Source organism: Chionomys nivalis, chromosome 19 (assembly GCF_950005125.1).
Source record: "Chionomys nivalis chromosome 19, mChiNiv1.1, whole genome shotgun sequence".
Classification (NCBI taxonomy): Eukaryota; Metazoa; Chordata; class Mammalia; order Rodentia; family Cricetidae; genus Chionomys; species Chionomys nivalis.
In genome coordinates, this window is record NC_080104.1 from 55,778,503 (window position 1) to 55,847,873 (window position 69,371).

At 51.1% G+C, this 69,371-nt stretch overlaps 3 protein-coding genes across 11 annotated transcripts; 2 read left to right on the forward strand and 1 right to left on the reverse strand.

The window, feature by feature from the left end:
- Window positions 1-618: 618 nt before the first annotated feature.
- Aire (autoimmune regulator) lies at window positions 619-12,252 on the reverse strand. 8 transcript variants are annotated; one of them, XM_057751184.1, is made up of 14 exons: window positions 12,118-12,252; window positions 11,643-11,817; window positions 11,269-11,424; window positions 10,837-10,911; window positions 10,218-10,331; window positions 8,901-9,037; window positions 8,624-8,704; window positions 7,227-7,339; window positions 6,241-6,340; window positions 5,256-5,438; window positions 3,759-3,880; window positions 3,569-3,668; window positions 1,898-1,966; window positions 619-699 (listed from the first exon to the last, which is right to left on the reverse strand). In XM_057751184.1, exons 1-14 carry the CDS (start codon window positions 12,250-12,252, stop codon window positions 619-621), a joined length of 1,641 nt encoding a protein of 546 aa, XP_057607167.1. The 8 variants fall into 8 exon arrangements, with proteins under 8 accessions (XP_057607167.1, XP_057607166.1, XP_057607165.1 ...); XM_057751183.1 differs by having other exon boundaries at window positions 7,227-7,342; XM_057751182.1 differs by having other exon boundaries at window positions 8,889-9,037.
- A 7,181-nt stretch (window positions 12,253-19,433) lies between these two features.
- On the forward strand, window positions 19,434-31,777 carry Dnmt3l (DNA methyltransferase 3 like). 2 transcript variants are annotated; one of them, XM_057751191.1, is made up of 12 exons: window positions 19,434-19,555; window positions 19,992-20,071; window positions 20,303-20,347; window positions 21,388-21,467; window positions 21,542-21,654; window positions 22,274-22,445; window positions 23,531-23,618; window positions 24,850-24,944; window positions 27,114-27,189; window positions 27,549-27,688; window positions 29,304-29,389; window positions 31,343-31,777. In XM_057751191.1, exons 1-12 carry the CDS (start codon window positions 19,434-19,436, stop codon window positions 31,509-31,511), a joined length of 1,266 nt encoding a protein of 421 aa, XP_057607174.1. In that variant the 3' UTR covers window positions 31,512-31,777. The 2 variants fall into 2 exon arrangements, with proteins under 2 accessions (XP_057607174.1, XP_057607173.1); XM_057751190.1 differs by having other exon boundaries at window positions 19,434-19,551; window positions 19,979-20,071.
- Window positions 31,778-39,050: 7,273 nt separating this feature from the next.
- Window positions 39,051-48,322, forward strand: Icoslg (inducible T cell costimulator ligand). Its single transcript, XM_057752063.1, has 7 exons — window positions 39,051-39,230; window positions 40,655-40,776; window positions 41,243-41,587; window positions 42,896-43,192; window positions 44,805-44,960; window positions 45,770-45,799; window positions 46,567-48,322. Exons 1-7 carry the CDS (start codon window positions 39,220-39,222, stop codon window positions 46,575-46,577), a joined length of 972 nt encoding a protein of 323 aa, XP_057608046.1. The 5' UTR covers window positions 39,051-39,219; the 3' UTR covers window positions 46,578-48,322.
- Window positions 48,323-69,371: the final 21,049 nt, after the last annotated feature.

The following is a 69,371-nucleotide window of genomic DNA, read 5'->3' on the forward strand; positions in this document are numbered from 1 at the left end:
GTGCCCAGGACTAAGCGTCTTGGTCATTACCTCTAGCTACTGTTCCCTAGGGACTATTTCAGGACACACATAGGAACACAGGGCCATGGGTCTTAGCTAAAGACACTGGCCTAGGTCTGAATTCCATGTCTGGTGAGGTCTGCAGCCACCATCTGGCATTCAGGACATTTCAGTATGCCATAGTGTTCCCATGGGGGCATCTGAGGGCTCTGTCTGGAGATGAGGGCAGGAGAAGCTGAAGACTGGGCTTAGTCGCACACTTGGTAAGGGGCTGATAGTCTAGACTGCTAACTCCTTCCACCCTGGCAGGGTGCCAAACCCCAGGAGTATGGATATCCCAAAACAAACACCCAACACAGAGCACCTCAAAGCCCATAGAAGTGACTTTAATTTCAGGACAGGGCAGTCTTGTCTCCCCACAAGAACCAGGACCATCTGCAAGCTGAGTAGTGACAGCTGGAACCCGCCAGCCCTTGGTCCTAACCAATCCAGCCGCCGGGCTGACAGAGCATGTCCTCTCAGAACAGAGTGGCTGCAGGCATAAGGCCACTCTGCCTCATCTGGTGATGTGGGATGGGGGCCGGTGCTATGCTGTCCACCCTCCTGGGCCACCTGGAGTCAGGAGGAGAAGGGTGGTGTCTCGGCCAGCGGGCGTGACATGCTTTGGATGGCCCACTGCAGGATGCCATCGAAGGAGTGCTGGAAGAAAGTGGCATAGAAGTTCAGACGGCTGGACCTCCTCGGAGCTGGTGCCCACTCTGCCATACCAATGGAATTGTGACCATCCTGACATGAGGGTGTCACCCACTCTGACCCTCTAATTCAAGGTGGGGGACTGAGGCCTCAGGTCCCACAGGACATGCCAGTAAAGGGAGGACTTCATCTAGTGTTTTCTAGAGCAATATGTAATCCCTGGGCTTGGCCTTCTGGCTGTCCCTTGTGACTTTCTTTGCTAGGTCCTTCCTCTCTGCTCAGGAGTCGGGCATCCTATCAGGACTAGGAAGTCATGGCGGGGAGGTCCTTATTTTTTCAAATGCCCAACCATGCCGGCTCACCCATCTCTCTCTTGCGCTTCCAAAGATCTGCCTGTGCATGGCCCATTGCATAGGACATACCCCTGCCTCACGGCCAGCTGAGCCTCCCAAAGTGCCAGTGGACACTGAGGAGGGCAAGTGGACCCTCCTGGGATGTGGGAATGACAAGGGAGCTTGTGCCCTTACAGCAGAGGGAGTCCTCAAAAGTTCTGGCTTCTCGGTTATCCAAGTAACTTTCCCCTCTTCTTTCAGTTTTTTTAGAAGAAATTAATTCTTGCTGTTTCTAAATGTGTGCATGTGTGCATGCACAGGTGCCTAAGGAGGCCAGAGGCATCAGATCCCCTGGATTATAAACAGCTATAAGCTGTCTGCCATGGCTGCTGGGAACTAGACTTGGTCCTCTGCAAGAGCAACACACACTCTTAACCAAGGAGCCATTTCTCTAGCCCCTCAGGTCTTTGAGACAGGATTTCATCATGTAGCCCAGATAAGCATCTGCCTCACAATCTTCCCACGTCTGCCTCCCAAGTGCTGGGAATCAAAGACCTGGGCCACCATACCTGGCCTGACCTGTCCATCTTATGGCGCAGAAACCTGAGTTGGGAGAGGTCCCTGAAAGATCACAGCAGCTCTCCCTCAGGAGTCAAGGGCTTAAGCCCTCCTGGTTCTGAGGGCCTGAGGACAATAGGAGGACTCTCAGGTGCAGGCCTCTTGAAAGGAGGAGGGAGGCTACAGGTAGGAGGAAGACAGCTTATCTCCCACAGGGCTCTGCACCCTGGGGCTCCTGCACGGAAGCGGTGATGCCCTGTTCTGGGAAGAGCAGCTGTGGGGTGGGGCTCAGCCCAGGCCAGGTGACACATTACCTCATTCAGGAGGGACTCCAGATCATCCCTTTGCAGAACAGGCTCATGACCAGCAGAGTCGTCCCCCACCTAGAAGCAAAGAGTTAACAGTCAGCCTAGCAGCAGCTGGAGGTCTGGAAACAACTCCAGCTTGCAGAAGCAGCATCCTGTACCCCACCACAGAACAAACTGACCCTGAGATCCTGCAGACAGGATGGGGGCAATCGACCTGTCCTATATACTGCCTGTGGCCTTCAGGGAAAAAGAGGGGGACTGTTTCTTTTCAGCCAAGGTCCCCCAAGAGAGACTCAGTGACCAAGACCCAGCCAGTGTCTCCCTTTGCCTGTGCCCAACTCTCACAGGTCACATGAGCTGTACTTAGACCTGTGCCCCTGGCCTTGGTGACACAGCTCCTATCAGGCCCTCACAGCAAAGCCAGGGGAATGGCCCAACTCCCCAATCCTCTTCCTGATTCTAGAAGTGACTTTCACTCGTCCATCTTCTCTGCCCGTGTCTAGATTCTAGAGCAGTGGTTCTCAACCTTCCTAATGCTGTGACCCTTTAACACAGTTCCTCATGGTGTGGTGAACCCCAGAAATAAAATTACTTTTATTGCTACTTCATAACTGTAACTTTGCTACTGCTATGAATCATAAGAGTTTGGTATTTCCAATGCTCTTGGACCTCCACTTGCTTGTTTTTTTTATTTACTTATTTAGCTTTGTTCGTTTCGTTTAGAAAGGGTTTCACAGCTGCGTGGTGGTAGCACAAGCATTTAATCCCAGCACTGGATTAAATTAAAAAACTCTGGAGGCAGGCGGACCTCTGAGTTCAAGGCCAAACTGGTTTACAAGAGCTAGTTAGTTTCAGGACAGGCACCAAAGATTCACAGAGAAACTCTGTCTTGAACAAACAAACAAACGCACAAACAAACAAAAAAATAAGGTTTCACTGTGTAGTCCTGGCTGACCTGGAACTCACTATGTATGCCAGGGGCTGGACTCGAACTTTCTACTTCTGGGGGCTTGGGGTTAAAGTTCTGCCCCACCACACCCAGTCTTTCCCTTTTAAATAGATTCAACTTATCAAAATATTTTCTGTAGAAACACCTTTTATCAAAGTAATGGGGTTTGGCAGGGTGATGGTGGTGCACGCCTTTAATTCCAGCACTCGGGAGGCAGAGACAGGTGGATCTCTGTAAATTCACAATCAACCTGGGCTACAGAGTGAGTTCTAGGACAGCCAGAGCTGCTACACGGAGAAACCCTGTCTGGAAGTAATGGAGAGCTGGGTGTGGTGATTCACACCTTTGATCCCAGCACTAGTCTGGGGGGTGGGGGGGGGCAGGCCAGCCTGGTCTGTATAGTGAGTTCCAAGACAGCCAGAGATCTGTAGTGATACCTGCTTCAAAAAGACAAAAAACAAATAACAAAAAAGCAATGGAGCCGGGCGGTGGTGGCGCATGCCTTTAATCCCAGCACTCGGGAGGCAGAGGCAGGCGGATCTCTGTGAGTCCGTGGCCAGCCTGGTCTACAAGAGCTAGCTCCAGGACAGGCTACAGAGAAATCCTGTCTCGAAAAACTAAAAAAAAAAAAAAAAAAAAAAAAAAGCAATGGGACACAAGGTTAGTAGGTTTGGCTTTGAATTCTCCCCCATGCCATAGGATCCCACGGCAACTGGCCACACACTGACCTTGGCAAGTCCAGGGGCTGGGCGTGCAGAAGTGGGCGCTGCCTCTCCTGGCATGGGAGTCACTGAGTCTGAAGAGCAGGATTTGCAGCGGGGGTTCGTCCTAGAGGAGTGGGGAAAGTTTGTTTGGGCCCAAGAATCTTTGGGGTGAGTGGGATGTTGGCTATTCTCCAGCCCACGCCACCTCACTCACCCTGGTCGGGCTGCAGCCATCGGGAAGTGGCAGCGCCAGTGGAAGGCGGCTGCACAGTGCGCGCACCGCAGAGTGTCTGCACCGTCCCCGCACACACCGCACCGTGCACCTGGTGCGGGACCCTGCAGAGAGCGTGGTAGAGCAACGTGGACCACAACTCAAGGTCTGTGTCATGCTCACCAAATGCCCCACCAACCTGGGTCAATCCGGAAACCTCGTGTGAGCCGGACTGTAAGTTCTTATGCCTTGGCGTTCTGAGAAGGCAGCGGTGACCCTAGCAGAAAGTGACTTCCACGCCAGGGTCATCCATCTAGCCCAACTCCAGATGGATGACTGCTGGAAGTAGGCAGGGCTTGGGGAATTCTGGGACTGACAAAGGGGTTTCAGCCTTTGACATACTGCCTCACCAAGTGTACTGGAGACTGCGGACCACCAGACCCTGCATTTCCTGTAAACAACTTGTTTTCCTCTGCTCTGAGCACGAGACCCTGATGGTAGGGGAGTGGTTTCTGGTGGCTTGCAGCTGAAAGATCCCGAGAGCTGGGGCGTGGCCAGAGCTGCCCCTGAACACAATAAAGGATGTTTCAAGGATGACCCATGTTTCTGTCTCTGCATGTGTGTGTGTTTAAATCTCCAGGCCTTTGCCAGAGACTCGTAGTACAGGCGCCATACTACAGGCATAGTACCGTAGTACACGCCATGGGACAGACACTACACAAGTGTATGTGTTGGGGTGGGGGTGGAGATGTATTGTCCAGATAACCAAGCTAGGCATTTCTTTTCTCCCTCCCTCCCTCCCTCCCTCCCTCCCTCCCTCCCTCCCTCCCTCCCTCCCTCCCTCCCTCTCCCTCTCTCTCTCTCTCTCTCTCTCTCTCTCTCTCTCTCTCTCTCTCTCTCTCTCTCTCTCTCTCCCTGCCTTCCTCCCTCTCCCTACCTCCCTCCCTCTCTCTCCCTGCCTCCCTCACTGCCTCCCTCCCTCTCTCTCCCTGCCTCCCTCCCTCCCTCCCTCCCTCCCTCCCTCCCTCTCTCCCTGCCTCCCTCCCTCCCTCTCTCCTTCTCCCTGCCTGCCTCCCTCCCTCCCTCCCTTCCTCCCTTCCTTCTCTACTAGTGAATTCACTATTTGTGGGTGTGCACGTGGAGATCAGAGCATGTCTCTCCTTCCACCATGTGCGTCCTGGGGTTCCAACTCAGATCCTCAGGCTTGGCAGCAAGCCATTTAACCTACTGCGCCATCTAGAAGACCCAGCTGGATTTCTGGAACATGAGAGTTGAGTGGCAGGGCTGAGAGCTACGCAGGAGTCCCTCTAGGAGATCTCCTCACAGCCCTGTGGCTCCTGGTGTTACCCCCTTCCCTTTGTCAAACACATTTCTCCTGGCAGAGTCCTCCCCTGACCCCTGGAATGCCCTTCTAATTCCTAACCCCTAGGGATCCACCAGCCCTGTAGGTCCAGAGCTCCCAGAAGACAGCACCCAAGCCCCAGAGCTCCCCTCATTCACCTGCTGCCCCTCAGTCCCAGCACTGAGCAGAGGGCGTAGTGCTGAAGGCTCCAGCAGAGGCAGGGGGGCTGCAGAAGGTGGCGCCAGCAGGTTCACGTATGTGACGGCAGCATCTGAGCTGGCCGGGTGCTCCCTGGACAGGCCCCTGGTCCCCTCTGAAGCTGGCCTCAGTCCCAGGAGGATCTGCAATTCAAGGGTCAGCACTCAGGGGCCACAGGGCACCGCTCAGCCCACCTGGGAGTCAGGACTGGGCTGTTGTGGTGGGTTTGAGGTTGGAAAGGCTTGGGGTGGGCTGGAGATCTGGCTCAGGGTTAAGAGAGGGACCTAGGTTCAATTCCAAGCATCTACATTGCAGCTCACATTGTCTGTATACCCTCACACAGACATACATGCATGCATAACCCCAATGCAAATAAAATAAATTTAAAAAAGAAAAAGCGCCGGGCGGTGGTGGCGCACGCCTTTAATCCCAGCACTCAGGAGGCAGAGGCAGGCGGATCTCTGTGAGTTCAAGGCCAGTGTGGTCTACAAGAACTAGTTCCAGGACAGGAACAAAAAAGCTATGGAGAAACCCTGTCTCGAAAAATCAAAAAAAAAAAAAAAAGAAAAAAAAAAAAAGAAAAGAAGGGCTGGGTGCATAGCTCCATGGCTCTCAGCAAACGCTTCCATCATGTTAGACCTGGGCGACAGTGACTTCAGCCTGGCAGAGCAAACTGGGTTTCTATCAGGATGTGGGGTGTAACACGACAGAAAGCTACCAAGAATTTTAGGAGTGGTGAGGGTGGTACCCTGCGTCAGGCCCACAGAGCAGGGGGAATGGGGCCGCTGTGAGGACAAGCTCCCAAGGGCCCTCAACCCAGCAGGGGATTCACCAGAAAGGTTGCTCAGGCTGGAATAGAGCAGTGCACAGCAGCCAGGGCAAGCAGAACTCACAGGAAAAGCCAGGAGGTAGAACTGTAGAGGGGGTGACCCATTGTAGGCATACCGGGGTCTCTGCAGGTGGCTCCAGGGGCCTGGATTCCTCAGGCTGGGACAGACTCTTCTGGACTCTGCCCTGGAGGCAGCAGGAGCACCTCCAGAGGCCACTGTGCATGAGGCCACCAGTCACAGGCATGCAGGACAAGGCAGAGAACATAGACTCCTTCCCCCCAGAACTGCATGGTGGGGACGGCTCGAGAACCCCCATGTCACCATGCTCATTCACAGATGGGAAACCAAACCCAGGATATAGTAAGTCAGTTACCACAGGGGAAGTTCAGTAGGATGTGGGTTATTGTCCCCTGGAGGGTGGTCCTGGCCAGAGTCAGTGTCCCTAGACTGTTTCTCTTAATCCTTAAGAATTCCCCATGCTCAGCAACCCTCAGGGCTGTGCCTGTAGGCCTACAGTTGTAGGCTGTCCCTCAGCTACACTGTTTTCATCCCCAGAGCATCCATGGTCCCTCAGGGATGGGGGAGGGGCTCTGGTGGAAGGGGACCAGAGAGTTAAGGAGAAACAAGGACAGAGCCAAGGCTAGACCCCCACAGACTACTGCAACCCCCAGAACAAAGGCCTGTGCAGTCAGTGATGGGGTGGAGTGTGGTTTTGTGGCTTCTGTGTTTCCCCAATTTTACTTGGGAGATTTAGGGGGGGCCTTGGGAAAAGGCCTGTGCCCAAGGGAATTTGGGCTAAGAACCTAGGGTGAAAAGTGTAATATGGGCACATTTGCCTTGGGGGTATTGTGCTATGGTTGCATTTAGGCCTCTTAGCCTGAGTGAGCCATGAGGCAGGAAGGGGAGGAAGGTGGCATGGGAGAAAAATCCTACAATGCCCCATAAGCCGGTGCCCTACAGCACAGCTCTTACTGCAGGACCCTGCTATCCATCTGTGGGACTGGGGGCTGCTAGGCTTCTTCAAGGTCAGCAGGTAAGGCCAGCGATGGATCAGGGTGGCCAGCGCACAAGCAGCAAGCCTTGATGGGGCGCTCTGCTCACCTGGGGATCTCCTGCAGAGGTGGGCACAGGCAAGCCAGGTGGAAGGCCCGGGGACAGCCATCACAGCAGATGAGCTCACCTCCATCGTGGCACACGGCACACTCGTCCTCGTTCTTCTAGCCAGGCAAGAGGGGCCACACAGACCCAGAAGGGAGCACGGTGCCCACTTCAGAGACCTCCTCCCAGATTCCCTCCCCACTCGCTTGCTGGCCCCGCTTGACCTCTATGCTGCCCATCGTCTTTACAATACTAGTTCTTGAACAGACCTAGGGCGCATTCCTCTCAGCAAGGAATGCTGGGTACCAGGCAGCCCCTAGGTGGATCTCAGGACAGCAGGTGGATGGGCCTGTGGGTTTCCCGTCAGCCCTGGGTACCTCCTGTCACTTCCCCATCCCCCCACCTTATGCTTTTTGTCAGGAAAGAGGAAATTGTGAGTCTGGATACCACCTCCTCAAGAAGCTCCCAGATGCCAGGCTATGCTGGCCATGCCCAGTGACCATCACAGTCATGGAAATACTTCCACAGGCCTCCAACAACTAAGGTACTTTTGTGGAGCAGGGTCAAACTGGACTCTTCAACCTCTGATGTCCAGGACCAGCAGAGTGCCTGGCTCTGAGGTGATGAGACCTATACTTGATGATGGCAGGCACAGTCAGGCAGCGATGCTGGGGAGGAGAGAGTAAGGCCGATGCCCCCAGGGAGCCCTCCTGTTCTGGCTTTAGCAGCATTCTCTACCCCAACCCCAGCTAAGATGCTCTGTGTTGTCTAGAGTGAATGTATGGCCGGGTGGTGGCGCACGCCTTTAATCCCAGCACTCGGGAGGCAGAGGCAGGCAGATCTCTGTGAGTTTGAGGCCAGCCTGATCTACAAGAGCTTGTTCCAGGACAGGCTCCAAAGCTACAGAGAAATCCTGTCTCAATAACCAAATAAATAAATAGAAATGTAGAGTAAATGATATACTTTTTAAATATGTCTAGTTTTTGGTTTTTTTGTTTGGTTGCTTTGTATACGAGACAGGGTTTCTCTGTATAGTTAGTCCTGGCTGTCCTGGAACTCATTTTGTAGTCCAGGCTTGGCCTCGGACTCAGAGATCCACCTGCCTCTGCCTCCTGAGCGCTGGGATTACAGGTGTGCCCCACTACCGCCCGGCTGAATGTGTGATCTGAGCTCACTTGCTCTGACTAACTTGCAGTTTCCCAGTGTGTATCCTCAGAAAGAACACTTCTAAGAAAGAGCAGAGGGGGAGGGAAGGGGAGGAGAGAGGAGGGAAGGAGGAACCCCTGGTGGGTAGGAACTCAAGCCTCTGTGTTCCAAGCAGCCAAATGCCCAGGACAAGAGACGGAAGATCTAGTTGAACATTGGTGGGGAAGTCAAGCTCCCCTGTTCTTGGGGCTTACCTGGTGAACCTGGGGCTCACTGGGAAGGGCTGGAAGGGCAGGAACCCCACACTGCTGGCCTATTCTCTGTTCATCTCTACCCTATGGGAGACACAGGGTCATAGTGAGGTAGCCAGGGCAAGGGAAGATGCATGTGGTCACCAGGACTAGATGCCTCTGGGAAGCAACTCCCAACCCGCAGGAGGAGCTCCTGGCTATTTTATGGAGGAGGGGAGGCTATCCAAGGTCTAGCTCCCCAAAGATGGACATGTTGGGTAATGCTTACAGGGACAGAGGCCTGGGTTCCCTTGGCTCGGACCACCGGCTTTAGGCTGCCACCACCACGGGTCTTGTTCTTTGTGTTACCACTGGGGTCTTCAAACTTGCTTGGAGTGTAAAACTCGCCCCCAACTTGGATGCACTTCTTGGAGCCTCCTGGGAGGAGTGGCAAATGGCCTAAGCTCACACTAGGTGTCTGGCAGAACCTGAAGCCAGCCATTCCTCCCCACCTCCTAACCACAGCCAAGTCTGAGGCCTGGGTTCTGGGTCCAGCGAGGGATTTGCTGCTGGAATTTACTAAGATAAATAGTGTGCACTCACAAGCTCAGAATAGGGCCCTATTTGAAACAGCAACTTTGGAGATAACGTTGGTTAAGATGATGTCATACTAGACCCTAAATCCAATGTTCTAACAAGGCAAGATGAAAACAGAGAGACACACAGTCAGACTGGAGAGGCATAGCCACAGTTCAGAACGAGTGTCATAACAGCATAGGAGCTAAAGACAGGGAAGGGACCCTCCAAAGCCCCCAGTGGGATGGGTCCCTGGCCATCCACACCTTGACTTTGGAATCTGTTGTTATAAGCCTGAGAATTTTTGTTATAATAGCCCCAGGATAGTCAGACAAGATTCCTGGGGCTGTTCTGATGGGAACAGACCAAGGCCGACATCAGCTCCCAGGCCATCCTGGCTGTCCATAGCATCCAAGTCCGGTGTCTGGGACAGAGGAGATGCTGTGGAGCAGTAACTGCAATGGTGAGTGACTCTGTCCCTAGCTCTGTCCTGTCCAGATGACATGCGTGGCTGTATAAGGTGACCTGCTAGCCTACCCATAGGTAGGCAACTCTGGGAAGAGTCTGGATAGATACTAAGGGGACTGGAATATGTGTCTGAGGCAAGGATGCGACGGGCTGTCCTCAGTGGGCGATGCGAGCACGTGGAGGAACTGTCTGAGGATAGCCATGACTCAGCAGCACCCACCGATGAGGAGGTGGGCGTTCTGTGCCTGAATGTGCCTGACAGAAGGCCTCCCCGTGTAGGGGACTCCAGCAGCGTGGCCTGCACTCCAAAGCCAGCATGGGGGCACACTGGCTGCCTTGTCCTCACCCTCGGCCAGCTGCTGTTGATCTGCAGCCACCTCCTGAGCACCTGGGTCTCCCTGGCAGCCTGCTCCCTGTTGTGGGAGTTCATTCCACCAATAACTTTGGGGTACCAGCTTTAGCCTGTGACGGCTGTCTCTCTCCTTTTAAGAGATCATAACTACAGACAAGAAGCCACGCCCTAAGGCTGGTACCCCAAAGTTATTGACGGAATGACAGCTCCCCATGCATTTACCTGCCTCAAACACCTGCTGGATCAGGATTCCTTCCACGGCCCCTCGGGTTCCTGGGACATCCCCAGAGGACACAGTCACAGCTCTCTGGACGGAAGCCGACATAGCCTGAATTCCTGGGGAAGGTACGACACACATGGATGCACACATGCGTGCATAAGCAGGGCCTGCGGGACCGCAGTGTTTGCAGAGTTGAGCGCAATGGTAGATTAGTTAGTATCTCACGATGTGGGACCTGCATTGTGCCAGGGCACAGAGTTCCTAGGCCAACTTGGGGGGTGAGGACCAGGAAGCACGGGGCTATGGGATCCCTGGGATCTGTGTGGGGTTGATCCCTGGGATCTGTGTGGGGTTGACGGTACAGCAAGGTTGGGCCCAGCTGTGGAGCAGGAATAGTTTTGTCATGGCTGTTTCTGGACTGGCCGGAAGGTTGGGAACAATAGAATGGGCAGAGATTTGGGGGGAGACACTGAGGACAATGTGTATGGGTTGACCCAAGGAGTGGTGTGCACCCAAGGGGTTCCCATCTTTTTCTGGCTTGGCCAGCCAGCTGAGGCCAATATGGGATCAGATCTTGGTCAACCTCCACACTCAGCTCCTCACTCTCTTGGCCTTACTCACCGTTCCCCAGCGGGAGGCGCTGTGACTCCAAGTTGCCCTCTGGCTTCTTAGGGGGCTTGGTCTTTGGGTGGGAGCCTGTGAAGGGGAGGTGGAGACAGCCTGGAGGTATCCTCTTTTTCTGGGCTGGGGTGGTGCTGGTGGGTCTAGGGTCTCACGTGAGATGGGGGAGAGCACCTGGGAGGGTCAGATCAAGGGTTCCCTAACTCCCTTAAGCCGTAGAGGCTGTTTCCTTTTTCAGCGGAAACGAAATCAAAACCACCTGCCTGCCTCACTACCCAGGAACTCAGTCTGCAGAACAGGAAGAAGCTGCAAGACTGTGAGCCTCCTCCAGTGCTCAGAGGTGACTGCGGCTCCAGCAGGCTGGCCCTGGGCAGCATCAGTGGGACAGAAGAGAGGGCCCTGCAACCCTGGCTAGCTCCTCTCCCTGAGTACCTGGGCTGGAGGAGCTCTTTGGGGTCAGGGTTGCTGGTGGGGTTGCCCGAGGTTCCTCTAGCACCTTTCTCTTGGTGGGGGGTCTGGGTGGCAGTACGGAGACCTTGGGACCAGCAAGGGGCTTCCTCCCCTTCCGGGGCTGATTCAGGTCCACATCTGCACCAGGAACAAGGGTCCCTGTCTTAGAACCTTTTCCTCAGGGCAGGCTCTAGGACAGAACACTCTTGAGGAAGGTGAGTCAGGCCTTTGCCCTTTGCCTCTTAGGATCTGTACCAGTTCTAGCGACTCCCTGAAAGCACGTAAAACGTACACCCATAGTCTCCATGCTACCCCATAGGCTTAGATGGCAGGCACCATCATCAGCACAGACCCACCTTTTGGGAAGCTGTCCAGGATGGTGTGCAGGCGGCTGTACCGTTCCAGATTGTAGTCCTTAAAGAGAACCCTCCAGAAGTCCAGGATGGCCCCACTATCCTGGGTCAGGAGCCAGGATAGCAGGGAATAGAAGGCTTGTGGACAGCCTTCCTTCTCCTTCAGCCGGAGTGTCTCCTGAAGTGACAGCATCAGGCTACCCATGCACACCCTACCTCCAATCCCTGCCGCCTCTTTTAGAAAGGAGGCCTGCCTATTCCTGCCAATCCCTGGATTCTGGGGAGTCGGGGTGCACAGGATGTGAGGTTAGGGGTCTCACCTGAAGCTTGTCCTGGACAGGTCTCGTGATGGGGGCTGAGGTTGGTGTGTGTGTGGGAGGGGGTATAGCATGGATGTTGGCAGAGGTTGAGAAGGATCTAGGGAAGGGGAGTGGGGAGACAGAGAGGCGCGGCGGGGGGCGGGGGTGCAGGAGCCCACCTGGAACTTGTCCTCTGGAACCACGTCATGGTCAGCCAGAGCGTGCAGCAGCGGAAACGCGTTGTCTACCGCCACCGCGATCTCGGTGCGGTGCATTCTCAGCAGGCGGCGCAGTATTCCATCTCCGCCCGCCATCGGTTCGACGCAGACTGCGTGTCAGCACCCCCTTCTGGCATGTGCGCTCTTGCGTACTTTGGGTGTCCTGGTACTATACCAGGAGGCACCTGTGAGTATATATACCTACTCCCCACCTGGGGAAAGGCGACGCTTGGCTTGCTTCACCGCTCTGTAATACTTTCAACCAGAAAAGAGCAGAGGCTGCTGTTCACCCCTGGAGCCAATCAGGGCCCGGTTTCTGCAGGCTGGGGACAGAGACTGTCCTACCGCTGGGTTCAGGAGTCCTACAGAACTGGCATTCATTTCCTATGGAATCCAGGTAGCTGTCTGGGCTAGGGGAAGAGCTGAAGACTCAGGTAGAGGAAACAAGGTTTCCCCTACATTCTCCCTACAAAGGGTCCTGTTTATGAGTAAAAAACAGGACGGGCTGGGAAGATGGCTCAGTGGACAATTTGTCTACCTGGCAAACTTGAGGACCTGAATTATTCCATTGCTGGGGAGACAGAAACAGGAGCCTCGGTAGCTAGTGCTCACTGCACAGTAACTTAGCTGAGTGGATAAGCTCCAGGTTCCACAAGAGAACTTGCCTCAAAATCTTAGATGGAGAGTAATTGAGGAAAACAGCCTATGCTTACCTCTAGCTCCATGCATATGAACATGTGCAAGCACACACACACGCACACATGCACACAAATGAAATGAATTAAAAAAGAAGGGGCCTGGAGAGATGGCTCAGCACTTAAGAGCACTTGTACTTACAGAGGATCTGAGTTTGGTTCTCAGTACGCACATGATGGCTCACACCCTGTTTGTCACTCCAGTTCCAGAAGTCCCAACACCCCCTTTTGGCTACTACTGGCATTGCAAACAAGGCACTCATACACAACGGATAACTGGGGAAGGGAGGTGACACTGGACACAAGGCCAAACCGTGCTTCTAGCCACACCCTGGCTGCCAGGATGTGCTGGCACGGCTGAGAGTAGCCACAATAAGAACCTCGGCAAAGGGCTGGACAGTGGACCTGGCTGGGAAGCCCTAGCTGTTCCAGACCCAGGGCTGGAGGAAGGGAATGAAAGATTCCAGCAGGACAGAGGAGATACCCATCCCGTGTGCCAGTGGGTAGAAACAACACACGGCATGACTCTGAGCTCAGAGGTGGCCGGCACATTGAACCAGGCAGAGCAAGGGACAAGAAGGCAGAGAACCCTCGACAGATGCCCCTGGACCATGCAAGTTCCTGTCTTGTTCCCCCTCAGAGTCCAATCCAAGTAACATTCTCAGGACTCATGACAGAGACTACATGGTAGTGTAACCTGAAGGGCAGGAGCTCCCAGAAAATCAGGGAGGTGTCCAGGAGACAGATAGGAAGGGATGTGGAGGTGGATATGGGTGGGAATGGTAGCCCTGGCAGGGTGAGAACCTACAGCTGGAAGAGGCCTGGGATCTGGCAAGCTTTTGGAGCAAATTGATATGGTTAGATTTGTGCTGGGGTCCAGGCCACTGTGAGCGTTGATAGCTGAATGGAAGCAAATGCTACGACCAGTTAGCACAGCCCTGGGATGCGGCACAGGCCTGGGCTGGGGCTATGTGGTACAGTGGGAGGAGAACGGAGGCTGCAGAGGTGACTGATTCGGTGAGCAGTGTCACCCAGCATCCTCACATGGGGACCACCAGGGATGTCTGGACAGAAAACCATGTGCGGCTAGTTCTGGCCCTGGTCTCTGTTGGGTCCTCTTACCTCCTACCTCAGGCCCCTCTGGGAGTACTGCATGTGCTGAGATTGCCCTCTAACAAGTGTGTGTGTGTGTATGTGTGTGGTATCAGTGCTGACAGTGGGTGAGACAGTCAGCATGAAACCCAAGTGCTGGGGGAACAGAGATTTGTTGTGAAGGACCAGTCACCTCAAAGCCACGGTATGTTTGTATACCAAGATAGGGAGAGGTGGAGAATGTTGCTAGATGGTGGTGGCGCACGCCTTTAATCCCAGCACTCGGGAGGCAGAGGCAGGCGGATCTCTGTGAGTTCGAGACCAGCCTGGTCTACAGAGCTAGTGTCCAGGACAGGCTCCAAAGCCACAGAGAAACCCTGTCTCGAAAAACCAAAAAAAAAAAAAAAAAAAAAAAAACAAACTTATAGAGAAACCTTGCCTCGAAAAAACAAAGCAAAAAAACAAAACAAAACAAAAGTAAGAAAAAAATAGGCAGAGGTGGGGAATGTCCTAAGGCTGTGCACAGAATGTCCTAAAGCAGGGCCCTCTCACTGTCCATCACCAGGCTCCAAGCCATAGTCTTAGCGCTTTTGGAAGTGGCTCTGGAGCCAATGACACCAGCACTGTGCCTCCCACAGGTACTGCGAAGGAAGCCTTGGGTGATGCCAATATAGGCTTGCGTCCCTGAGAGGCACCACCTGTCCCTCAGCCCTGAAGGAGGCTGCTGCTAGCTGGCCTCTCCTGCTGTCTCCTGTAGGTATGTATTTACTCCAGAAACATCAACCCCCACTGCCTGTCAGCACAGCACCGAATGTGACTTCTGCTGTCCAGAACAGAGAGCCTCCTCACTGACCTCACTGACATGGTGGAGTGGACACAGGCCCCAGTACCTTGCACTTTGCTCACACCTTGCCAGGATCTCAAGAGCACAAAGGTGGAGTAGACACAGACCCCAGTCCTGTGCACCCCGCTCACACCTTGCCAGGATCTCAAGAGGACCAAGGGCACCGATGGAGCTTCTGGGTCTGCAAGCTCCAGAATATGCCCGTTAAGCACCGGCGATGCCAGAAGCAGTGCGTGTACAGAATCAGGTGTTGACCCTCACGTGGCTCCGCCAGTCCCTTGCTTTGCATGATTAACCATCCTCCTAATGTCCTGCTTGCAGCCTGGGGGTTTCTCCCTAGCTAGGGGTGTCTCCCTCTGTGGGGGCTTCTCAGATGGGGATTCCTCTGCCCAACGCAATGGACAAAGAAGAACTAAAAACCACCTCATAGACCGAAGTCTGCACTTTACATTTTTATAAAAAGCCTGAAGCTGTCCCAGAACCCCCCACCCCTGGCTGAGCACTGACTGCTGCAGCCAGGCGTCCCTCAGCCTCTTGTGGGACATCAACAGAAAGACTCCTGTAGAATTTTGGACTTTCCGTCACATGTGGGGGTTTTCGTGACAGTCCACACCTGCAGGTGGTCTGGAACTGCTAAACTGAGAAGAGGTGACCAGGGTGAGCCGCATCCACACAGGGGCCTAGTGCTTGGGTAGGACGATGCCTTAGGTCTCCAGAGGCCCCAGCACGTGGCCTGCATCCATGACCCTCAATGTGCTTACCCCAAAGGGGTTGCCTAGAGCTTGGGGGCCTGCCCAGGACAGCTACCCCCCCACCCCCACACACACAGAGGTGCAAAGAGCAAAGGAGGTGGCCTGGGTCAGGGCTAGAAGGGACTCTGACAGTTACAATCAAACGGATGGAAAGTACCAAACGGTCCTCAGTAGAGGTGGGTTGGAGCCAGGTGCTGGGGTCGCAGCTTGGGGTGGAGACCTGCTGGGGGCGGGGGGAGGCGGGGGGGGGGCTGTGACAGTAGGCTGGCCAGGTTTGTACGCCCACCGTGCTTTGAATCCCACCGACGGCCCTGTGTTAATTTTAGGTTAAAATTGGTGATGTCATAAAAAACATTCCCAATACCAACAAAAATATCAAATAGCCAGAAAAAGATAAAAAGAACTTTGTACTTTTCACAACTGGGGGATTTCTTGTTTGTTTTTTGTTGCTGTTATTTGATTGTTGTTTTTTTTGGGGGGGGGTCCTCATATAGCCTAGGTTGGCCTGGAAATCACTATGTAGCCAAGGACGACAGGCATGAACCTGGTTTGTGCAGTGCTGGCTGCCTGCTGGACCAGGATGTCCCCGTGTCCCCAGCTGAGCTCTTGCAGCATTTTTTTTTTTTTTTTGCGTGCAGGGGGAGGGGGAGTGGGGGGGTGGGGGGTTGATACAAGGTTTCTCTGTGTAGTTTTGGAGCCTGTTCTGGAACTCATTCTTTAGACCAGGCTGGCCTGTAGACCAGGCTGGCCTCAAACTCACAGAGATCCTCCTGCCTCTGCCTCCTGAGTGCTGGGATTAAGGGCATGTGCTACCGCAGCTGTCTGATTGGCTAACATGACTGGCCTTGACTCCTGGGCCCCAGCTCCTATTTTCACAAAAGAAGAAAGGAAAGCAAAGCAAAGTTAAGACACTGTCTGGATTTAGCATCTAAATTTAGGATTTTTGTTTTCTATTTTTTTTCTGTGTAATAGTCCTGGCTGTCCTGGCCTCAAATTCACAGAGATCTGCCTGCCACTGCCTCCTGAGTGCTGGGATTAAAGGCGTGCGCCACCAGCGCCTGGCTAGACTCAGATATTTTTAACCTAAAATTATAAAAGAGTTGCAGTCCAATTAACACAGAACTCTGGCCCTCTGCAGGAGCAGTAAGTGCTTTTAACCACTGAGCCATGTCTCCAGCCTAAACACAGAATTTAAAAAAAAAAAATTGAGCGCGTGCACATGCGCGCGCGCACACACACATACACACACACACACGTCTGAGGACATGACTTGTACAAACACCATGCCAGGTATATGAATGGATACACACAAATAAATACAATTTTAAAAAGAGCAATAGGTCTGTCTTAATACAAGCTGTTTCTACATAAACTATCACAAAACGCTAAAATGCGCTAATGATATTGGGAGGGATGGTTTCTGCCTATAATTGCCATCACTACCCAGCAGGCAGAGGCAGGAAGATTGCTTTGAGCTTGAGGTCAGCCTAGCCTACACAGTAAATTACAGGACATCCTGGGCTACAAAATGAGACCCAGTCTTAAAAACAAACAAGGCTGGGCGTGGTGGCGCATACCTTTAATTCCAGCAAGTTCCAATTTGGGACACAGAGGCAAGCAGATCTCTGTGAAGTCCAGGCCAGCCTGGTCTACAAAATGAGACCAGATTCAAAAAAATTTTTAAAAAGGTATTAATAAGATGAATAAAATATTTCTAACATTTACATGAGAATATCTTAGTATCTTTAACAAAAAGAACCTTCAACTCAGTAAGAAAAAGCAATGGAGGGAGCTGGCCAACCTCTTTGCAGGGTCTTTAAAAAAATACCCAAATTCCCATCGGTGGTGGCACACACGTTTAATCCCAGCACTTGGGAGGCAGAGGCAGGCAGATCTCAAGGAGTTTGAGGCCAGCCTGGTTTACAGAGCAATTTCCAGGAAAGCTAGGACTGTTACACAGAGAAACCCTGTCTCAAAAAAATAAAAACAGAAACAAAAATCCAAATCCCAGAGTTCAGATCTCAGAGTTAGAGGCTCAAAATAAAACAAACAAACAAAAAAAAACAAACAAAAAACCCAAATGTTAAAAACAATGAAACAGAAGTCTGGCTATGCAGCTCAGTTGATGGGGGCTCGCTGCTTACACACACAGCACAAAGGCCTGGTTCAATCTGCAGCGCCACACCCCTGGGTGCCGATGCTAAACCGGTAATCTCAGCACTGAGGAGGTGAAGGAAGGAAGGGGAGAAATCTAGCTCGACCTGATTAGTAGTGAATTCCTGACCAGCCTGAGGTGCTTGAGACCCTAACAAAAAAGAGATAAAAAGAGAAAAAGTAGATCAGGAAGGGCCAGGGCAGATAGTAACAGGTTTATTCCAGAGTCTGCAACTGCAGTATGGTGACTGTGCTGGCTCCTCTCCTGAAGACTGATCTGTAGAAATGTGTAGCTTGTGCCAAATATCAAAACAGATGCTTCTCCTGTCTCATACAGTGTTCATCAGTGTGCAGGGAGCTTAGGCAGGTTGTGGGGGCCGAGGTGTCATTTAGCAAGCTGGGCAAATGTGGTGTCTCAGGGCCCCTATTCCTTAGCACTGAAATGTAGACAAGGGACCAGGCTGTCTCCTGTAATTTGCCTTTCCTTCCTTCCTTCCTTCCTTCCTTCCTTCCTTCCTTCCTTCCTTCCTTCCTTCCTTCCTTCCTTCCTTTCGTTTTTTGAGACAGAGTTTCTCCGTATAGTTTTGGAGCTTGTCCTGGAACTTGCCCTGTAGACTAGGCTGGCCTCAAACTCGCAGAGACCTGCCTGCCTCTGCCTCCCAAGTGCTGGGATTAAAGGCATGCGCCATCACTGCCTCACTAATCTACCCACTTTCTCATCAATTCTCCCTGACACGGGACTGGCCACAGTGGCGCTGGCCTGGATCACTGGGCTGAGGTGAAGAGTCAGGTGTCTCTCGGGGCAGTGACCTCCATCCTGAACCTTATATAAGTCACTAGCCTTGCCCATGGAAGCCTGAAGTCAGGAACCGTGTTCCTAGGGTCTCCCCACAAGTTTTCTCTCCATTATAGCCCCTGTGGTATCCTGGAAGGGACTCGGGGCCATGAATGAATTCACCCTTTAGGCCAGGTAGAGAGGATAATTCATGAAGCACCCTGCCAGAGGTTGGCAGGTCCTCACATCACCCACAGGGACAATCACAACATCACCCCGCATGGTCCTCTAAGTCCTACTCGGACACTGTGCTCGTCTCAACCCAAGGCTCTCTTCCTCCCCCTCCCCCACTCAGAAACCCTTGGTCATCCCTACTCCCACCATATCTTCTTTGCCCCACCCATCTCCCCCATACAATCAGTAACCCTATCTCCCAGCTCCCTAACCTCAATGTGTGTGTGAAACCTAGAACCTCCCTTCCCCCACCCCCACCTCTTTCAGCCCTGAGCCGCCCTCCTACACTATTCTATAACCCCTCCTCCGAACATGCCCCCCTCCCCCATTCCTACCATGAACCCCCTCCCACTCACAAGGTTCTCTAAACCCCTTCAGCCCCACCCCCACCCACCCCACCCCCACACCTTCCCTGAATCCCCCCACACACGTGCAGGGCTCCTTAAGCCCCGCCCCTGAGTGCCTGCCCCCACACCCTCAACCCCACCGTCCTCGGCCTTTAATAGGCTCCTTCCAGCACTCCGCTGTTATCCCTGTTTGCCTTAAGGTCCCTTTCCCGTCTTTTCCTCCCCATAATTTCCCACTAGGCCCCAAGAGACCCACTGGTGCACTTTACACCCCCTCTCCATCGTCTCGTCACATTGCAGCGTTCTGAGGACCCTGCTGACACCTCCCGAGATCTCAAGCCACCCGCCATCCTTGGACCCAGATCCTTCTAGCAAACAACACCCATGGGTTCCCGGAAAAATTCTTCTTGCTCCAAGACAGGTGAAACATGGGACCTGGAGACTCTGGACAGCTCTAGCCCGGACTCTGCCAATCACCTGGAAGAGCAATGGCTGAAATCCAGTAAGTTCCTCAGGCTTCTTTCTTCCTTTCCCTCTCCCTTCCTCTCTTTCCCTTCCCTCCTGGTCCTTAGCAGAGGGTCTGGACTGTCACCAGAAGGTGGGCCCTAGAGGGGTTTAGCAGGTACAGAGGGAGGCAGGGCCATATGGGTGCTGGGAAACGGCCTACCTGAAAACACATGGTGGCTGGGTGTGGAGGGGTGAAGGATATCTCACAGGGCCCAGCCTCTCCTCCCAAGTACTTTGAAGCTGATGTTGCAGTTTTTCTTGTCCCTCATTCCCAGATGGGTGGGTGGATGTCACTATGACTTGGCTGGGCAGTTGAGTGGATTCCCTGACCCCTGCATTGACTACAGGTAGCTGACTGTTTTCCTGCATACATCTTGTGTCCCTATGAGGGCTCCCAGTGATGATGTCTTCTCTGTCTCCAGCCCGTAGCCTCAGTGACGATGAGCACAGCGTGGATGTCGTACTGGAAGATTCCCGAGAGCTGCTGTCCTTAACCTCACCCCCACCAGGCAGAGGTAAGTCCACACCTAAGTAATAAACATATCTCATGGATGAGGACCTCAGAGTCAGGCAATGCATGGAATGTTCCTGTATCATTCAGGATGCCCCAAGCCCAGACAAGGGCAAGCGTTTGGTGGGTGTCAGTGGAGAGATTCCTTGTGTCCCAGACACCTCAGAAGAGACGTTTATCAAGCATGTTCCAATGAGGAGCCAGAGGAAAGAGGCTACTTATTTTTCTCTTTCAGAGATCATCAGGTATGAAGTCACTGTGAACCAACGGAACATTGAAGGTGAGTTTGCACGCTTGCCTGTGATCCAGCATCAGCCCTGCCAGAAAGGCTTGCCTCAGCCTCACTCAGCCATCCCAGAAGGTGGGGAACAATCCTGGTGCCCACGGGATGTTCTCTCTCCATCCCCCTTACTAGATTTGTTTAAGGCATGCGGTTGAAAAGTTTTGTCTATCTGGGCTGGGCATGGTGGCCCACACCATTAATCCCAGCACTCTGGAGGCAGAGGCAGGAGGATCTCTGAGGTTGAAGCTGACCTGATCTACAGAGCAAGTTCCAGGACAGCCAGGGCTACACAGAGAAACCCTGTCTCGAGCCCTTCCCCCAACAAAAATGTGTGTGTGTCTATCGCCAGACACTACAGTCTAATTTGAGATTACGCTGAGTTTCAGTAGCTTGTCACTCATCTTGGAGGAAGCCCTGGGTTCCATCAGACCTATAAACTGGGTGTGTCACCACACCCAGTAGCCCAACATTCATTCAGGAGATAGAGGTAGGAGAACCAGACATTCAAGGTCATAGTGAAGTTTAAGCCAGCTTGAGATATATGTGACCCTGTCCGAAAGAGAAGGAGGGAAAGGAAAATTAAAATTTGCATCTGGGGGCTCAGTGGCTAAGAGCACTGGCTGCTCTTCCAGAGTTCCCAGCATCCACATGGTGGTTGACAACCATCTGTAGTGGGAACTAATGCCCTCTCCTGGTACAAAGGTGGTGTACATGCAGGAAGAGTATGCGTATATATATTGAAAGAAATAGATGTTTTTTAAAAATGTGTATCTGCTAGGGACTCCAAGCTCCTCAGTCAATGATCTATTTCTCTGGATTGGCCAAGATGTGAGTTCTTGGGTTTCCATAGGAGTTTTAGTATCAACATGTCACGTCTACAGAAAGTCATCTGGGGTCTGGAGATGCTGCCCTTCATTTGGGATGTCTTCTGATCTATTACCCTGACATGTGTTCTTGGGTCTTCCCTGGTCTCTCTCAGGGTCCTTGGACTTTTTTGTTACATCTTCTCCCCGATTTTCCTTCTCCATTCTCTCTAGACATCTGCCTCTGTTGTGGAAGTCTCCAGGTGTATACGCAGCACCCCTTATTTGAAGGGGGAATATGTGCTCCATGTAAGGTAAGCAGGGAGGCGGTGGGACTTCGTTGGCACTGTTGGAGGAGATTGCACAATAACCTTTGCCCCCTGCTCAGGACATATTCCTGGAGACCATCTTCCTTTACGATATGGATGGGCACCAGAGTTACTGCTCCATATGCTGCTTCGGGAAAACCCTGTTTATCTGTGAGAGCCCCGACTGTACCAGGTGCGGCAGGGCCCAACTCCCCATTCCATCCCCGAAGAACCCCTCCCAATGTGAGAAACAGGTGCTAAAAATGGTGCATCTGTGATGTCTCTCTTCAAGAGCACAGCCACCATATGGCCACACCCTCTGCCCTTAGGAATAGAAGGGTGGGCACTTGTACTCTGCCCAGGGTCTGTGGGTCACAAGTCGTGAGCAGGATTGTTCAGGGCATAGGCAGCACTTTTTACCTACAGTTAAATCCCCATCCTGATCTCCATCCATGCCGGTCCCTAACCTGTCCTGGCCATCTTCCTCTTTACATCCCTGACTTCAAGTCTCCCCTTCCCTGCTGCTCCTGCATATGGTTTTTCCCAGAACTTTGAAAATGCGTGTTGAGGTTTCCGAGTTGTGGGAAGGCTTAAGGGAGCGAGGGCCGCCATTTTGGGTACTCCCACCGCACTTCTGTTATTGTTGAATCCCCTTCCCAGCCTGCAGCCAGCCCCACACCCCCAGCACTGAGAGCAAAGCCAGCCTCTCCTCTGAAGAGCCGGGAGAGAAACAGATGGTTCTCTCTGGTCTGCCTTGCGGTCCCCTGATGGCAGTATGATGTGGCTTACCATGGTTTTCGGTTTGACTCTAGATGCTACTGCTTTGAGTGTGTGGATATCCTGGTGGGTCCCGGGACCTCAGAGCGAATCAGTGCCATGGCCTGCTGGGTTTGCTTCCTGTGCCTGCCTTTCACTCGGAGCGGACTGCTGCAGAGGCGAAGGAAGTGGCGTCACCAGCTGAAGGCCTTCCATGATCTAGAGGGGGTAAGGACAACCAGTATGACGGCAGATATATATACATACTCCATCACAGGATAAGGCTCTGGCCATAATGCCCCTTTCCTGTCCTGCTGGAGAGCAGATGCCACTGGTGTTTCGTCGTGAGGGTCTCAGATAGCCCAGGCTGGCCTCAGACTCACTATGGAGCTGAGGATCACCTTGAACTCAATGAGTACTGGAATTACTCACTGGGTCGCAGGTTTTACAAGCTCTTTACTGAGCTATATCCTTGATCATCATTTTGTTTCTTATAAGCCTAGGGATGATTTTCAGTTACAAGTAGGACAGGAGCCCCCTCCACAGCCATCACATCGGCTTGAATGCTTAGCCGACATGGTATCCTGTGTGCAGCCAAGGCTGCCGTCTCAAAGGTGAAGCCCAGAGGGCTCAAAACAGTCCAAGGTGAAGACGCCTGGATGGTGTGTCTCCTCTCCCCAAAACATCTGTCAAGGTCATAAACCAAGGACCTGAAAACGCAACCTAATTTGGAAGTAGGGTCTTTGTGGTGTCGTTTAGCTGAGCTTGTGATAAGAGCAATTTGGAATGAGGTAGCCCCTGCATGAAGTAGGGGTGTTCTTATAAGAGAAGGCATTTTGGGGGGTTGAGACATGTAGGAAAAAACCTAGTGATGAAGGCAGAGGCAGCATATAGCCAGTAGGAGCCCTGGTGTCACCTGGCTTTCCGGCTGCTGGGCTATGGAAATAATTTTGCTCTCCTGGAGTACTTAGAGCCTGAGACCTACAGAGCTACCCTCTGCTAGGATCCATTATCCTCTAACTTCAGAGAAACCTTACACTGCTTCCCTTGAGATTTGTGGGGGTCCAGGCAAGAGACCTAGACCTGGGGAGTGGATGGAGTTGGCCTCCAGGGAGGGAGGGACAACCATGGTCACTACAGGGCTAGCCAGGCCTTGGCAAGTGTGTCCCAGGGAGCTCTCAGTTGAGTGCTGTCTATCCAGGGAAAGACAGCTGTAGGATCCACTTAACCATAACTCAGCCAGCTCTCTCTGAACAACTAGTACAGATCCTCTTGCCTTTTTCTCTCTTTCCGTTTTTCTATTTCCTTTCCAGTCAAATCCTGTGAAGATGTACAAGATAGTGTCTGCCTGGAAGAGACAGCCCGTGAGGGTGCTTAACCTTTTTGGGAAGATTGATAAAGGTGAGTGTCATCACATCAGGTGACTACAGAAGAGGGGGCAGGAGGAACTCAGAGTGTTCTGGTGTCCTTGGCATCTGAGGTGTGGGGCGGGGGATTGAGAATAGAATGCCAGTTGAGTTGGGCAGCATGCCTTTAATCCAGCATTCAGGAATAGAGAGGCAGGCAATCTCTGTGAGTTTGAGGCCAGCCTGATCTACAGAGCTAGTTCCAGGACAGCTAAGGCTACACAGAAAAACCCTGTCTTGAAAAACAAAACCAAAAAAAAAAAAAAAAAAAAAAAAAAAACAAGAAAGAAAGATCCTAGCTCCCCAAGAGGAGGAGGCAGGGATGGGAAAGGACAAGCCCATCAGGGTAGAGGGGAGCTACTGCTGGTGAGAAGACTGGGTTCTGGCAGCTGTGCTCCCCCATATTGGCTCCCCCAGCTGCCTCATCTTCCTGAACCCTCTTTCTATACTTGAATCTCCCAAGTTATGCAAGTTATGTCTTCTGGAGTCCTGCCCCTTAGACTGTCCTGATCCCCATGTGCCCACCAAGCACAGAGCCCTGAAGGCACTCTGTTCTCTGGCTAACGCATATCCCACTGCTGACACCACCAGGAGCCCAGCCAGTGACCCCCACGCTGTATCACAAGCACCCATGCGGTAGTTACAATTGTATCACTATACCTTTAGGACATCTAGCTCAACTTGCCCAAACTCTCATTCTCGGGGTCTGAAGGAAATTCACCTGCTCTGTATGTCACCACTCTGGTTCAAACATGACACCACTATGGAAGCCACAGCCCCACTGGTGGCCTAAGCCAGCAAGTGAGAGCATGACTCAGAAATGCAGTTTTGCAACCGATTTCTTGACTTTCACAAAGTAACCCTCAGGCCGGGCGGTGGTGGCGCACGCCTTTAATCCCAGCACTTGGGAGGCAGAGGTAGGTGGATCTCTGTGAGTTCGAGACCAGCCTGGTCTACAGAGCTAGTTCCAGGACAGGCTCCAAAACCACAGAGAAACCCTGTCTCGAAAAACCAAAAAAAAAAAAAAAAAAAAAAAAAAAAAAAAAAAAAAAAAAAAAACAAAGTAACCCTCAGGAAGTTTGTCCTTGGGCTCCATTGCCAGAAAAGATCAAGCTGCTGCTCCGTGGCAGGAAAGATCGCACTGTCACGGATCCGTCCCCACTCTGTGGGGACAGAGCCCATGTCACCTCGGTTCTCTGTGTCCATCTTGTCTGTCCTCCCTCCAGAGCTAGAGAGTTTGGGCTTTCTGGAAAGTGGTTCTGGTTCGGAAGAGGGAAGACTGAAGTACTTGGAAGACGTCACCAATGTTGTGAGAAGAGATGTAAGTTGAGGTGTTGGGGGGGCAGGGCTGCCAACGCCAGGTGTGCCAGAGGAGAGATGACAGGGCCTGGGGGGAGGGGGAGGGAGGGAAGGAACCCTGGAGGGGCAGGAAGGAACAGGCAGGGTACAAGGAACCGCTAGAGGTCTTCAGACCAGCATGGGGTCCTGGGTCTGGCCGTGGCCCTGCCCCAGTGGAGTCAACACTGTTATGTTATGCCTCACAGAGGGAGGCGGGAGTGGAATGCGTCCCTCAACCCTGGTCAGGGCAAGCAGCCAGACATCTTGAAGTCCACATGGCTGGCTTCTGCTGCCTATGATGGCGGATATGCATGGGTGGAGAGGCTCAACCCCACGACACTCTCATTGTTGCAAGTCTTGAGCTGAGCAGCCAGCAGTTGAAAACCTCTTCCGAACACAAAGCTGGTGCTTCCTTGTCCCTGTGGTGGGAACCCTCTTGGGCTCCTCCTGGGAGCATGGGGGCGGGGCAAGTTGCATTTGGGCCTCTTAAATAGACAGTTGGGGTGCTGGTCTTTACCACAGAACCCTGACCGCTTCCTTTAGCCAGATCCCAGCCAGTCATTGCCCCTGAAGGATCTCAGGTGCACATCTGAAATCAGGTAGAGAAGTCGGGGACATAGAGAAAGCAAGAATCAAGAAGTTGGGGCCTAATTTAGGAGTCAGCCCACTACTGAGAGAAATGGGGAGATCCAAGAAAGTGGGGGCCTATTCTCGATTGGGGAAATCATGCTTAGACATCTTAGGAATGCCCCTCTCTTTCTCTCTCTTCCTCCCTCCCTCTCCTTCCTTCCTTTCTCTCTCTTCTTTCCTTTCTTTCTTTTCTTTTTCTTTTTAGATTTATTTATTATATACAGTGTTCTATCTGCATGTATGTCTGCAGGCCAGAAGGAGGCACCAGATCTCATTACAGATGGTTGTGAGCCACCATGTCTGGTGGGTGTCTGGGATCTCTGCTTAAGTGGGTCCCAAGGCTTAGCTAGGTCTTCTTGGGTCACCCCTAAGGTACAACACTGGAGAGATGCATGGGATGCAAAGGCCCTAATGCTGGTCGCCAGTTGTGAGAATTGAACTCAGGACCTCTGGAAGAGCAGCCAGTGCTCTTACCCTCTGAGCCATCTCTCCAGCCTCTAAATAACTTTTTTCAAATCTTTCTTTCTTTCTTTCTTTCTTTCTTTCTTTCTTTCTTTCTTTCTTTCTTTCTTTCTTTCTTTCTTCCTTCTTTCCTTCCTTCCTTCCTTTCTTCTTTTTTTCTTTTTAGTTTTCATTTTTGTTTTCTGAGACAGGGTTTCTCTGTGTAGCCCTGGCTATCCTGGAACTTGCTTAATAGACTAGGCTGGCTTCCAAATCAGTGAGATCCACCTTTCTTTGCCTCCCAAGGGCTGGGATTGAAGGGGTGAGTCACCATTGCTAGGTAGAACTTTTTCTTAAAAGAACGTTCAGGTTCAGGTTTGAGCCAGGCAGTGGTGGTACATGCCTTTAATCTTAGCACTAGGGAGGCACAGAGGCAGGGGCTGAGTTGGAGGCCAGCCTGATTTATAGATCAAGTTCCAGGACAGGACTACACAAAGAAACCCTGTCTCAAAAAACCAAAACAAAACAAAACAAATGTCCAGGGCTAGAGAGGCCATCGGCGAAGCAGGGGTTCCCTAGAAGATTCCTTGCATTGGCACAGGGCTGGCTGGGGTTGACTGTTTCATTCTCTCCCCAACTGGCCAGCAAGTGACCCTGTCTGGTACTAAGTGAGAATTGTTTATGGCCATCAGACAATGTCCACCCTGCCATCTGCGACCAGCTGCTGGCTCACAGCATAATCCACAATTTCCCAGAAGGATGTGGAATCCCTCAGGCTGAGCAGTGTCCTCCCTCCAGGACTGCCCCCGCCCCCTTTAAAAGCACATTTTCCGAGGAAGAATCTCAGATATGGAATGTTCTCGGGCTACCACTGTTTGGGCTTCTCCTGAGAGCCATTGGTGTCTGGGATCTCTGCTTAAGTGGGTCCCAAGGCTTAGCTAGGAGGTCTTCTTGGGTCACCCCCGACATACAACACTGGAGAGATGCGTGGGATGCAAAGGCCCTGATGCTGCTCGCCAGCGTGGAAGCACTTAGCTTTGAGCCATCCTCGTCCCATAATAACCGCGTGTGTGTTCCCTAGGTGGAGAGATGGGGCCCCTTTGACCTCGTGTACGGCTCGACACAGCCCCTAGGCTACTCTTGTAACCGCTGCCCTGGTGAGTTTCAAGAAATGAACTGTTTCGGCTCCAGTCACCGGAGAATCTTCTCTTCAGCCCTGTCACCTCTACCCTGTCCTTTCTTCTGTCTCTGTATCCCCTCATGCCACCTCAGCCTTCAGACAGGGCAGAAATCTCACACTCCACACTTTAATTCAAACCAGCTTCCCTGGGCTGTAACTGGCAGATGAACCTGCACAGGCTCTGTGTGCTGTCGGGTGAGCTCTAGACTAAACGGACGTTTGTGTTCCCATCTCTACCATGGGAGAGCAGAGGTGCCCAGCGTTTGCAAATGTGTTATCATGGCCCTCTACCTGGCCTTTGTCATCTGAACCCGGCCTTCCCCCGGTTCATGGCAGGCTGGTACATGTTCCAGTTCCACCGGATCCTGCAGTATGCTCAACCACCCTCAGGGAGTCAGCAGCCTTTCTTCTGGCTCTTTGTGGACAATCTGCTGCTGACGGAGGATGACCAGGTCACAGCAACCCGCTTCTTCCAGGTGGGTATACCTGGGGGGTAGGAGCTTAGCCTGTACCCAGTTCTGGGACCGTCACTCCTGCGGCCTCTACTACTCTGGCGTGTGCTAGGCCACAAGGACATTGGGCATCTGATTGCAGATTTTCAGGACACTGGCCCCTACAGGGACAGCCTTGAAGGGCAACCCCCCTCCTGCTACACCACTCTTGTGCATGCAAGTCACAGCCACCCAGATTCATGGCCCCCTCCCCCTCTCACCTTTCAGCTTGCACAGACGAGCATCTCCCCTCACACAGAACACACATTCCACAAGACATGCATGGCCACTCCATGCACTCACATGTTCATGTGCGTGTTCTCCTCCTTTACTTGCACCATCAGTGTGACTACCACCTGGGGCCCAGCGGTCAGTGCTCTCCAGGACTGATTTGGGCCAGTGGGTCAGGGATAGCTGCGGAGGATGGGGAGTGACTGACAGTCTTGGATATAGGAGATGAGAGACAGCAAGAAAGGAAGAAAGCTGTTGTGCCCACCTCCCAGAAGGAGACACAACAGAGGGCTGGGGAGCCGGACCTAGTATGGCAGAAGAGGGGGTGGGGACTCATAAGCACCATGCAGTTTTCCTGGATACAGAAAAGTCAGTCAGGAATGAGAGGCTCTGCTTGCCAAGTGCTGGGATTAAAGGTGTGCACTACCATGCCCAGCCTCAAGGGCCCTTTTATTAAGATTTGTGAGATGGCTGGATTATCCCCACAACCACCTACATCTGGTAATGGGTGGAGTATGTGGTCAGCGCTGCTGGGAAGAACTAGCCTGGCATCCCTAGGAAAACCCACTTGGCTGTGGTGTGTCAGCACGTGGCTAAAGCCTGCAGAAAGTGTTATAGGTAGACTCTTTTGAGTTGACAAGTGCAAAAGGCATTTGGTCTGTGGTTTTCTCTTTTGTGGGCTCCTTTTCAGGTTTTTGTTTCTGTGCTGAATCTGGTTCATAGAAAAATTTTACATGGTGGAAAGAATTCTATGAAATTTTATTGCATGGGAAAGCTTTAAAAAGCAACAACAAAATGTAAGCTGGGTACAGTGGCACAGGCTTTTGCTTTTAATCCTAGCAAAAGAGAAGGATCTCTGTGAACTGGAGGCCTGTCTGGTCTACACAGTAAGTGCCAGGGCAGCCAAGGCTACATAGTGAAACTCTGTCTTGCCTGCTCCAACCCCGAGAGAGAGAGAGACAGACAGACAGAGAGACAGAGAGAGATTTATGAAAGTCCATCTATGATGATATTGTCTTAGACCAAGCTGGCCTCAAACTCAGAGATCCGCCTGCCTCTGCATCCCGTGTGCTGGGATTAAAGGTGTGTCCACCACCATTGCCCAGAGATTTTCTGTCTTTTCAGAAGTCAGTATTTTGGAACCTTGCCTTATTCTAGAACATAACCCATTTCAGTGAAGTGTTTTTCTAGAGTTGATCCAAGTGATCTTCAGGCTTTAGTTCTTCGTGTTGTGTAAGAAAAAATGGGCATCCTGTGAGCGGCACCGCAGAGGAAGCATGACCCGCCTGAATGATCTATTGACGCGTGCTCCACAGGGAAGAGATTGCATCTGTGTCCCGCTGACCCACAGCCCCCTCTTCTCCCACAGGTGGAGGCTGTGACCCTCCAGGACGTCCGCAGCAGAGTCCTCCAGAATGCTGTGCGGGTGTGGAGCAACATCCCAGGGTTGAAGAGGTATCTCTCAGGGAGGAGGGAGAGCCAAAGACTCAGACAGAGAAAACGGTGCATTCTGATAGAGCCAGGCCTAAATTGTCCCATGCTCCACCTAGCAATCTGTTATCCACCACAACCCTGGACACACTAGGGCTCAGGGTGCCCCTGCACACTGAGGGACTCTCCCTATGTTCACCCAATACCTTAGGACTGGACAAGAGTTTCCTCATCCTCAGGAGAAAGTCCAGCCTCCTGAAGCTCCTGCCCAACACACACTTGTGCTCATACCACACACTCATTCTTAAAGACTGACGCAACTCCGTAATACATTCACACACCCACACACAGACACCCACTTGCTCACAGATGCATGTAGATCGAGCCAGCTTGAACTGTGTCTTCTGAGACTGCGAAGTCGTGTCTTTTCCTGCCCTATAGTGAGTTTCTGGAAACTTCCCACCCACCTCCTCCATCCCAGCATTCTCCTGGCTCCCAGTCACTATGCCAGTCAGGTACCACCTGGTTTCCCCACCTGGATGCTTTCAGGACTTGGGTTGAAGTGGGGCTAAGGAGACATACTTTCCCAGACATTCTTTTTGGATGTTTCTAAGTAAGGTATGGTCTCCTGCCTGGCATCCTTTTCTGATTGGTTCTGTGGGATAGGCAGGAGAGGGACAGAGAATGGGCTGAACAATTGGCAAAAGATGCCAGGCTCTACTCCTGTTAGCTGTGGGCCTATCAGGCCTGCCACACACAGGTCTTCTATTCCCTAACAACAAGCATCCTTTAAAAGGAATCACGTATGGTCCAGCCAATCCTAGTACATGCGGCTGTCTGAGAGGTACCTGCCCCTCTTGAGCTGCCCCATCGTGGGGTCCTGACAGACCTGTACCGTGGAGGGACAGTTTCTCTCCTCTGGGCCCCAGCCCCACCTCTTTTCTGATTGAGGTACTTCCTTTCTGATTTAGAGCCCCCAAAGGAAGTTGAGGTCTAGGCACACCTAATACCTAGGGTCACTTGACTCCTGGAGGAAACAGGGTGGCTTCGCACTGAGGTAAAAGACTCTTGGCCACTGAAGTAGGAATTAGCTTGCCAAGTTTACAGGCAGTTCATGGAATATCTGCACATGAAGACAGGGGAGAAAGGAGGGCGTGCCTTCTGACATGCCACTCACTGCCTTTGTCTGCCCCCCAAAATGGAGATGGTCCTTAACTGCCCCAGGGCCTGGGCACACAGAAAGGTGATGCTGTGGGGACTCCAGGATGATGCTCACATACTTTAGGAGCCCCCGGGGCACAGGTTTAGCACTTGTGTAAGCTGGGTTTGTCATGTCAGGCTTCCTGGGAACAGTATGTGTGCGCACGTGAAGGGTCTTACTGATCTGTACCCTTGCTCTGTGGGTGTCCCTGCCAGGGAGGCTCACATCCACTTTTGTCAGCTTCTCGGCTCCCTCTGCACACCAAAAAGGGGATATGCTGGGCTGGATCAAAGATCAAAGGTCTTAGCTGGGGCGTAATGGGAAGTGGGACACATACTTTTTTTTCTTTTCCTTTTGGTTTTTCAAGATATGGTTTCTCTGTGTAACAGCCCTGTCTGTCTTAGAACTCACTCTGTAGACCAGGCTATCCTTGAACTCAGAGAAATCCACCTGCCTCTGCCTCCCAAGTGCTGGGATAAAGGTATGAACCACCGCCGCCTGGCTCATGCCTTGGTTTTTCAGTCCCAGCAGAAGCTGGTAGATTTCAGTGTTTCCAGGACAGCCTGGTCTACATAGTAAGTTCCCTGCCAGCCAGGGCCACATAATGAGATACTGTCTTGGGGCGGGGGTTGGTCTTTGGGAACCCTACTTGTTCCAGAAGCAGGAGGCAAGGCCTGAGGGCACTTACCCTAGAGGCCACAGGCAACCTTATAGGGACCTCAAGTTCCCCGCCAGCCCAGTGCTGTATTTCTAACATGTGACTCTTTCTTTGGTAGCAAACACTCGGCCCTAACACCTAAGGAGCAGCAGTCCCTGGAAACCCAGACCAGAACCGGAGGCAATATGGCTGCCCAGAAAGTTGACCTCCTGGTGAAGACCTGCCTTCTCCCCCTGAGAGAGTATTTCAAGTATTTTTCTCAGAACCCACTTCCTCTTTACAAATGAATCATAATACAATGAAAGAAGAGGTTTTCCTAGAACCACAGCCGCCTTCCTCCTGTGGCCTTTTCCCTCGGCAAGGTCTTCCGTTTGCTTGCTTGCCTTTGGGGTTTTCCTGTTTGGTTCCCAAGATGCAATGCCTCCCATGCAGCTCACTGTGTGGGTGGGAGGCACCCACTTCTGCGGACAAGATCCTGATGGGATAGCCCGCTATGCATCTCCAGAAGTGTGTGTGTGTACCTGTTGTGAAGTCTTTCAAATATTAAAGGTTTTGGTAGAGTTTTGGTGGAGTGTGTGCGTGAGGCGTTTATTCTGTATGTCACAGTGATGACAATACATGTCTGACGTCCTGCCCTGGGCGTATAGTGCCTTCATCACCTGATATTTGCCTTGATGGCTGAAATCGCTCACCCTCCTGTTGGTACACAAAGCAATCCAAACCACTGCCAAAGCTCACCCCTGGCGAGCAGACATGTGACTTCTGTGTTGTCCTGACACAGTGGGAGCTTGCAGAAGTGGGTTCCCAACTGCTCTTGGCAGTTGGTGTTCCACGGAAGCTGAATCCACTGGGAACTGTGGACTGGCCAATTTTGAAATGCCTGGTGAGTTATCCTGATTAGGCATAACCATTCCTACACATGCACCAGATGGAGACTCAAACATCCTGAGTACCACAACTGAGGCTCAGGACCTACTGTGGCCCGTGCTGGCAGGCACTGTCAGTGCTCTGGCCAGTGTTCTCTGACAGGAAACTGGGCCACTGTGGGACCCTGAAATAGGAGAGGAGCTGTTTTGGGCCAGTAGACAGGACATCTCAGTGTCTTGAGCAGTTATGGGGCCACTGAGGTGGTTCAGTTCGGTGGGTACAGATGCTTGCTCTCAAGCCTAATGGCATGCATTTGATTTTTCTCAGAACCCACTCCTGTGAGCTATCTTCTGTGGCACGTGTGAATGTTAGCACGTGTGAATGTTAGCACATGTTACAGGGATTCCTGTGTAGACCAGGGGTCTACCCACCCGGCGGACTGATGAGGCAGCAGGAGCAAAAAGCATGAATCCGTGGCCACCACTGACTAGATGATGTGGCAAGCACTCAGAACAAAGTGGCAGCTGCTGCCACCCAAGGTTGCAATACCATAGATCCCCATAAGTGAATGTTACTTTCTCTTTTTATCCTTTCTTTTAAAAAAGCAAGATGGAGCTGGGTGGTGGTGACTCGCGCCTTTAATCCCAACACTTGGGAGGCAGAGGCAGGCCAGATCTTTGAGTTCAAGGCCAGCCTGGTCTACAAGAGCTAGTTCTAGGACAGGCTCCAAAGCTACAGAGAAACCCTGTTTCCAAAAACAAAAAAGGAAAGAAAAAAGCAAGATGGTTGTTGGTGGTGCACACACGTTTAATCCCAGCACTTACTAAGTAGAGGCGGGCAGATCTCAGCTCGAGGCCAGCCTGGTCTACCAAGCAAGTTACAGGACAGCCAGTATTATACAGAGAAATCACGTGTCAAAAAAACAAAACAAAAAGTTGGGTGGTGGCGGCACACACCTTTAATCCCAGTATTTGGGAGGCAGAGACAGGCGGATCTTCCAGTTCGAGGCCAGCCTGGTCTACAGAGTGAGTTTCAGGATGGTCAGAACTACTAGGAGAAACCCTGTCTCAAGAAGAAACACTTGTTCATTTTGTGTGTAGGAGTAAATGTGTGCATGTGCCACAGTGCTGGTCAGAAAATGGCTTGTGGGAGTCTGCTTCCTCCTCCCCCCACCACGAAGGGTCCTAGGGATCAAATTCAGGTTGTCAGGCTTGGAAAACAAGCACCCTCATTTGCTGAGCAATCTCACTGGCTGTTTCTGGTTTGTTTTTCTGAGAAAGGGTCTTATATAACCCAGGCTAGCCTCAAACACTTACATAACCAACTCCCAAATGTTTTTTTTTTTTTTTTTTTTTTCGAGGCAGGGTTTCTCTGTGGTTTTGGAGCCTGTCCTGGAACTAGCTCTTGTAGACCAGGCTGGTCTCAAAGTCACAGAGATCCGCCTGCCTCTGCCTCCCAAATGCTGGGATTAAAGGCGGGCGCCACCACCGCCCGGCCTTTTTTTAAAAATATTTATTTATTTATTTATTTATTTATTTATTTATTTATTTATTTATTTATTTATTATGTATATAGTATTCTGTCTGTGTGTATGCCTGCAGACCAGAAGAGGGCACCAGACCTCATTACAGATGGTTGTGAGCCACCATGTGGTTGCTGGGAATTGAACTCAGGACCTTTGGAAGAGCAGGCAATGCTCTTAACCGCTGAGCCATCTCTCCAGCCCCCAACTCCCAAATGTTAAGACTAACAGGCATGCATCACTATGCCTGGCCATTGTCCACTTTCTATCAGTCAGCCTCCAAGAAGGGACCAGAGCCACTACTATCCACCTTCCACACGCATGCACACGCACGCGCGCGCGCACACACACACACACACACACACACACACGCACGTGCGCGCAATAGCATGGTCCACATTGAGAGATTCCCCCACTACATATTCTAACCCTGCTCAAGATCCCTTGTGGTCAGGTGAACAGTGACCCTCACAACATACCCGTCCAGTGACTCTGAGGCCTGTGGATGTCTATCACCCAATGTGCCCCAAAGGACTTCACTGATGCAAGCTCTGCTGGGCCACCCAGTGTTCCTTCATGTACCACAGACATCTTAGGGTAGAAGGAAGCGACTGTACCAATGGACATCTGTGCAGCCACAGAGGTTGGGACTGAAGGGATCCTCTGCCAAAGGATACTTGAAGCCATCAGGAGCTGGAGCCAATGAGGGTCTCTCCTTATAAGGCAGGGCTGTTTTTAATCTTTTAACTTACATGCATGAATACTTTGCATGTGTGTCTGTGTACCATTAGTGGCCCTGGTGCCATAGAGACCAGAAGAGGGAGCTGAATCCTCTGGAACTGGAGTTACAGATGGTTGTGAGTCTCCATGTGGGTGCTGAGGATTGAACCTGGGTCCTCTGGAGCAGCAACAAATACTCTTAACTGTTGGACCATCTCTCCAGCCACAAAAGCTGTTGTTTTTAAGTGTGTGTGCGTGTATGCGTATGTATGTAAATGTGTATGTGTGTGTATATGTGTATGTATGTATGTGTGTATATGTGTATGTGTGTGTGTGTGAGTGTGTATGTGCATGTAACTGTGTATGTATATGTATGTGTGTGAGCGTATATGTATGTGTATGCATGTGTGTATGTGTGTAGTTGTAGCTGCCCCGGGGAATGGACAGACCGGTCCTAAGAGAAAAGAGTGGTTTCCTTTAGTCAGGAATCACAAATGTCTGACATTAAAGGCAGTCACTGTCCTTACCTCCAGGGATGTGGTCTTCCATGTGTAAGACCAAACTGCTCTGCTGGAAGACCCACTGTCTCTGAGTACCCATCAGACATTTCAGGCTACACACTTTCTACATTTGTCCTGTCATACTTGGGAACCTTGGAGCCCAAGTCTGCATGGATATAATGCCTACTGGCTCTCACTTCCGACCACCAGCCTTCCAACATTCTGTTTGCCACGAACAGACACTGTTAAGAACAAAACCAAAACTATGCCCTGGTCACAGTCTCCCAGCTCTTGGGTTTGCCTTAAAATATTGTGTGTGAAGCTGAAGAGCTGGCTCAGAGGTTAAGAGCACTGGCTGTTCTTCCAGAGGTCCTCAGTTCAATTCCCAGCAATCACATGGTGGTTCACAACCATCTACAATGAGATCTGGTGCCCTCTTCTGGCCTGCAGGTATACATGCAGACAAAACACTGTACATGTAATACATAAATATTAAAAAATAAAAAAACACTGTGTGTGAGCAGGACATGGTGGTGCATGCCTGTAATCCCAGCACAGGGAGGCAGAGGCAGGAGGATTGAGAATTGGGGGCCAGCTTGGAGTGATCCCTTCTCAAAACTAAACCAAAGCAGAAGTCTGTATCTGCCTCCCATATAGTGTCAGGATGACCACTCGATATTTTACAGCAGTGGTTCTCAGCCTTCCTAAAACTCCAACCCTTTTATACAGTTCGTGTTGTGGTGACCCCATTGTAGAATTATTTGCATTGCTACTTCATAATGTAATTTTGCTGCTGTTATGAACTGTAATGCAAATATCGGTGCTTTTGGATGGTCTTACGTGATCCCTGTGAAAGGGCCGTTTGACCCTCAATGGGTCACCACCCACAGGCTGAGAACCTCTGCCTTATAGACTTGCATCATCACTGTTTCACTGATGGTGAGCAGCTCCCAGGAAGCAAAGGTGGGATTTGAGCCCAGTCATGCATTTGTCACTGCCTGCTGCCTTGGTGTCCCCTTCTCCCAGGGGTTCCTCTACCGCAGCTGCCCAGCTCTGCTTTGTCCACTTCTAGCCAAGGTTCAGTTCACTTCCTTGCTGTGCTAAGATCTCCCTGCTTAGAGAGTGGCGTTTGCCTTTCTGAGGTCCTAGATTGGGGGGGGGGGCACCCATATTTGAAGAGCTCCAGTCCCTGCCACCTTGTTGGTCATGGCATGGTCCAACTTTGCCATAAAATCCCCTTCAACCACTGATTCCCACTGTCTGCCAGGAAGAACTTCTGGGTATAGGGCTGAGGGATGGTCATCCATGTAGACACAGGGCAAGGAATAACCTAAGTGTTACCCAATGGGGGTGCTGTTCAGGCCCCTGGGCATCAGTGATGGGCCCAGAGGCTGATGCCAAGTCAGGCCTATCCAATCAGAGAGAGTATTGAGATTAGTGACAGGGTTGTGCTTCTGGACTGGAGTAGAACTGGGGAACCTCTGGCCAGGGCAGTTGGGACATAGGGCATGGTGTTACCCCTCATCAATTCCCATCCTTTTCATCTGCCCAGTAAAGCCAGGGTGACTCCCCAATACAGTCTTCTGCTGAGTCCTCCCTCAGCTGCTGCCAATCTAGAGGGAAGATGGGGAATGACTGAGGCCACCAACCCAGTGTGGTACCCAACAAGACTCCAGGCTCACTCCTGGATTATCGCTGCCAGAGCCCAGTGGTCAAGTTAAATACTCCTGTTTCTCCTAGCACAAAAAGGCAGCCCCTCCCTGCAGGAGAGTTGTAGTAAGTGGAGAGGTGGACTCCGTTCCCACCCGGATCCGCACGGCTACCTTTACCCGAAATAACAACACACAAATTGTATTCATTTAAACACTGCCTGGCCCATTAGTTATAACCTCTTATTGGCTAGCTCTTACATATTGATCTAACCCATTTCTAATATCCATATTGCCACTTGAGTGTGGCTTACCAGGACAAGTCTCACGGGCATCCATCTCGGAGAGGACAGTCATGGCCACTGCCTGACTCGGCTTCTTTCTCCCAGCATTCTGTTCTGTTTATTCCGCCTACCTAATTTTCTGTCCTATTAAAGGGCCAAGGCAGTTTTTTTTTTTTTATTTAACCAATGAAATCTGCACAAACAGAAGATTCGCACATCAGAGAGCCTCCAAACCTCCCTCCCAGGCCCTTTCCCTCAGCAGCTCCGGTTACCACCTCCCTTTCGCCTCTTCTGTTCTCTTTTTTTGTTTGTTTGTTTGTTTGTTTTTTGGTTTTTCGAGACAGGGTTTCTCTGTGGTTTTGGAGCCTGTCCTGGAACTAGCTCTTGTAGACCAGGCTGGTCTCGAACTCACAGAGATCCGCCTGCCTCTGCCTCCCAAGTGCTGGGATTAAAGGCGTGCGCCACCACCGCCCGGCTTCTTCTGTTCTCTTATGCTTGCTCTGGTCTGCCTGCTCCCTGATGTTGACTGCTAAGAGCCAAAGATTTCAGTCTCTTTTTTTCTCTGGTTCTTCAAGACTGGGTTTCTCTATGTAGCCCAGGCTGTTCTGGAACTCACTCTATAGACCAGGCTGGCTTCAAACTCTAGAGATCTGCCCGCCTCTGCCTCACAAGAGCTGGGATTAAAGGTGTGCGCCACCACCGCCACCCCCACTGCCTAGCTGTGATTTGTGGTGCTCACCTAGGACTCTGACAATGTTCAGAGCTCTCTTGACCATGTGACATCCTTCCGAGAGGCACAGGGTCAGGGGAGTATGCCTCCTGCCTCCTGTACTTCAGGGCTTGGGGTCAGGAGGCTTGTTGCTCCGCCCTGATCATCATCTGGTGAGCAACTGTAACAGTGCACACCCCTCCGGTCTAGGGAGGAACACCGCTGATGTGGGGTGGCCTTCTGTACACTGTGAATATATTGCTTTTATTGGCTGATGAATAAAGACACTTGGCCGATGGCAGGGCATAATATAGCTAGGTGGGATATCCAAGCAGAGGTGAAGAATCCAGGTGAAATCCAATACAGGTGAAGAAGGGTGGGGCCAGCAGAGAAGTCAGCGAATGACAGGAGAACAGATAATGCCATGAAGCCACGTGGTAATACATAGATTATTATACATGGGTTGATTTAAATGGAAGAGCTAGCCAGTAATAGCCTGAGCCATCGGCCAAGAAATTATAATTAATATTGAGCCTACAAATGACTATTTTATAAGTGGCTGTAGGGACTGGAGGGGGCAGGAGAGAAACCTGTCCAGAGGGGCAGGAAAGGATAGGAAAACTTCCAGCTACACACACCCGCTAAGTAAGCAGTATGTGGATCTTTTGGGGGTGGGGTAAGGGTGGCCTGCCACAGTGTTCTCTCTATCAGTCTTGCCCAGGCTCTTCCATGGGTAAGGGGTCCTTGGGAGGGAACCTGCCCCCTCCTGGCCTCCACATTCTCAGCTCGCTGGCGGCGGGGAATGGGGGGGAGGTGTTGGAGAGAGGTAGGAGTCCTTAGCCTCAGGCCTAGGGCTCAGGTTAGGCCCCTCCCAGATTGAGTGCCAAGGAACACAAGGTTGGAAACAGGATTGCCAAATCTGGCTGGCTTTGGAGGATAAAATTGAAATCCCAGCCCAGGCTCTTCAACTTCTTCCTGTGCAAATGTGTGGTCTCACCAAACCCTGAAGATTGGGAAATAGTTGGGTGATGGGAGGGCTGGACCAGCTTCCTCTCCTGCTGGCCCCCACTTCCCTCCCACCTGCCTGCCTTCTACTCATTAATGCCTAATCTTAAGGCTCTCTGATCATCTACGGGTGCTTGGCCAGCTCCAGGTCCGGGCTCTGAACCCAGGTTCATCCTGTGCAAGACAGGGCCCGACCCAACTCTAGAGGAAGGAGACCGCGGCCTGGCCCAGCACCATCTGGGCAATGCTGGGGGCCAGCGGCTGAGTGCTGTGTCTTCCCACCCGCACACCTCAGCCCTGACCGATGGACGGTGCATCGGTGCCGGCCGTCCTTTTGTGCTCGACGGGATCTATAAATCACCCCACACCCTCGCACCTGTAACCCAGGCCCAAGTCCCCGCCTGCTGACAAGCGCGCTCTGTCCCTGCCAGCAGTGGACTGGGCTGCTCACAGGAGTCGAGTGAGACCTTCCGCTCCTGCCTCCTCCCGCCCCCGATGCTGTGACGGGAGGGACAGGCAGAGGGCGGGGATCTGGGCTGTACCCAACCCGACAGTCGCGCGCGACGCGCAGCATTAGCGAGCGCAGTTACAGTCGATCCTGCCGGCGAAGTTTCCGCAGCCCCAGATCTCCGCGCCTCAAGTCCTGGCAGCCCCAGTTCTCCGTGGCCCCCGAGGACTCTGAAACTCCCGCAGCTGCAGCCCAACGCATCCCGAGGTCCTGCACCTCTACGCGCCCACCATGCTGCTGAAGTGAGTCCGTTTGCAGTCGTGTCCCGGGAGTGGGATAGGTGTAGGGGAGCCGTGGGCTGGAGCAGGGGACCCACCCGGAATCGTGGCTGAGAGCGCCCGACAGTAACTCTGGCTGCGGCCCAACAGAGGCGCGGCCGTCTGTCCCCCCCCCCCACCGCTCACCTGGACCTGCCTGCATGAACGGCAGGGGGCGGCGCGGGGCCAACCCGCTGCACCGCCGTCCAGACCCTGGCGCGTGGGCGAGTGGCTCGTGGGAGGAGGAAGGGCAAAGGCCGAGGCTGAAGGTGAAGACGCACACCAGCCCCCAGCACAGGCTTACCCGCTTTGTCCCTGCTGATTTCCCAGAAGGAAGGATGTGCGCTACCTCAAAGCCCGCTTCATACCCACTGCTTGCGGACAGGGCGCCCCCTCCGTATACTGGGCATCCTACAGATCCAGCGTGCCTAGGGGAAAGTGGGGGGGAGGGGAGGAGGGGAGGGGGGAGGGAGGGAGAGTGTTTGCACTCTGGCTTTTCCCTAAACTATCCCCCCAGGCACTAACTTGTTCAGTGGACACCCCGTCCCCCTTGGCTGCTTAGTGAGACCCCCCTGTCCACAGATGTCCTACCTATAGAGTCTCCAGGGAGAGAAAAGGGGAGCACCTGCAGGCTATAGAGTCCCTGATGGCCAGTGGCTGGCTTGAGTTTGTGTGTGGGATCCCTAGACCTGAGGCATGATGACAGTTTTCTGAGACTTTCAGGACTGCTGTTGAGGGAGAGTGAAGTTTCAGATGTCGAGTTGTATGGACAACTGAAAAACATGTATGTCCCCGGCAGGGTCCTACCCCAAGCAGAGAGTCTGTGTAGAATAGATGGTTTTGCGGAACGGGGCAAGTACTGGCTAAAGTATTCCAGGTCTCTTTAGGGTGATGTGCCTCCCCCTTCTCCACCCCCTCATTCACCCATCCCTTACCCACCACCTGGCAAGGCCTCCTGTGTGGCTTGGGAGAGGAGGTGGCAAGGCTGAGGGGCATAGGACACCAAATCTCCTGTGATTTCTGGGAGACACTTTCCAGCTGCCAAGGGTCTGGGACATGGAATCCCTCCAAGTCCGGTTTCAGATGGTTCTGTCTCTCACCCAAGCTTGCCTCCCTTGGGGCCGTCAGGTGTCTCCATGCCCTTAACACCTCAGATGCAGCTTCCTACAGTCTTGTGTTCCTCTTCAGGAAGGCTAGGTGACAGGGAAGGGGCACAGGCTTCAGCAGTGATTCTCGGTGCCCCTTTACGTCACACAAATCAACTGTCTTTCAGAGTTTGGAGGCTCTCAGACCCTGGGGACCTGCCATGGGTGGAGGAAAGGGAGGTGTCTGGTCCTGGTAGACTCTCTGATGTCTCTGAGGAACAGGAGCCAAGGGTCCAGCTACAGGGGACTTCTTGTCTCTGACAGGCGTCACTATTTCCCGTCCTTGGGAACCAGCCAGCCTGTGTGGAAGAAGCACCGTCTTCTTTCAGGAGGGTTCTTTTCCAGTCCAGGTCTGCTCCTGCTGCTCCTCAGCAGCCTGCATGCTGGTAAGTTGGGATGCTTCATGTTGTGTAAAGCATAGGCAGGGCATTAGGGAAACCCTGGCCACAGCCCCTTTGACCTCTCCAGAGGTCCACTGGAGAGAGCTGGGTCCCAACCCCTAAGACGATATACAGGGTTGGAGGTCATAAAGGGAAGTGCTTTTCTGAGCTCTGTACTCTTCACTGCATCTCTTGCTTGGGGTCAGGAGAATGTCCCTCCTGGTCTCTTTGCATAGTGAGCCATAAAAGCCACCTTTGGAAAGAACTGGGGGCCGGACACTGCCAAAGCTAGGGATGGACCAGCATTGGCACTAGATGGACCCCTGTACCTCACACCTAAGTTGATACAAGGACTCTCACCCACCCTCCTCATGAACCTCACTGATCAATCCCTTTCTTGCCTTGGTGGGTTGGGGTAGGATTAGTGTTTGGATCTTGAGTAATAAACTGGGCCACTTTTGAATCTCTGCAGAGAGTGAGGTCAAAGAAATCCACGCGATGGTGGGCAGCGATGTGGAGTTTGGCTGCCTTTATCCCGACAGAAACCATTTCAGCTTGAATGATCTGCTGTTTGTCTATTGGCAAATCGAAAACCCCCAAACTGTGGTGGCCTACTACCTGTCCAATGAGTCTACAGGGGTGTATGAGGATGACCGATACAAGAACCGGGCCCATCTGTCACTGGAACGCATGAAGCAGGGTGACTTCTCTCTGCACCTGCAGAATGTCACTCCCCAGGACAACCAGGAGTTCACATGCCTGATATTTAGGAATACCAAAAAAGTCTTAAATGAGACAGTCAGGCTGCACGTGGCAGGTAAGACCCTCCAAGCGGAGAATTGGCTTTACTCAGTCTGATGCTCTTGAACAGACAGTCCAGCCTGTCTCTGTGGTGGCCTTCTGTTTACTTGTGCAGCTCTGATCTGAGCAGAGTCCATAACTCAAGACCCCCAGATTTCAGAGAACTGTCTATTTGGCCATCTCTGTCTTTAACTGCCCAATTCAACTCAAAGTAGATACTAAAAACTGAGTTAGTAGTGGGTGGGGTGATGGCCCATTCAGTAGAGTGTTTACCATACAAACTTGAGGACCTTAGTTCAATCCCAGTACCCATATAAAGTCAGACCGAGTGGCATGCATTTGGTCGTAGCCTCAGGGAGGCAGAGATAGGTGAATCCTTGGCTCACTGGCTAACCAACCTAGCCCACTGAGCTTTGGGCCAGTAAGAGCTTCTTCCCCCTAAAAATACAAGGTGGACAGCTCCTATGGAACACTAGATGTTGTACTCTGGCTTTGTGCACTCCTACACACATGCGCACAAAGCCCCTGCACAGCCCCAACATGTTCTCAAATACATGCATACATAAGGAGTAAGGAGCACTGGAAATCTAAATGAGGTGGACTTTAAGGGAAAACTTACTTCACAAGGATTTGGGGGCCCTTGGTGGGGAGGCAGTAGGTCTCTAGTGAGGAAAACTAGGCTCCCACACCAAACTCCTGATCCCTTATGGAGGCACTGTGACCAAAACATTTAATCTAGACAACAAAGAAATGTTGACAGAGATGTCCCATAGTTTCAGGTTTTGGGCCTTCCTAGAGGGAGAGGTGCCATGGCAGGGCAGTGCAGGTGATGGCAGGAACGTGTGGCAGAGGCTGTTCAGCACACAGCAGACCAGGATGCAGAGGAAAGGGCAGCCTAGAGAGCGACTCTTCTTCTCTTCTTTTAAATATTTATGGGTATGGGTGTTTTGTCTGCATGTATGTCTGGTGGCCACAGAGGGAATCAAATCTTTGGAGTTAGAGATAGTTGGTTGTGAGCTTCTGGGTTGGTGCTAGGAATCCTCCGGAAGAGTCCTCTGGAAGAGCAGTCAGTGCTCTGAACCGTCCCTCAAGTCAGTATATGGTGGGAGTTAATCCAGTGAATCTTCTGGACCCCCTAATAGACGTGCCTAGAGGTTCATCTAAGAACAGGTGGTTTCGATCCAGTCAAATGGCAGTGAAGATTTAGCCATCTATGTCTATGGGGCAGTCAGCCACGCGGGCAGCAGGAGCTTCTTTGGCTTTGCTCTGGTCAGACATCGCCACTGGTCTGAGCCTTCTTCACCACTGCCTCCTTTCCCTGCAGCGAACTTCAGCACACCCGTCATCAGCACCTCTGGTCCCGCCACCCGAGACCAGGAGGGACTCACCCTCACCTGCGTATCCAGGAATGGCTACCCCAAGCCCAACCTCTACTGGATCAACCGGACGGACAACAGCCTGATAGACGAGGCTCTGCAGAATAACACCGTCTCCTTGAACGAGTGGGGTCTATATGATGTCATCAGCACCTTGACGGTCCCATGGGTGGCTCATGTGAATGTTAGCTGTTCTATAGAGAACGTGGTTCTCCACCAGAACCTCACTAGCATCAGCCAGGCAGGTGAGGCCCAGGCTGGGGTACAGGGACTCAGCGGGCATCCAGGTCGTGGGATAGGAGAGGCCCAGTCATGAACAGACTCCTTACAGAGAGTGGCAATGAGGGGCTCTTGCTTTCTGAAGGCAGGGATAGAGAGTCCTTCTTGGGGTTGTCATAGTAACCTTTACTCACTGTCTAGGCAAATGATTAGCATGGCTATCACCCACAGCAGATGTTTCTTGTGCTCTTTAGCCAGTGAAGCTGTGCAGGACCTGGTGCACCTCAGGAGCCAGAGATCTTGACCAGGATGGAGGGCCATACCGGGGCACTCCCCCACATTCTCTGCCTTTGAACATGTGCCCCCCTCAGGGCATTCAGTTGGGCTTGGCTGCTGACTGCATCCTCTATAAACCACAAAGACATGAATGACCCTCCCCAGAGACCATAGCCATCCCAGTCCAGAACCAAGGCAGTCCCCAGATATCAGAAGAGTGATTCTGTTCATAGGAAGTGTCACAATTAGGTGGTCCATGGAGGGAGAAGACAGGTGAGAAGAGACCAGAAGTTGGGGTGCAGTGGGCTGAGGAGGACTATCTTCTTTGGGGTCAGTGGTGGTACTACATTGGCATCCTCAGTGCTGTTGAATTGACACAGAGTGGGTACCTATGTATTGTGCAAATGTCAAAGGAGAGATTGTATTTCTTTCATACCCCGCCCTTGCAAGCCCAGGGATAAATATTTCATTTGTATTTTAATAAATAAAGCTTGCTTGAAGACCAGAGAGTAAAAACAGCCACACTGGTCAGCCTTACAGACCAGGCAGTGGTGACACACACCTTAATCCCAGTAGCCATAATGACACACACCTTTAATCCAAGTAGCCACAATAGATTGCCATAGAAACCAGGCAGCAGTGGTGCTCACCTTCAATTATAAGACAGGAGGAGACCCCTCAGCAGTCTTGCTCTGAGCTTTCCTGGAGGCAGGGTCATCATTTTAGACTGAGGTCGAGGTAAGAGCCAGTGGCTGGCTGCTTTGCTTTTCTGGTCTTCAGGATAAACCCCAATATCTGTCTCTGGTTTTTATTAATGGTGCTTCAGGGCCCCTCGCCTGAAAGAGCACATGTATACCAGCCCGAGATTTTAAAACACACGCAGTGATGGCAGGGAAGCTCTTGAAAATCTTCTGCCCCTTTCTTCCCATGGAAAAGGCCTCCTCATCAAGGTCCTTTAAGTCTTGAGCATTTTCCCATTTCCTTTCTTTTTCTTCTTTTTTTGGTGGGGGTCATGGAGGAGAGGGGTTTGAGACAGGGTTTCTCTGTGCAGCCTTGGCTATCCTAGAACTCTCTCTATAGACCAGGCTGGCCCCTGCCTCCCATTGCTGGGATTAAAGGTGTAAGCCACCACCACCTGACCGCATTTCCTTTCCTTAGACAGGGTCTCCTGTAGCCTAGGCTGGCCTCAAACTCTGTATAGCCAAGGTGAACTTGTACTGATTCTCTGTCCCCACTTCTGGAGTGCTGGGGTGACAGGTGTGTTCTGCCACACCCAGTTTATGTGGTCCTGAGATGGCACCCAGGGCTTAATGTCTGCTAAGCAAGCACTGTACCCACTGAGACACATTCCCTTTCCTGCAGAAAAATTCCCTGGAAACAATGACAGCTTCACAGGCAATCTACAGGAGCACCGCAGCCAGAATGCCATTTTCATCATCCTTCCTTTGCTCCTGGTGGTCGCGGGTGTCATTGTTGCCTGGGTTTGCAGAGCCAAGTGTCCCCACAGACGCTATAGAGGTTTGTATGAGACTCGCTGACCATTTACTCTGTTGCTTAGAAGGCTTTGGGTTTTACAGATTCCTATACTCTTTGAGAAGATTTTATTTAAGATCCACTTTTAAAAAGCATAAGCATGCTTAGCAAGAGCCTGACACCTCCCAGAGGAGGCTTAAACACTTTGTTTCCAATAGAACCACACTAATGGCAAGAAACCAGTAGTTCTCAGTTTGTGGCCAATACCAGCAATGTCTGAGCTGCTCCCCTGGCCCATGGCCCCCTACTGATCTGGACAAAGCCCCTGAGCTGGGGACACAAAGCACCACTTTAAAAAAAGTGAATATATATATATATATATATATACACACACACACACACATATATGTATGTGTACATATATAGACATACATATGTATAAAATTTTATTTGTATATGTGTGTACCTGGTGTGTGTGTGTGTGTGTGTGTGTGTGTACACTATCTATGTGCAGAAGCCCACAGAGGTCAGAAGAGGGCACGAATCTAAAGTTATAGGTGGTTGTGATCCACCATGTGGGTGCCGGGAACTGAACCCAGGTCCTCTACAAGAGCAGCAAGTGCTCTTAACCACTGAGCCATCTTTCCAGCCCTGATATAAAGTGATTTAAATGTTTCTGTCCACTTGCTCCTTAAAATCCATTTTCCCTTAAAAGCAAGATTGTTTGGGGGAGCCCCTGTGGGAGTCTTCTCCTACCCAGAGTAGAAGCCTTGGGGAGATGGTGGACAGAAGGGGTAATGCTACCATGAGCCTACCCTCCCACAAAGCCTGAACCTCTCTGCTTTGACCCGCAGGTCCCTGGACTGTCGCACGGGAGCTCACAGGTGAGTGTGATTTGTGGGCGGCAGGTTCACTAAGTTGTCATGGCCCGTCACACCTTCAGTTGGTGGTTTGAAATACCTGATGATTCCATAGATGGAGAAACCCAGTCCTGTGGTGGAAACTTCTAGACCCCGCACAGCAGATAGTCCTGGCATAGGTCCCCAGGCCCCTCCTGCCTCTGCTCTGTGGGACCCATCGAATCTATGATTCTAGCAGCTCAGTCCTTCTTGGTGGAAGTGTGCCTCCTATAGCCCTGAGAACAGTGGCAGGTGGATCTTCATAGTCCCCAGAGGTGTGGATTCATATCCCAATATTAGAGAGACATCCACACACAGTGTTGGTGACCACCAGATAATGACCCTGGCTTTAAGGCCTTTGCCACCTCCAAAGTGACTGTACCTCTTTGAACTTGACTTCTTCCTCTTAGAGGGTGTGTGGTCCGTCAGTGCTGGGATGGGGCCAGTTCGCTTACCTAGGTGAACAGGCTTCGATGGCTGACACCTCCCACTCCAGGCTGGACAAGCTAGTGTCAGACCACTTTGGAACAAACTTAAAGGGCTCTGGGCCACTTGGTCCTCCCCCAATCATGTGACTCCTCTAGCCAGCTGCTCCTAATTTTTATCCCCTTTCCCCCTGAGTCCTAGGAAGGATCATTTCATTGTCTCCAAAATTAAAACACTGAGGATGGATTGCTCAGTAGAAAGTGCTTGCCTGGTGGGCATGAGGAGGCGGGACCGCCTTCACCTTCCTTTTTCTTCTTCCTTCTAAGACCATGCCTGACAGGACTCTGCCCAGGATGTAAACTGGGCTTCTGTGAGATGCCACCAGTGGATGTTGGGCACAGCTTCAGAACTGAATCCCACGGGCCTGGTGGCAGAGGGGACAATGGGCTATCCGCTTATGCTCTGTGATGGAGGACAGGAGTCCCCGGTCTTGAGAGGCACATAGGATTGATTCCAGAAACCGCGAGGGAGACCTTTCTAGTGGACAGAGGTGACATCAGAATACGGAGCCCACCCGTGAGTAGCTCCCATCCAACACAGAGAGGAAGCACTTGTGGGGAGGTCTTTCCCCAGCTGGAGCCCCAGAGCACGTGACTTATTCCCAAGTTCTTCGAAAAAGGGCATTTGAGCCACTCTGAAAGCACCTACAAAATCCACTGGAGACCATTTCCCTACAGAACTTTCAGGAGGGGAGAAAGTCTGACCTTATTTATTTTGGCCTATTCGGGCCTCCTAGAGGCTGTGTGGGCTTTTGTCTACAGAAAACCTGCTGTTGGTGACAATGACTGGGCTCAGAGGTTTGGAGTCCATGGCTTTGCAACATCAAAGGGACAGACCTCAAAGCAAAACACGGCCCATGCGCCACCCATGGTGCTTCTCGCTCATAATCGAGGGCCCACGAGTCCAACTATCCTGTGGATATAGAAGCTTCCTGCAAACCTCTAACTCTTCCAGACTGCCCACAAAGCTGGGGGAACACAGTTCCCCTCCCCCGGCCTCAGCAGCCCAGGAAGACCTATGAAGACCCCTGCCATTCTTGAAACCATCAGACCCATCACGTGGCCGCAGCCTTCAGGGTCTTTATGGTGTTTGCCAGAATAGAACGAGCGACTCTGGTTCTAGATGGTTCTGTAAAGTTGGCTGCTGGGCCACCTAGGTGTGCACAAGCTCCAGGGACATGCAGTCAGGACATGGACGCCCCAGTGGGACACGACATCTGACCCTACTTGTGAGCAAGCACCTTTCCCCTTTCCTACCCAGAGGCTTCAAAGTCCTGGACAGTAAGGGCCTGTGAGAGATCTCAGGCCTGGATGAAGCAGGAGTGAGAACCCTTGGGTCAGGCTCAAGAGGATCAGTATTATGCGGATCTGTCTGCTTTGCTGCCCACAGACTCTCCTTCACATGGACTTCTTTATGGAACGAGCACTGAGACCCACGTCTTCCTGCAAGCATTATGTATCCGTAAAATAGCAATTGTCGTTATGGGTCCTGAGTTGGCAACTACCGCAAGGAAGGACAAGGAGCTCCTGGGGTGCAGAGCCCCAAGGAGAGTAGTTTGGGAATAAGTGCCTCCCCAAGTCCCAGGACACAGACATGCCCCAGGGGTCTGGGTGGGGTGGCATGTGGCTGCCCAGCAGGGACATTCACTCATCTACTTCCACTTTTCTGTCAGAAGGGAGTTTCGGGTCAGAAAGTGATCAGCCCTGCAGTCTAGATGCCTCGGGCACCACAAACACCATTCCCACTGCTTGTGTAGACAGTGGGAACCCTCACCAACTGTGCCTAGACCTTTGGCTGCTCACTCTATGGTCACCATTGCTGGGTGATTCCAGCAGGCCTCACCTTCCCATGGACCCCTGGGAGAACCCCCTTCCACACCCCAGCGCATCAGCATTTGGGAGACCTGCCCTGTAACCTCTGCCTCCTTCAGCCCAGAAGCCTGCTAGCGCTCTTTATCTGGGTTGTAGATGGGGCTGGATTTCAATGTTCTAGTAATTTCCAGAACTCTGACAAGGGAATAAATGCAAGATGTGCCTTGAGCCTTGCGTCTGGTGGCTTGTGTCAGTGTGGTGAGTCTGGCTCCATCCGCCCAGCTGTCATACGTGCAGTCACCACATCAGGTGGCTCTATCCCTCAGGGGACATGGACAGTCACTCTTGGCGCTTGTTACAACCCTGACGCAAAAGCCAGAGGCACCTTTCAACATCCCATAAAGCCCAGAAAGGGTCACAAGAGGAAAAGACCTGACCTCAGCGGTCACCTTCTGATAGGTGGACAGGGTGGGTGGCCCCTAGCTTGAGCAACTCATCTCATCACTATGTCCTGGAGACGGAGTTTGTCTAGCGGTCTGTTCAATCCAGATGTTCCCAATAGAGACTGTGCTGGGATGTGGCAGCTGTGGTTCTGGAACGGTCACCCCCAGGAGAAGGTGGCTCCTCTCTGCTGCTGCCTGGTGGACTCTGTGATGGGTCTGAGGATGCTTCCACTTGCGCTCTTACAGGGCGCCCATCCCGGGTCCAGCACCAGCTTGATCGCTGTATCTCCCTCCAGCTAACGGGGAGGCAGCTGCTGGGGCAATCTGGGAATGATTTCATCCATTGAAGCCCTTTGTCCTACCCACAGCTCAGAGGATGCCAGGAGCCCAAGGAGGTGTAGACTTTGTGGAGGCTCTGGCTAAAGCTTCCTTGCCCACCCTGAGGTCTCTGAAGTTAGAAGTCCCCGAAGCCCCCACCCAGGACTAATCATTGGTTGGGAATCCCTCCTATTCCAAAGCAGAGGAGGAGCTTTAATGCTGATCCCTTTCTAGGCAGTTCCCTCCCCAGCATCCCTGACATTACATAAGACATTCCCACAATGTCCTCCTAGGGACTAGTGGGTTCTTGGCTTAATAAGCACAGTCCAAGCCCAGAATGGAGCAGGCTCCTGACTTCACCGCCTCCTCTCTGCCTTTCCAGTAGGCCTTTAGTCACATGTGCTCACCACACACTGCTTGTCCCCACCTCCCCTTGACAAACAGGAGCTAAACAGTCCCTCCTCCCCCTCCCCTGATCTCCCTTTCCAGGCCCCTGACCTTGGAGCTCTTCCCAGAGCCTCCACCCATCCTCTGAGGGTGTTATTTCAGTGTGCTGTGTCGTTGGAGGGCCTATTCCTTCTAAGTGAGCCGCTGTGGGTAGGACACAGGCTGTGGGAATCCTTTTCTCAAAGACCCTGGATGCTGTCTCCCCCAACATTCCCCAACCCCCCGCCAATGCTCTGAGGCAGCCGTTCAGTTGGGAAGCTGCGGGCTGGGATAAGGACACAAACGTTCACTTTTAGCAATGGGGTTGGATAATCACTTATGCACACAGATCCTGGTGTTCTTCTACACCCGGCACCATTCCCAGCCTCTCTGGGGCACTACATAAGGATAAAACCCAGAGCTTCGTTATCCAGCAGCCCTGTGCTTCATCTGCCCTGTGATGCCCTTAGCCAGCCCCTAACACCAGGAACACACACTGGGTCAGACTCATTCAGGGTGTATTCAGCAGCCCCAACTACAGATAAACACTGAAGACATGGTCAGGTCCCCACAGCCCCAATAAAGGTGTGGCATCTGTCCTTAAGGGAGGATGGATATGGCCACCAAGATTTTGGGGGAAGCCATAGAGAGTGCAGACTGTGGGAGCTGTTGGTGACACCAAGGTGTGACACAGAAGACACATGCAGTAGGGCAAGGAGGAGGGACAGGTTATGATCTCCCAGGACCCAGAGGGAAATTTTGCCAACTAAGACTTTAGACACAAACATGGAGACAGTCTACTATGCTGCTTTAACACTCAAAGGAGAAGTTAGTTTAAAAAGATCACTTTGTAACCATGCTGCTGATCCTGAGGGTTGCTGGGCGCAACAAAGGATTGAACTAAATGATTAGGAAATACAGCAGATGAAGAGAGAGTAACAAAGTAACAGCTTTATCCCTTTGGGATGGGAAGAGCCCTAAGGCTGGGAATATGGAAACGGACCCTTTTCTTTCTGGCATTTGGATATTTTATCCCATCCCTAGGTCCATCCCTTTCCGCTGTTGGTTCTGTTTGGATACCTACCCCGTACCTTCCTGCTGTTTCTCCTCCTAATGTCTTCTGGGTAAAAGCAGCCACCACCTTAGGGAGCCCTCTTTTGCTTTCCCTGTCTATCTATATCCCTCTAACCTGCCTTCAGCCAACCCCTTAAGAAATAGACACCAACAACTGTGGGGGAATGGGGCAATGACCGCTTTAGCTGCTTCATGCTGACAGGATAGAGTTTAGCACAATATCTGTCCAAGAAAGAGGGGACTCTTACGAGGCAGGCTCCTGGGGCCAGTCCTGCACTGGGACCATTCAGAGTTTAGGCTGCAGGTGGTGGTGGTACATGTCATTAATCCCAGCACTCAGGAGGCAGGTGAATCTCTGTGAGTTTTAGGCCAGCCAACCTGGTCTACAGAGTGAGTTCCAGGACAGCTAGGATTGCTACACAGAGAAACCCTTTCTAGAAAAACAAAAATCAAGCAAGCAAGCAAACAAACAAAACATGAAAGAAAAGAAAAACAGAGTTTAGGCTGTGCCTTTTCCCTCCAGCCTCATCCCTAAGTATGCGATTCAAGATTGGCATGGAGTGACTAGAATCACACTGTGAGGTTCCTCCCAGATGGCTTCTTAAAGAACTAGCTCATGTGTTTGTAACTTACTGGCGTTTTTTGTCTTTTTCATTCTTGAAAAACACCCAGACGCCGTGGGAGGCATCAGCAATCAACAAGCCTAGCTGTGATGATCTGCACGTGGGCACAGCTGGCGTCATGGCAGTTGTTTGCCTGGAACGGTGCTGTGTGACGTCACCTTACTATAAAGAATGTTGAATCCAGCCAGGTGATGGTGGCGCACGCCTTTAGTCCCAGCACTCAGGAGGATCTCTGTGAGTTTGAGGCCAGCCTGGTCTACAAGAGCTTGTTCTGGGACAGGCTCCAAAGCTACAGAAAAACCCAGTCTCAAAAAACCGAAAAAAGAATGTTGAATCCAAACTATACACATAATAAATTAATACTACTTGTATACATACTGTTCAATGATAGGGCACAGTAAGTTCCCACATAAACCTTCCAGAAAACACAGAACATAGAGTAAGCCATCATAACCGTGCTTTTGGTTCTAAATGGATGTAGAACACTCTGGTGCTGGGATCTTTTCCCCATTGCCCGCTCTTCTTTAGATCACGAGATAAGTAACAGCCACAATGCCCTTACTCTTTGGCCATTCCTCGTTCTCTTTCTCACTGTTGCAGAATCAGGGGCCAGCCTAACTCGGGAAGAAGGCTTTGGAGGCCATTTGGAGACAAACATGCTTGGGTTTGAATTGGGATGGACAAATCCCATCTCCAGAAACAGCTAGTCAGTGAGCTTAAACAGCACAGTTTTCACAAAAGGCATTTGTTCATCTGTAAACCTGAACCCACTGGACAGGAGCTTTGTCGCTTAGACCAGTGACTACTGGCTGGACCCAAGGCACCAGGCAGGCCTCCTTGTAAACAGTGTAGATTTGTCCAGGGGAGCCTTATCACCAATTGGATCATGCCTTGGGAACAGAGATTGACAAGTTTTTGTTGTTTGTGTGTTTGTGTGTGAGGGGTTCAAGACAGGGTTTCTTTGTGTAATGGCCCTGGCTGTCCTGGAACTCTGTAGACCAGGCTGTCCTCAAACTCACAGAGATTCCCCTGGCTCTGCCTCCTGAGTACTGGAATTAAAGGTGTGTGCTACCACACCCAGAGACAAGTTTTTTCTTTAGAGTTTTTAAGTTCATGGATGAGTGGCAGCGGGTGCCCATGATCGAGGAAGGTGGAGCTGACCCTCCCTAGCTAGACTTGGGGTGACCTGTAGCCACAATCAAGTTTGTGTTTGCCTGCAAATGGAGGTAGACAGCCTGAACACTTAACACCCTCTGTGTTTCTTTGGACTTCTCTAACAAGAAGGCTCCATGAATGTAGTAGGGGGTCAGAATTCTCCCAGCATCGCCCGCAAAGAAAATATCCCAGAGGGTACTGGAACCAAGCTTCCTGGCAAAAGAAAATCAGGGTTGTAACTGGAGGTTTCTCTCCCACCTGTCAGTTTCCAAATAACCACTCTGAGGTTTAATATTAATTACAAACTGTTCAACCAATGGCTCAGGATTTTTACTGGCTGACTCTACATATAAATTAAACCATTTCTAATAATCTGTATATCGCCATGTGCCCCATGGTTTACTGGTAATGCTCTGGTATCTTATTCCTTCAGCGGTTGCTGGTGTCTCTTGGATTCCACCCCTTTTCTCCCGGTATCTCCAGATTTCCTGCCTGGCTCTAATTTGCCTGGCTATTGGCCAAACCAGATTCTTTATTAACCAATGGTAATAAAACATATTCAGAGCATACAGAAGGGCATTCCACATCACAGGGTTTTGTTTTTGCTTTTGTTTTATTTTACATGCATTAGAGTTATTACCATGGGTTTTGGGTCCCCAGGAACTGGAGTTACAGACAGTCGTGAGCTGCCATGTGGGTGTTGGGAGTTGAACCCAGGTCTTCTGGAAGAGCAGTCAGTGCTTTTGACCACTGAGCTATCTCTCCAGCCCCAAAATTAGCGTTTTTTGTTTTTTGTTTTTTTAATTTAAATGTCTAAAAGTCGAATTCTGCCCAGTGTTTGAGAAAACAGCCGAGTAGTCACTTTGGAGGAATCTTGGAACCAGTTTGTCCCATCTGCAGTGAGTTTTGGGTCAGGGTTACTCTTTGTCTACCCACAATTCCCTAGTCTATCTGGGGTCATCTAGTGAAGTCTGCAGAGGGAAGAGGCCAGGTTAAGATGTGGGGTTTTTGCACTTGTCCATGGCTCAGTGCCCTGCCATCTCTGTTTCTTTGGTCTTTATCCAGGCAGTGTTGCCCTTTTATTCCTTCCTACAGACACCTGTTTTCATATAAGTTGTCCTATTTACCAATAAAGACCTGGGAGTCAGATATTGGGGTGTAAACCTGCTAGATCAGAGAAGCCAAGAAACAACAAGTTGACCTTCCTTTTTGGCCAGAGACCTAGCAAGAGAGTGTCTCTCCTTCCATCCCAAACCAAAAAAGACAGCAAATATCTAAGTCCCTCCCTACTCCTTCCTGTATGTCTCTCTATCTGTATCCCTGTATCCTCCATATTCTCTATGACCAATTAATTCCTGTCAACTACCCACTGGCTCCGCCCTTTGACCCAAGGTTAATTTTATTAACAGTCTCAGAATTTCACAGGGCGACCAAATATATACCACAACAGACACTTGGGCCCAGGGCCTCTATAGGGACTCTCTATATCCTAGATTCTTGATGCTACCATTCCTCAAAACAGTTGATTTGCTGTAAAAGCTGCTGTCTATATCTGTTTAGACCACAAGAGCTCAGAGAGATGCTGGAAGCCGCCTTCACTGCGTCTCCTGAGCACAGCCTATGTGACGGGTGTGCTCTGCTCCAGCCTCACAGGATTCCCCAAAGACCAGGTTAAGACATCTCCCACTGACCACTAACCTATCCAGGTTCACAGAGCTGGAGACCAAGCAAGAGGCAGAAAGGATGCATGAGGGCTCTAGCCCAGTAGCCCATTGCGCAGACATTTGAGGCTCTACTGGGGAGATCCTAGAAGGTAAATTCACCATGAATAGAGTCTAAGAACTCTAGAATCTGGGTCCTGCCTCATCCTGGGACCCCATCTACCCACCAATTCAGAAGTTCTTCTAGTGTTAGTCATTTGCAGAAATCCCAGAGAAAAAATAGAATTTAGAAACAGCCCATGATCATGCCCAGCTGATGGGCGGGATTGGCCCTCCCTCATTGGTGTTGTTCCACAGCACTCTGGTTCTTAGATGAGCAGGCTGGGAGTCTTTTGGGGGAGGCAGCTCATGGTGATACAAGCATCACACCTGTGGCTTGGCCCTGGGGCTGCTGAGACCCAGAGGCCTTCCATACTGGCCAGCCAGGTTCCAGGGCCGTGTTGGGCCACCACCCTGCCCATTTTTCAGTAGGAACTGCCTATTCCTGTCCACCTGCTCTGTGGTCAGTTTTACAACGTTAATGCTCAACTCTGAGTCACCAGTAATATGTCAGCATCAAAGCCACTTCCCCCTGGTGTCATTTCACCAAGAGTGCGTCCAGATTTGAATTCTCTACTTTATTCTCCCCGTGGCTTACATCCTCTCTTGTATGAGTCTGAACCTGTGGCCGTGGCTCTCTCTTACAGAGGGCTTTATTATTTATTTGTTCTTTGTTTTTTTACTTTATTTTTTATAGATTTATTTGTTTTATGTGCATTGGTATTTTGCCTGCATATATGTCTGTGTGAGGGTGTCAGATCCCCTGGAACTAGAATTATAGACAGTTGTGAGCTGCCATGTGGGTGCTAGGAATTGAACCTGGGTCCTCTGGAAGAGCAGGTAGTACTCTTAACAGGTGAGTCCTCTCTCCAACACCTTGTTCTGTATTTATTAAGCAGCACAGAAAGCATCACACAGGGAAGAAATGAGGGGCACTTTACAGAAATCTAACAGAATTTTACAAAGGATTAAGTCACTGACTCTGACTGACCCCAAGTGACCCAGACAACAAAGAGTACTACAAACATTATTTTGTCAACCGATATCCAAAGGTTGTTGGATGCAACATTTTTTTTTTTTTTCGAGACAGGGTTTCTCCGTAGCTTTTTGGTTCCTGTCCTGGAACTAGCTCTTGTAGACCAGGTTGGCCTCGAACTCACAGAGATCTGCCTGCCTCTGCCTCCCGAGTGCTGGGATTAAAGGCATGCGCCACCACTGCCCAGCTGGATGCAACATTTATGGTGGATGTTTATTTTATAAAATTGTTTTCAACCTCTAGTTTTGCTGTTTTCAGCACACACGTTGCTCTCTGGGTGAGGCGCGTTGAGGGGGAACATAAGATTACAGGTATGCATAAACTTAGGTTATAAAGGTGGATTACATGGGAAACCCTAGGCAAGGAAGGGCTGGTTGTTACATTGTTCTCTTAAAGGTTAAATCTCAGACTGAGTACACAGTAGGAGAGCCATCTTAAGTGACCTCAAGGTATATTATTAACTCTGGTTATAAAGTCCAGTAAGAATTCCAGTCTCTTAGAATATAAGAGCTGTCAGCTGGGTGGTGGTGGTGGTGGTGCACTTAATGCCAGCACTCAGGAGGCAGAGGCAGGTGGATCTCTGCGTTTGAGGCCAGCCTAGTAGTCTACAGAACTATTTCCAGGACAGCCTGGCTATCCTGAGAAACCCTACCTGTGGACAAGTGAGAAGAGAAACAGGTGGCAATTGAGTTCCAGAGGTCGGCCCAGAAAGCAAAGCTCTGATGGGTGAATCTTGGATCGGGAAACCCCCTAGAGCCTTGCCTCTTGCGACTGCTGCGCCCTCACATTTTTGCCGTTGCCACCTTTCTCTGGTATCTGTCATGGTGTGAGTGGGTGTAGGGAGATCTCCACGGCCTCTAATGTGGTATGATTGATTATCTTGTGGAAATATCCCCTTCTACTGGGCATTTTTACCTGTGGGTTACTATGAAGATGATTTCCTCCCAAGATGTACTGTTTAACTGAAACAATGATTTTATATAATAATAGTGCTAGATAAAATAGCATTTTGATGATTGAGGGTCTTTAATAAATATAATAAGGGATTATGATAGAGGTTAGTTTAGCAGGAAAACTAATAGAGGTAAAAGAAGGATACGGTGTTGCCCCCGCCCCCGATAAAGCAAGGGCTGCATATAGAAAATAAGAATGAGGAAATGTCACACAGCTGGTTTCGCTTGAGGAACCGTATAGACTGTGGCTTAGGTTAATGATTAAGAAGAATCATTGTGTCCCAGAAGCTAAGTTAGCTCAAGTCCTTTTAATCTAATGTTGAGAGATGTGTTCACGGGTTTCAGTGTACCTCATAGCTAAAGCAAAGCTTTAAATATGACTTAAGGTTAGGTTAAGATGTTTTTGTTAATGGCTTTGAGGCAAAAAGTCTTGGAAAACAATTTGAAGGCATACACTTTGTAATAACTGAGTGAGGGACTCACCGAGGTTCGGGAGCTGGAGCAGCGGTAGCCTGGCTGCTGCTGGTTGATGTGCCTCTCTTGCTAGGATGGGTTGGTGACCAAAGGTGATGATTAATTCCTTGAACCCATTTCTGCCCTTAACTTCCTGATATAAAAAACTGTTAAAGAATGAGTATGTACCCTAAAGATTTAAAATAGAGATGACTGGCTGTTTTTCATATATAAAAGTTTAGATTTGTTATTTTTCTAAGTTTTCTCATAAGATTACCTTTTGAGATAAGTAATAAAGTGGTTGATCCTTTTATTGTAACCCCAAAATGCAGCCCGCCAGTCAAAGAACTGGCTGAGAAAAACACCTTGCTCGCTTATACACTGTTAATCTGTAACAAGTTGCTTGGGTATGAATGTATGTGGGTTCTTGGGACAATTTGTTTTTCACCTGTCATACTCATGTAAATATATGTTTACTCATATAAGGGAGATGGAAAACATGCTGGGTTTTACTTCTGTTCATTGTAATTATTCACTAAAATAATAGAATGTAACCACATTGTAACTTTTATACTGTTTGAAAGATTTTACTGGGCTATATAAGCTGTAAGAGAAAAAATAAAGTTAGTTAGAAGGAAAACATCAAGAGAGACAGAAAGGATACACCTGGATAGAGGTAAGAAAAGAAAGCAGAGAAAGAAGATGACAGACCCTATAGGTGTGTGGGTTTTTCTCTCCTCTCTCTCTGCAGGCCCCAGAAAGTTAAATTTTCCCCCCTTGCCAGCCCCAGAGAATTAAGAAAAGTCAAGTTGAGTGGTTAGTTTGCCAACTCTTTGGATTTCTCTTAATCCCTGAGCTGCTCCTATCTCCAAAAAACAAGAAGCAAATATATATATATATATATATATATATATATATATATATATATATAGAGAGAGAGAGAGAGAGAGAGAGAGAGAGAGAGTGTGTGTTTCTCTGTAGCTTTGCTGCCTGTACTGGAACTAGCTCTTGTAGACCAGGCTGGCCTCAAATTCACAAAGATCCTCCTGCCTCTGCCTCCCGAGTGCTGGGATTAAAGGTGTGCGCCACCACCGCCCGGTCGTAAGAGATATTTTTATCAATGCATTGTTACTCTTTCCTATTCCAGCTCATCACACAACCATGAGGCCAAGATTTTTGTTTGTTTGTTTTTTGAGACAAGATTTCTCTGTGTAACTTTGGAGCCTGTCCTAGAACTCACTCTGTAAACCAGGTTGACCTCAAACTCTCAGAGATCTGCCTGCCTCTGTCTCCTGAGTGCTGGGATTAAAGGCGTGCGCCACCACTGGCCAGAGAGGCCAAGGTTTAAGGTAGAAAGCAGTCACAGAGAAGGCTGATCCGCAACCAAGCGATCTACAACCATCCCTAGTGGGGAAGAGTACCTAATTAGGAGGAATGTTGAGAAATAGCCTCAGGTTATGAGAAACTGAGTCAGGCTGTATTGAGTGATTGATTCAAGCCGTGAAGAACTGCATAACCCTAGCTTGACCATTCAGCTCAAAAACAATATGTGGTATCAAAAACAACTCAGCCTGCTCCCAGTCAAACCACAAAAATAGCTGTAACTTCCTGGTGGCCACATATATGTGTATATACATATCTATCAATACACACACATATACATGTATATATATACACACACACATATATATACAGATACATGTATGCGCATATAGTGTATATATATGTGTGTGTGTGTGTGTGTGTGCGTGTGCGCGCGTGCACTCACATGTGTGTGTGTGTGTGTGTGTGTGTCCCTCAGGCCTGCGATATCTCCCAAACCTTTTTATCTCATAAAGGTTGAGGCCTCTTGCCTTTCTAATAACTGGTCTCAGCCCATTGAGCTCCACAGTCTGTCTCTAGTCTGCCTCACTTTTCCTGCAGAAATCATCAGGCCAGAAGGGTCCACGGTGCCAATAGTGGACAGCCACAAAGACTCTCTTGGCCACTAGGATAAGAATATCCTCTGACCTCTGGAGGTCTCCTGCCCTTAATGGCCAAGCTAGGGCCAGGCCAAAGGGGTGTTATCTGATGTGTAAAGGGGTGTTGTTATCTGATGTCGTAAAGGGGTGTTATCTGATGTAGTAAAGAGAATAAGGTGGCAAGGACACTCTACTCCCTGTTCACCAGGGGAAGCTAGAATCTCAAGAAAAAAACCACACCCAGGTGCTCCAAACATGGAAACCAGCCTGACTTCAGAGCCCCTGCATGTACCCCTTTTTGTTCTCTTGGCCCTGCAGGGGTGAGTGATTTCTGCTACATCGAAGATGCCCCTCTGTTGCTTCCAGAGGCTTCCCTGAAGGCACCTCCTCTATTCACAACACTCTGTGGTTGTGAGGTGCTTAGGAAACACCAGGGGCATGCTACAGCCTCTTAAGCTTCACCCAGCCAGAAACCAGTCTTTCTAGCTTGCAACCCACACCAAGATCTGCTCATAGCTATAGAGACATTCTATCCTGGTGTTTTATTATGTACTGATATTTCCCACTCAAAGATACTTTCTGAGTCCTCCAGTCTATGTGCAGGCCAGGCCCATGTACAGAAAGATAGCAAGCATTCCTTTCTTAAGGTCTGTGGGTCGTCGAAGAGATCCCAGTGAGTAAGGAAAGAGTCTTAGGGAGTCTCTGCAGACAACTGCCCTTCTGTCTCCCTGCAGAGCATCCTCTGCAGACTTGCTTCTTTGCTGACTGTGTGAGAATTTGCATCCCTTCCTTCCTCATCAGCGGCCATGAAAGACAGGAAGCCTGTTTGGATTGTTTGAAGTCTTTTTTCCCCCCTTTTTGCTTTTTTCTCAAGACAGGGTTTCTCTGTGTAGCCCTGGCTGTCCTGGAACTCTCTCTGTAGACTAGGCTGGCCTCTAACTCAGAGATCTTTCTGCCTCTGCTTTCCAGGTGTGGGAGATAAAGGTGTGTACCCTTTAATACCCTGTGGCGGAGGCAGGTGGAGCTCTGTGAGTTCAAGACCAGCCTGGTCTACCGAGCAAGTTTCAGAACAGCTAGGACTACACAGAGAAACTCTGACTCAAAACAAAACAGAGACAACCTCCAGGGTAAATGTTCCCTTTGATTTTCACCATCCCACCCCACCCTAAAATCTGCTCTTTTCCCTCAGCCTGATGAGGTCACAGGGAATGGAAAGTAAAAACAAAGGCTCAGAGCATGATGGGGCAGAAACAAGAGCAGGCAGGAAGGAGTTAAATAGAGAAAATCAGGCTAAGGCTGCTGAACAGAAGGCAGGCCCAAAGACCTGTAGAGCCCCCATCTCCAGCCTCCCCACTTCTCCAGTAGCTACCCTTGCAGGCTGCTGTTCTTTGGATTTCTGTTGTCATTGGCAGCAGCTGGCCTAGCCCCTGGCACAAGCTTTCCAGGTCTCTCCATCTTAGTGCTGGAGGCATGTTTGAGATGGAAAAGAAGTTGATATTCTAGAAAAGACAAACACCTACCCTGGAGCTTGAGAAAGGAACTGCTTTATCCCCTGGGGTAGAAGGGGCTGGGACACTGACTTATGACACCTCCCCACCCCCTCCTCCCCCTCTCCCCATTCCCCTGTTGGTCCTATTTAGATGTCCACCCACCCCCATGCCTTCCTGCTGTTTCTCCTCACAGTGTCTTCCAGGAATAAGAGGCCACCATCTTGGGAAGCCTGCGTTAGCTTTCCTTGTCTACCTAGGTCTCTAACTCTCCTTCAAATGCAATGTGCATTTGTTGACTCTTGAGGCCTTGAGTTTGAACAGTCCCTACCGTGTCTTGGAAGTGAATTGGAACCAGGCTATGAAAGTATAGTCACTGGGTGTTGGAGGGCTCTGAGGGCTGTGGGCAGTTGTACTGGGGCTTTTTGCTTGTTTGTTTGTTTTCTAGATGGGGTTTCTTTGCATAACTTTGCTCTTGTAAACTAGCTCTATGGAGCACTGTGGCCTTGAACTCACAGAGCTGCCTGCTTCTGCCTCCCAAGTGCTGGGATTAAAGTGCTACTCGACCACAGCCTGGCTGTACTGGGGTTTAAGGCAGTGCAGCCAGGGTTGACAAGCACCGCCCCTCCTTCACCCCAGGCTTTGAGATACTTTGTACACTATGAGGAACTGGGGCGAGGGAGGTTCTGTGATAGTCTCGTCGGGGCCTAGATTTGCTGGCATCTCTGACGTGAACTTCCAGGGACAAACTGACACTGGTCAATGGTGATCCACCTTCTCCACTCCACACCAGGGGCTGTAGCCACCACCATGAGGCTGGGGACCAGAGGACTCTGGACCTGGGCTGTGGTTCAGAAGACTCCAGGGGTCGGTTGCTGTTGCTGAGGTCTGGCCTGAAAACCAGCATCTGAGACTCAGAGGGACTTTCCAAGCGTTGAGTGGCAGAAGGACTGTGTTGCTGTAGGAACTGAATGCTTCACTCTTTCAGAGACAATTCAGATTAGACCTGGGTGCCTGTCCTGAAGAACGTCTTGCTTCTGTTTCCATAACTGGTTGGCTTCTCCATTCATATACTTATTTAAAAGAGAAAAAAAAAAAGCTTCCTCTGAGTCAATGTGAACTGTTCGGGAAGGTTTGTGTCTATCTTCAGTTTTAGAGCGCTTCACAGTCCGCCGGGCAGAGACCAGGAGGAAACTGTCAGTCTCGGCTCCTGCAGCCTGGGATGGTCCTCTTGGGACAGGATAAGCCAGACCTGGACTAGCTCCCTTTACACACCGAGGTCTCCAGGAAAGATAAGGGCCGTGTGAGGCAGTAAGGGCACATGGAGGAACTGCTGTGTGCAGAACCCTGGCTGGGTAAGCCTCGGCTACAACCCCTTCACACAGTGGAAGGAGACGGCTGGAATTGTCTTCTTTGAGAACTCAGGACAAGGGAACAGAACGAGCAAGTTTGGGATCCATGAGGCACCCCACGAGGGACTTGACTACTGGGAGGGGAGGGCCGGGCCTGTCACTCAGGAGGGAGTGCGGTAGATGCTCAGTTCCTGTCTGCTTCTAAGGCCTGAAAGAGGAACTGGCACTTTCACCAGCCCAGGATCTATGCAGGACGGGATCTTTCTCCTGAGGTCTGCCCGTGCTGCTGGAGTGGGCACCATTTCCTAAGTTTCATTTCCTGCAAAAGTCTGAAGGTTCTGAACATAGCAAGGGGCTAGGTGCCCCAGAAGACAGGCTCTCTGCAAACAGGCAGGTGGGGTCCATTTGCCTAGCTAGGGGATCCCTGTGCTTGGGAAGTGGTCAAAGGCTCAGTTTGCATCAGAGCGCTGGTTCAGGCTGGGCCAGAAAGTTCATTCTCTGTGGAAAGCCATGAGGAAAAGTCTACAGACATGGTGGAACACTTGTAGATGGGAGTTACAAGGGCTCTTCCTCTGCCACCCGGGCTGGGATAAGACAGCCCCCACTTTGGGTCCTGAGGCCCTGGAGGAAGGTTTACAGAGTAGAAATCCCCTGAGGGTCCTGGGAACAATGGTACCTATTGCCAGTTGGGACCAACTCCATCCCACAGGGCTCAAAGTGAGTCCTGGAGAGGCTCTAAAGGTGTTTGGCATGCTAAGATGGATGAACATTGGTTCTCATCACTTGCCATTCCTGCATCCACTGAACCGAGCCCCTCAGGTTACAAAAAGTGACTAGATACCCAACCAGAAAGTGAGACACAGCCGGGCGGTGGTGGCGCACGCCTTTAATCCCAGCACTCAGGAGACAGAGGCAGGCGGATCTCTGTGAGTTCGAGGCCAGCCTGGTCTACAAGAGCTAGTTCCGGGACAGGCACCAAAGCTACAGAGAAACGCTGCCTCGAAAAACCAAAAAGAAAAAGAAAAATAAGAAAGTGAGACACATAAATCAGGAAAGTACCCAGGCTCTTCCAGGCCCCCCCAGAGCCCTGCAGAGTACAGGTGCTTGGGGCCAAAGGCCACCTGACCAGGGCATTCAGCAGCACTTTGGAACACACTATGCCGTGGGTGTGCCAGCGTGGGTGAGCATATCCAGCAGCATAGCATTAGAAGGCTACAGTCGCTCCATTCCCTGGCAGCTATAGGAGGACTTGGGAGGGACCGGTGTTAGAACGAAGCTCCTCCTGAAGGCCAGGTATCTTCCCAGGAACCCACACCATGGTGGGCCCTGCAGCATCCCAAGGACAATGACAGCACACACTGGCTTTTCATGAGTGAGAGAAGGGAATGGGTTGTTCCGACCAAATTTATCACCCCAAACAAACAGGCTAAAGTGAGCAGGGCTGAATCTGGAGATCCTTGACTTTCGCACTTGACCCCAGTGCAGACTCGCTTGTCTTACCTAGGATACATTTACCACTGCCCAGGGCCTGGTCACGGCGCATTGCTCCCTGGCACAATGGTCCTTAAGAAGGGCCGAGGAGAAGTGAGAGTACAGTCATCCAGGGCGCAGGGAGCACGCAACACAGTGATGTTCAGGATGGCCCTGCGTCTGCCTGCATCAGCCCTGCCCCTGCTCAGCACTTCATGGCAATAGTAACTACAGGTGCCCTCTAAAATTGTGCCAAATTATGCCACAACAGTTGACAGACACAGCAAACCAGGCTGTGTTCTCTTTAGTTTGGCTTGGAGAGCAGTTTTCCCAGCTCACCCCGCTCCCTGGTCTCTGAGGTCCCTCAGGGCCCAGCAACCTCCCCGACTATGCATCTAGGACTCCATTTGCCTGTGAGGTTCTACCTGTCAGATCCCCCATACAGTTGGGCAGGGCGTCTTCCTAAGTCATAACCCTCGACTTAGGACTGTAGGTTATATCCATGAATGAGTTTTTTAAAATGGTTCCAAAAAATTCCAAAAGCCCCAAGCACCCTGAACATCGTGTGCCTATTATGTTCTCTCGCAAGGGGCCACTTGCTTGAATGAAGTCCCTAAGCCCTATTGTTTTCTCGGGGAACAGCTCTAGGCCCTGGATATGCAAACTCAGTGGCTTGGATGACAGCACCTCACTTGATAAAGAGAATATTCATCAGTTTAGTTAAAACAAAACAAAACAAAAATCAAAGAAGCCTTTTTGTGGGGCTGGCGATGACTCAGCAGTTAAGAGCACCGGCTGCTATTCCAGAGGAGCTAGGCTTGATTCCCAGCGGCTGCATGGCAGCTCACAGCTGTCGGTAATGCCAGTTTGTGCACACACACACCTACAAACAATACACCCATACATGCAACACAAAATAATTAAAACACCAACCAACCAAACCAAAGCGCCCAACCCTTTTGGGTTTTGACAGTTTCTATTGACAATTCCACTGTGGGCCCCAAGGGTGTTCTTGAGAGCCCAAGAGCCAGGCTCTTTCTCTTCTGTCCATCTACTCATCCCTCCAGCACTCATTCACACGGCGCTCATTAACTGATGAGCTATTAGTCCATCCGGCAACCATTCTCTCATGTAATATCCATTCCCATCCCATCCATTCATCATTCACCACCCCAGTTCATTCGCTCATTCAGCACTCTGCCGCCCGCATCATTCATTCAGCATCATTCATTCATTCATTCATTCATTCAGTGTTGTTCTAGATACCAGAGATGTAGAACAAAGAGAGGTCAGACAAGTCAGAAAGTATCAGGTAACCCGGGGACATCAGGGCAGCACCAATTCTAGAGAACAAAAGATGACAGGCCAAGCCGGAGCATTATTGTTTTCTGCGGGGGTTTCTGAGAGATGATGTTGCTCGAAACTTCGTTCACCAGCTCCTGTCCTGGGGATGAGAGCAACTAGGAGCCTGGCATTCATGCCCTCTGCTTGGGCAGGATGCTTGGCTAGAGATCTGGGAAGGGACTCGCCAACAGACTCCCAGAGGGCCGGCCAGGCACGGTGGAGAGAGGGTTTCTGCAGGGAGCTGTGGAGACATGCTGGGATGGGGCAGGGTTACCCAGGTGGAAGCCTCAGCTATGCAGATGGACGTGCTCCATCAACCACACCCCAGGCGTGGCATGGAGCTCTCCTTCTGAGGGCATACTGTAAAACGCCTACTATTCCTAACTTGATGGGGATGTCCACCCATCAAGGACCCTTTGCTCTTTTCCTGCCTGTGTCCCTGGATCAGGTGTTATTTTGCTGGCTCCTCAGCCACGGTGGTGCCAGCTTCTTGACTCTGGCTGTACTGTATGCACTTCATCCCTTTAATGACTGATGGTTCTTTGTGGTTTTGCCGCCAATACAGGCTCCATATTCCTAAGCATTCTGGAATGGGCACTATGTTCTGGAAGTGCTGGGAGCAGCAGCCCTGGGTTCCTTCTCAAGTCACCACACCCAGCTGATGGAAAAGGTCAGATAACAAAATCTCAGATTACTTGTACCCACCTGAGGACTGTACAGATCTATACCATGGTGGGTGGTGGTGGGCTCCAAGCCAAACACTATTTTCCCCTAGAGAACAGATGGGAGGCCAGAGCCTCCAGCTCAGCAGGGGCCCGGGAATTTCCCCAAATCTGTTGACTCTTGATAATGTGGCAAGGCTTGGAAACTACCTGCTAGTGCCACAGGTATGAGACTATGTGCCTAAGCAGGTAGGTATCTGTGCAGGTGGGCATCCTGTGTAGCTGGGCATCTGTGCAGGTGGGCATTATGTAGGTGGGCATCTGTGCAGGTGGGCATTGTGTAGGTGGGCGTCTGTGCAGATGGGCATTCTGTAGTGGGCGTCTGTGCAGGTGGGCATCCTGTAGTGGGCATTTGTGCAGGTGGGCATTGTGTAGGTGGATGTCTGTGCAGGTGGGCATCATGAAGGTGGGCATCTGTGCAGGTGGGCATTGTGTAGGTGGGTGTCTGTGCAGGTGGGCATCGTGTAGGTGGGTGTCTGTGCAGGTGGGCATCCTGTAGTGGGTGTCTGTGCAGGTGGGCATCATGTAAGTGGGTGTCTGTGCAGGTGGGCATCCTGTAGTGGGTGTCTGTGCAGGTGGGCATCCTGTAGTGGGTGTCTGTGCAGGTGGGCATCCTGTAGTGGGCGTCTGTGTAGGTGGGTATCTGCAGGTGGGCATCTGTGCAGATGGGCATCCTATAGGTGGGCATCTGTGCATGTGGGCATCCTATAGGTGGGCATCCTGCAGGTGGGTGTCTATATAAGTGGGTGTCCTGCAGATGAGCAACTGTGCAAGTGGGCACCATGCAGTGGGTGACTGCATATGTGGGTCACCTTTCAGGTGGGTGCCTATGCATGGGTATTCTGCAGGTGGGCATCTGTGAGGTCAGCATCCACACAGGTGGGCATCTGTCAAGGCATGGAAGTAGGTATTCTGCAGGAGGGCATGTCACCAGTGGGCATTCTTCATGTGACCACCCTTGTACCACACATCCCAGCCTCGAGGAGCCACATTTTCTGTCTGTCACCTCACATTCGCATATCCTGCCTTCATCAAGCTCCCATCCTAAATTTACAGTAGCCCGTCCCCCTCAGGGCAAGGGCAGCATGTCAGGGTGGTGCAGGTGACCGGTGTCTATCACTCCTTGCCCTCCCCTCAGAGAGGCCCTCTCCTCAACCTTTGAGGTGTCTTTCCTTCGTCTGCTCTGAGACTCCCTTCCAGTAGGGACCTACACAACTCCCTCAGGCCTTAAGGCCCTTGGAAAACCCTCGCTGTGGCTCCAGCTTTGCTACACAGACAATGAGGTGAGAGACCCCACTTGCTGGAGGCTTAGGCCTAGTGAGCCACCCAGTCTGGTGTTCTTCATGGCTTTAGGGATGAGATGCTAGTCAACGTAGAGCTGAGGGGGCTGGCCCTGCGGACATGGTGTTTTATGATCTAAAGTTTGGCCTTCTGCTCCTGGAGCAGACCTGAGAGTCAGGGGAAGGGCAGGAAGATGGGGGTGGAGCAGGCAGCAAAGAACGGCTGCTCTAGGGGAAGGGGAAGAACCTTCTGCCCCAGTCTCAGTCACCCAGTCATCCTGCAGGTGGTGGCTGCTGTGTGTGGCCAGCTGCCCTGTCTGCCCTGAAGTCCGGATGGCATCAGGATGAGCACAGGAATGAAAGAGCACACGGGTGATGGGGGTCCCCATATGGCAGGTTCCTTGAGGACAAAGGCCAAATCTGCCTCGGGCTCTTCACCCCAGAGGCCTCCTCCCACCTTGAGGCAAAGGAGCCCATACGGCGCAGGTGCCACCAAGCACTCAAGAGGAAACAGAAAACAGCTGTGGCATATCTGCATGTGGGTGACCAGCTGGCTCATAGCTCCAACAGCAGGGGAGCAGGGTAGTGAGTGGCCAGTCCATTTCTGACCAAGGCTTGAGGAGGCCTGGTGAAAGGGAATGACCTGCGGGGAGTGTCCATGGAGATGAGGCGAGGCAGCAAGTTAGAAGGCCTGGAACGAAGCAAGCCTCCTGAGAGGAAGGGCCGCATCCTGGACATCCGAGGACAAAGGGCTGTCCGTCTGCTATGAACACATGGTGAAGACCTAGTGAGGGTCATAGTGGTCAGAGTCTCTGCTGGTCACTACCCAGGGCCAACAGCCAAATGGCAGGCCCCGGGCAGAGTGTGCTGAATCTGATGGGTTACCTGTGGGGACACAGAGCCACCCACATTAAGAGTGACCCTGTCTGTCCACACTGACACCTGGTCATGCCTGTCACCGCTGTTTCCTGGGGTTACTCATGCATGTCTCCTCCAAGGTCGTACATCCGGGGGCTTCCCCAGACATGAACCAACTTGCTCACAAGACCATGTCTCTTTCGGTTTGAATGCTGATATGTCCCATGGGAACCACACTTCCTGTGAGCACATTGGTTTCACCAACTCTTACATCACGAGTTGGGGAGGTCAGCGTGATGTATTAGTTGCCTCCGGATGGACATGACAAAATGACTGGAAAAGCAACTTAAAAAAAAAGGTGTTTTTTTGTTTTTTATTTTAATTTATTTTTGTTGTTGTTGTTGTTTTGAGACAGGGTTTCTCTGTAGTCTTTGGAGCCTGTCCTGGAACTAGCTCTTGTAGACCAGGCTGGCCTCGAACTCACAGAGATCTGCCTGCCTCTACCTCCCGAGTGCTGGGATTAAAGGCATGTGCCACCACTGCCCAGCTGTTTATGCTTTTTAGAAAGGGGCCTTTGCTTTATAGCTCAAGTTTACTGTGGCAGCGAAGGGAAGGCAGCCAGAATGTGAGGTGGCTGGTCAGTGATGAATGCTTGTGCTCCCTCTCTTTCTCCTTTTCATTCAATCCGGGGCCCCAGCCTGTGGAAGGGTGTCCCCCACACTTAGAGTCTATCTTCCCACCTCAACTAACCCAGTCTAGAAGGTTCCCAACAGATAAGCCCAGAAGTTTGTCTCCTAGGCACTAGATTCTGTTAAGTTGATAATATTAACCATTTCGTGTGGACCCAGGAGTTCCCAGTTACCCACCCCTAAGTTATTTGCACTAAACGATAACCTTTTCAGGGAGTGGATCATGATTGTCATACAGACAGTCAAGGAATGCTTCTATGGGAAAGACTTCCCTTGCCTCATTTTTAGGGAGGGACCTGGCCAGAGATGTGGAAAAAGCAGTTCACAAGGAATGGAGGAACACGGGTACTGCTTAGAGCCGTGGGTTGTGACTCCCACGGGGATCACATATCAGGCATCCTGCATATCAGATATCTACATTATGATTCCTAACAGTAGCAAAATTACAGTTATGAAGTAGCAGCAGAATAGTTTTATGTGAGTCACCACAGCATGAAGAACTGTATTAAAGGGTCGTAGCATTAGGAAGGTTGAGAGTCACTGGCTTAGAGCTAGGCAGAGATGATCTCTCATTGCTAGCCATCTTCTGCCTCAGCTGGGAAGGCTTCCAATTCTCTGGGGACATTCCCAACCACCCTGTCCTGTGCTCGCTGGGACTCTGTCCCATTTACTCTGCACCCCCCTACAGCCACTATTGTCCACAGGGCTTGGGCCACTCTCCCAAGTCCACTGTGTCCCTGCAGGCAGACCTACCAGTCTCAGCCCTGTTGGCTAACCCATTTTTATGGACCTCTGGTTGAAGGTATCTGGAGCCCAGAGCCAGCCTCCTTCCCACATCTGATGGAAGGCTACTGGGTGAAGAGGAGGAGAAGGAGGAGGAGGGAATGGGATGGCCCTGAGCTTGAATGGCTCAAAGTAGAAGAGGTTGAACAGGAAGCACTGTGGTTGTGAGAGACCTAGAAGCAGAAAGAGCATGGTTGGGTGGGCAGTGCTGCAGCAGCTACCAGGCAGATGTGGGCAGTGGGGCTGGTCCACTGGCCCTGGGGCTGTGTGATAACTGTGCCAGGGAGCCTTGGAGGATGTCTGTGAGGGATTTTCTAGATTAGGCTAGTGGAGTAGGAAGTCTTGCCCTATCTGTAAGTAGCGCCATTCTACAGGGGTGTGTGTGTGTTGGTGTATGTGTGTGTGTGTGTGGGGGGGGGGTGTCCGGTCTTCATAAGAAGAAGGAAGTAAACCAAGAGCCAGCATTCACCCCTCTCTGCTTCCTGACTGCAGCTGTAATGTGGCCAGTGGCTTTATGCTCCCTCCCTGATGGACTGTGTCACCTCAAACTGTGAGTCAGAACTAACCCCTCCTGCTTTAAGTTGCTTCTTGTCAGGTATGTTGCCGTAGCAACGAGAAAAGCAACTATTACAGGCACCTTCTGTCTCATCGGTTGGGAAACCGGAGTCCAGGCAATGCAGGTGACAGATCCTGGAAGCTGGGACCCCTGACTATAGCTAGCCTATGTCAGGAAGCAACTGTAGCCTTGAAGCACCTAGGCTCAGTGGACAGCAGAGAGCATCTGGATCCCTTCTCTGATGCTCCTACCTCAAGTCTCACTCCTTTGTTGTGCTCAAGGGCTCCGCAGAATCTGATCAGCATGGGTGTGACCCAGGGTGTGGCTCGGCCATTCAGGACTGCGGGCTGTCGAGGGCCAGCAGCTCAGAGGACATCCTAGGACTATAAGGGTTGTGAAAGCAACTGACCTTTCCTAAACTCAGAAGCCCTTGTCCTGGAGCCAAGGATTTGTTCCCCAGAGAAAGGACATTCCAAGTTTGCACTCTTGATTTTACTGCCTGTTAAGACCTTGTGAC

Coding starts and splice junctions, on each gene's coding strand:
- Aire (XM_057751181.1), bottom strand. CDS start 12,252: ATGGCGGGCGGAGATGGAATACTGCGCCGCCTGCTGAGAATGCACCGC. Junction 10,332..10,836: donor GCGCCTCCCGCTGGGGAACG/GTGAGTAAGGCC, acceptor TACCTTCCCCAG/GAATTCAGGCTATGTCGGCT. Junction 5,439..6,240: donor AGCCACCTGCAGAGACCCCG/GTATGCCTACAA, acceptor CTTGAATTGCAG/ATCCTCCTGGGACTGAGGCC.
- Icoslg (XM_057752063.1), top strand. Junction 41,588..42,895: donor AGTCAGGCTGCACGTGGCAG/GTAAGACCCTCC, acceptor CTTTCCCTGCAG/CGAACTTCAGCACACCCGTC. Junction 43,193..44,804: donor CACTAGCATCAGCCAGGCAG/GTGAGGCCCAGG, acceptor CCTTTCCTGCAG/AAAAATTCCCTGGAAACAAT.
- Dnmt3l (XM_057751190.1), top strand. CDS start 19,434: ATGGGTTCCCGGAAAAATTCTTCTTGCTCCAAGACAGGTGAAACATGG. Junction 20,072..20,302: donor CTCACCCCCACCAGGCAGAG/GTAAGTCCACAC, acceptor TTTCTCTTTCAG/AGATCATCAGGTATGAAGTC. Junction 22,446..23,530: donor CCTTCCATGATCTAGAGGGG/GTAAGGACAACC, acceptor TTTCCTTTCCAG/TCAAATCCTGTGAAGATGTA.